The 72,089-nt window shown below is 34.2% G+C and overlaps 1 protein-coding gene across 1 annotated transcript; it reads left to right on the top strand.

Annotated features, from left to right (window-relative positions):
• The first annotated feature begins 34,250 nt into the window (after positions 1-34,250).
• Positions 34,251-34,574, top strand: LOC123686601. The gene has a single exon (XM_045626836.1). It carries the CDS (start codon positions 34,251-34,253, stop codon positions 34,572-34,574), a length of 324 nt encoding a protein of 107 aa, XP_045482792.1.
• Positions 34,575-72,089: the final 37,515 nt, after the last annotated feature.

Below are 72,089 nucleotides of genomic sequence, written 5' to 3'. Positions count from 1 at the left end.
AGTCAAAAATAATTTCAGCTTATGCGCTGGGCACTGTCGATTCCGTCAAAATTTAATCATTCTCTTAGCCCAAAATTCGCACGTATTATCGACCGATCGAGTACTATTAACTCACCCTGTATATGCGAAATTTTGTGAAAAAAAATTTCATGATTCCGAATTCGATGCTTTTCTCATTTTTAAACTGCATTTCATTCATTCTGCTTTTAGAGTTTCCTGAAGAATATCCGAAAGGAGGGCAAGTATTTACATAATATTTGTTTTAATAGATACTGTCAGATTCAGGAATGTTTTTCCATCGAAATTTTCCGGTTCATTGGGAAAAATAATAACACACCCATCAAAGCTGTCCTAAACATCCAGTCTTACGTCCACCGCTTGAAAATTGGAAATATCGATCTCCTATTCAAATACTAGAATTTCCTCATTTATTTCCGATAATGACGTGAATCTTTCGAAACCTGATGTTGTAAAGACGTAAAACTCCACTGAGAAAATGATGAGTGTGGGTGTTGAACGAATCAGCCAAAATCGAGCTGTATCTGCAGCTGAAATAACAGCCGAATGAACAATAAATGGAATTTACATTGAATAAATTCCAGTCATGAATACGTAATTGATCGAACTGGTCTGTTAAATATCGATTGTCGTTAATGAAACTTTCAGTTGTTTTGAAATCAAATTATATAGGTTATACATAAACATATTTTTATTATAAAATAACTATTATAATATGCACATTGGTTAAACAGTCAATTTTCTACAATATTAGGTAATGGGCACAGTTTTATCAGAGCTGTGACGAACACTGAAAAAAGTGCTTGAGCACTAAGCACTCGAAATAAAAGGGCTTCGAGCACCAAGCGCTAAGCACCGATTTTCACAAAAGTTTCGCGATTACTGAGCACTTCGTAAAAGTAATAAGAAATTTCGAGCACTGAGCACTTTAGTGGGAACTGCTGAAAGTGAATTCTTTTATTCGGAATTGGACGGGTAAGAAAAGAAGTCCACCAGAACTTTATAGATGCGATCTGTTTCAAATTAGTAAATTTTTGGGAATAAAAAGATGAGGTTATTATTTTTCAGAGTTGACAATATAAACAGAATCATCAAAATAAAAAAAAATGGGCAAAATGAAAATGAAAAGTAACAAGTTCAAATTCTTCAAATATGGATTTTTAACTTTTACTCAAAAAATTGTACTAGTGAATATAACGAAAAATGTATGTTACGATAGCAAAATAAAGATCCCTCCTTGGTCAATCTAAACTACTGTTGAATCAAAAGAAGCGCGTCTGTTAGAACTCAATTGAAAGAACACTTGATAAATATAAAGAATTTTCTGTTACCATCATAATAAAAAAGTTGTTCTGCTAATAGTGTAAGTAGCATCCATTACAAGAATATTGATATTCATGACAATACTTTCGTATAACATCAACAATATATTCTGTTATATTTATAGAAATAAGCTGTTAAATTCATCAAAATAATTCATTATTAGTATTATATTAAAGAAAAACAACGATTTCAACAACAGTACTTTTTGAAAAATGGATAGTGTAATAGTGAAATATACAATTTATTTTTTTTAGCAAATAGTAATTTCTTGTGAAAATATAGTATTCATCCTATAACAGCCAACTGTTATATATAATAATAATATGGTTTATTCACAATTAAATTTACATTGATTGCTTTTGACAAAAAAGTAATGTACATACTGGAAAACTGAACAAAATAATAAGCCAATACAACACAAAAAAAAAGACTGTTGCTGAATAAACATAGATTTCCTCCAAAAACCGAAGGTTGCACGGAGGATTAATCTCTTCTTAATATGTGCATCTGTTTTGTGACCATGGCATTGAAGCAGTTTTATGAGCAAGGTACGACTTAAGACGTTGGACATCGCTATCTCTGGTTGATCATGTCTGCTACTTTAGCTCTACCAATTTGTCCCAAATAGTTTTTAATATACTTGCTGAATAATTTGCAGGAGTTTAGTGAATAAAATTTAGTTAGCAGTTCACCCTCCAGCAAGTTAAAAATACGTGGCATGATGTTAAATATATAAATTTACTAGCTGACCCGGCAAACGTTGTTTTGCCATGTATGTTATTTCTAGGAAACATTTTTATAGGTATTTACCTATAAAAAATGTTTTTATTCAAAAATAATTATCTACCATATGTGTGCGGGGAAGTATTTATAATCGAATGCATAATAAAGAATAAAAGTATGTTTTATTTAGGTTAATAAATAAATCTTTATTAGAGTAACGAATATATTTTAAATAACAGTCTTTGATAGCTTTTTAAACATCAAAAATAAATATTTATATTTCTACTATCAATTATGGCAGTGGAAAAAAAAAATTAATCTCTTAGCGCAATAGAGTGTACAATATTTTTGGTTAGTCCGTCTTTAGCCAACACAAACAAACTGGATGGTTTTCCCACGCGAGAACATATAGTTGTCCGTGGGAGAAGCACGGTGTTTCCAAATATAAGCAACATACAGACAATGTTTGTCCTTGTGACTTATTGATTGTCATAGCGAATGCCAATCTAATTGGGAATTCAGTGCGTTTGAATTCAATTGGCACATCTGTAGGAATCATAGGGATTCGTGGCAGCAACACATTTTCGCCTTGAAACTTGCCATTCAAGATGATGGCTTCAATAACGTTTTTCATTAATTTCTTAATTACTAATCGTGTGCCATTACATAGCCGTGGTGGGTTTAAGTTTCTAAGTAGAATAATCGGAGATCCAACCTTCAATTGTAAATGATGTGGTGGCATGCCTGGCAAATCCAATGAATTTAAGAACTCAATTGGATAATTCACAGTCTCGTTGGTTGCGATACCAACGAGACTGTGCATCGATAGATTTATATGACACCAAGTCCCCAGGCAACAGCTGTTGTATCTTTAAATTTAACCCATTGACGTCCACATTTTTAGCTGCCAAGATCGCTCTTTCTGCCAGCCACTTATGATTTGCATATTGTGTGTGTACGTCGGGAAATATGTGATCGATAAGACTATTTTGCGAGTCGATGATTGTGCAGAAGTCCGTCTGTAATTTTATGCATCCAGTATTTTCATGTACAGCATTTTTCCCATCACCAATATCTAACAGTTGTTTAGAGAAAGTTGCGGCGGATGGATCCTGAAGCATTTGAACGCGCATGTTCACCGTCAGTTGTACTTTTTCAACATTACGCCATAGTCGCGATGATTTTGAGCACGCGTTGATTTCATCAGCGTAGGTTGAACGCGGAATAACGGGAAGTGTTTATCTTAAATCACCTGAAAGGAGTAACAAAGTGCCGCCAAATAGTTTGTCGTTGTTTTTTATATCCTTTAATGTTCTATCCAATGCCTCAAGCGAATGTTTGTGCGCCATAGTGCATTCATCCCAGATTATAATTTCATATTGTTTCAGCACTGTGGCCATAGACGATTGTTTTTTTATGTTGCACACTGCATCTGGATTATTTTGAATGTTTAACGGCAGCTTAAATGCTGAATGAGCTGTTCTGCCTCCATCTAATAAAGTTGCTGCAATGCCAGAAGATGCAACGGCCAATGCGATGCCATTTTTTGATCGTATCTCGGCAAGAAGTAGCGAAATAAGAAATGTTTTACCAGTCCCACCTGGTGCATCTAAAAAAAAGAATCCTCCTTGTCCTGCCGAAACTGCCAGCATGATACGGTCGTAGATAATTTAGCTAACAATGCTCGCCATTTGTACAGTATCGTAATGTAGTTCACGATTCATATCTGTGTTGAGTAAATCAGATTCACTTCGATTCGGTGAGCTCATACCGAAATGACTGATTGGTAAATTCGCAATAGCAATGCAAAGATCCTCGATAGCAATCAATGCTTCATTGTACATTGCATCACTGAATGATATTGTTAGATCGTTGCACCTTGTACGATGTCGATACAATATATCATCAGTCATTGAATCTTTGTGATTTTCCCACAACATTTGTGCTCGGGCCGGGAAACATGTAGTCAGTACTATAGCAAATAGTAGACGAATTTGTGTTCCTGTGCAGTTTAATGCTGCTTCAGCAAGCATGTTGTCCCAATGATTGTCGTCTTCTAGCAAGCCTAGAGCAAGGCATGCATCTTTATACGTAGGATACTGTTGTCCATCTACCTTCCGTACATCTTGAAATGACAATGGTCCGGTGACATTAACCAACAATAGTCGCAGATAAAAGCACTCAGTCTGCCTTGGATTGACGGAATATACACGACCCAAACTATTTGATTTGAATAAACCGGGGCACGCATCAACTGGTATCCCTTGCTTGCGGGGTATCCATTTTTTCGATTGAGCCCATGTAAAATACCGCGGAACTTCAGAATAGAGCAGTGTAAAAAAAAATTCTTGCAAAAAAATAACACTTTTTAATTACCAAATAAAAAATAAGGGTTGATCGTAGAGGGGTGAAAATTTAGGGTTGCATGTATTTTTGTATGATGTATCATAAAAAAATAAAAACAAAAAATTTTGTCTGAAAAATAAAAAAAAAAATTAAGGGGTGGACCACCCTTAACATTTAGGGGGATGAAAAATAGATGTTGTTCGATTCTCCCCCCTGAGTTATAACAATAACAATAACAATAATATTTATTAATCTCAAAAATTATTCACAACATCAAAATCAATGCAAACGAATAAAATAGAGACAAGTCATAAAAGAGCTTATTTTCTACAAAATGAAATAAACTCATCAACTGAATAAGGTTCACAATCCAAAATAAAATTGTAAATGCGCCGTCTAAACAAGGTTATATCTTCAACAACCTGTAATTGCTTAGGAAGCAAATTAAATAAACGCATGGCCATATAAAGTGGTCCTCTTTCAAACCTAGTAGTACTGTGAATAGGAAGAAGGAAAGGATAAACCTGTCGAGTATTATTTTTATTGACATATGGCAAAAAATAGTTTTTCCGTAACTTAAGGAAGATAAATAGGCGATAAATGTAAAGACCAAAGACGGTTTGGATTCCATTGGATCTGAAAACTTCGCGACAGGACTCACGAAAGCCCAACCTATTCATTATTCTCATCACTCTTTTCTGGATGAGAAAAATTTCATCGGCACCAGACGAACTGCCCCAAAAAATAATTCCATATGCCAGCACAGACTGGAAACTAGCAAAGTAGAGAGCTCTCACCACAGCACTCTCCAACTTGTCCCTGATCATGAAAATCAAGTACGCCGAAGAGTTAAGAGACTTTCCCAACTTAGACACCTGATGATCCCACCGCAGGTGTTTATCTAGAGCAACTCCCAGAAAATTAACAGAATCCTCTAATTTAATTTGACCGTTACCATGACACAAAAAAGGAGGATAGTTCTTCACCGACTGGCTGTCATAAAAGAAAATACCTTGAGTCTTGCCATGATTTAGGATAAGACCACTTTCATTACACCATCTATCAATAGACAAAACCGTATCCATTCCAGCCCTGCTACAGGACTCGACATCACCTGATATAATCAAAAAATTGCTGTCATCAGCATAAAGAATCGATTTACAATTAGCAGAGGTCTTAATATTACAAAGGGAATTCACAAAAACAATAAAAAGCAAAGGGCCCAGTACACTTCCCTGAGGAACGCCCCTAGTAAGAGATCGTTCCCCAGAGAAGTGGACTGCACCATCTAGAGCGAGGGCAACCCTCTGACGTCGATTGCTTAGGTAGCTCTCAACAAATTTCAAAGAGATATCCCTAATCCCACATAACTCCAGTCTAGCCAATAAGGTTCCATGCTCGATGGAATCAAAAGCCTTGGTCAAATCGAACATCAAAGCCAATGGAATTTCATTACTCTCAAGCGCCAAAAGAACAGAATTTAGCAACTCAAATATAGCAGTCTCGGTACTTCTATCTTTCGTGAAACCATGCTGACTATCAGCAAGAACATTAAATTTCCGAAAAAAACTGATGAGTCTGACGGCAAAAACCTTCTCAAATACCTTAGAAAAACTAGATAAAATACTGATAGGTCGATAGCTACTGAGCTCACAGCTATTTCCCTTCTTGAAGAGTGGTTTAACCAGAGCAACCTTCAGCTCGTCAGGAAAACAACCCTCTCGGAAAGCGCAATTAATAAGATGAGCAAGAGGGCCTCCTATTATATGAATGGATTTTTTTATGATAGAAATCGGAACTCCATCGCGACCTGAAGAGTTAGAGGTTTTCAGCATCTTAACAGCATCACTAACATCTCTCTCTGTGACATCAAAGAAATAGAAAGACTTGCTCATACCGTGAGAAGATTTTAAGGATGAGATTGCTCCAGGACTCTTAATATTCGTCTGGTTGGTAACGTCTCCCACGAACATATCATTGAAACTGTTGCAAAGATCAACAGGATTTCCTGACTGAAAAGGCAAGTTTTTTTCAGTGCTCCTACCTGATAGTGAATGAATCACCCTCCATGCAGCCTTTGATTTGTTCTGAGAGTTTGCTATGAAGTTGCTGTAATGAGATTTAATTGCTTGGGTAATTGAGTTGTCATACTGTCTCTTAAAAGATCGGTACAGATTTTTGAACTCTGGTCGTGATTCAGAAATAACAAGAAGGTTATCCAATATTTTCTTTTTTTCGACAATATGCGGACTTAATTTACAAATATCACTCCGTGATCTGTATTTGACTTCCTTCAGGGGACAATAAATATTAAAAATTGATTGAAAAATAGAGATGAAAGAGGACCACTTCGTATTGACATCTTTTGATGAATCATATATGTTATCCCATGAAACATTTGACAATGCTTCAAGAAAGTCATTTACAACTTCTTCATTCATTTTTCTTATAGTAAACTTCTGTATCTGACACTTATCAACCAAGATATCAGGAACTGTCAATTTCAAGGCAACATGATCTGAAATATGGTACTGCAATGTTTCACAGAAACCGCTAACATCCGATAATATATTATCCAAGCATGATCCTGATAGAGGACGAGTAACACATGCAAAACTTAAGCTAAAATTAAACATTTCAACTAAAGAAAGAAATTCTCTAGAGTCGCGGGAGTATGACAGAACGTCAATATTGAAGTCACCAGCAATTATAAACTTACAATTTTCAGATCGACATTTTATAAGTATATTGTTAAATTTTTCAAGAAAAATATCCATATCAGCTAATGGTTTTGAATTTGGTCTATAAATACAAACAATAACTAAACTACTTTTACTGAGGTTTATTTGGATAGCTGAGCACTCGATCACATTAACTACACTCAGTTTCACATAGTCTGTTCTTTCAAAAGCATTCAAGGACTTACGACAATAAATGGCGCTACCTCCATGCCTTCCATGTTGACGACAAAATTGGGAAACCAATTTATAGCCCTCAATCTGATATAATTTTATTTCATCTAAGGATTTCCAGTGTTCAACAATCATTAGGATATCGACTTCATGTTCAGAAGCTAATAAATTCAATTTATTAAATGCGGTGCGAAGACACTGCACATTCTGCAAAACAAGCGATAAAGAACTTGATAGGTTTAGTCCCTTCTTTCTTGAGGAGCACCTACTTCTACTGGGGGTGCCTTCTTCTTGAATAAAAAATATTTAGACACTAGAGACCCTTGGGGCCAGATTTCTTTACGCCAGGCATCCTTGAAATGTTCCTGATATATAGCAACTTTCATAGAAGAGTAGATTTGAGGATGTTTAGATTGAAGGGGCTCAACTTCAACCTCAGGAAATGACTTGAAAAGCAAGTTCTTCAGATCATCTGGCTTAGTTGTTGGATGAAGCCTAGACACATGTAGATAACTGAGCTTAGGAACAGTTTTTACTCCTGAACTGAATGAAGCATTACCCATGACAACATTTTTATTTCTTTGTCTGCTTCGTTTCTTGACATGCTGCCATTTGAACTCAGATGGCGCATTGTTTTGACTATCCACATCAATAGTTTGAAGCTGTTTAATTGTTGCTTGTTGAGCAAACTCTATTGCAGAATTCACCATTTTTTTATCAATAATTTTTCCATTTTTAGAGCTACCTTTACTTAAATGAGTCTTCGAAGTGTTTTTATCATAGAGAGAAATATTAGTTTGATGTATATTAGATGGTATTTTTGCAACACTGTACTCCAAAGTCACATTAGAGGGATTATGTTGTTGAGAACCCTTAGTAGGCTCAGGAGCAGGAAAGTTGGCACAAGCCGGCAGCCCAGCATCTTCTTCATTCAAATTCAGATTGTTTGCATATTTATGTTTTGCACTTTTTGTATCAGGATGGTTGATAGCAGTATTAACATCTGGTACATATTTATTAATTGAAGAGAGCTGAGTCTCGTAATTTTTAATCAATGATTTCTGCAAACTTACAGTATAATCAAGATCTACTACTGATTTTTTCATCAGAGAAATCTCCCGATTAAGGCATTCTATTTCAGTTTTTTGAATAGTTACATCGGCCTTTGTGGTGGAAAACACCGGTGCATTACTTAATACCGTGTTTAATTTATTATTACAGGTATCACAAAACCACCTTAAATTTGGGTTTTCCAAAATTATTTTTACACACGTGTCCTTAATCGACACACAAGCTGCATGATAATTATCATTACATAAGTCACATTTAACTGATTTAGAATTTACAATAAAGTTATCGGAGCAACTCCTACACACTTCCGCACCGTTCGACATCTCGAATATATATATCCTCGCTAATGATCACGAAAATCGGTCGAGCCGTTTCGGAGGAGTTCGATTAGGCACCCCGTGACAGAAGAATTTTATATATTAGATATATTTAATGGATTCGGGCCTTACTTAGCAGAAATTCATTATAAATAAGAATTCCACAATCTTATATAAAGAAAGTAATTTCCACAAGTATATGTGGAATTTTTATTAATAATTAATTTCTGCCAAGTAAGGACCGAATTCATCAAATATATAAATTTATACTATTTTCTGAATACTCGTAGCATTTCCTTGCATCATTGAATTTTTTTTATTATATTGTTATTTGTTAAAAAACAATCACAATTTAAGATGTAGATATATGTGAATTGAAACAGAATACTCAGAATATAAAATGAGTTTATTCGAAGAATGAATAAATATAACTTTCTCAATTTGAAAACAAAAATAAATAATATCTACAGTGTTCATTTCATCAATGAAATGAGGATTTTTCAACAATTAATTTTTTTTTTCATTTCATTTATGAACATGTTTATATTCGGCTGTACAATATGTCTAGTTTTCATATTGAAAAAATGAATTTGAAATCATTGTCATACGGCTAAACATTCTAGGGGGTAATTTAAGTTGAACGTATGAAAAATTTGGAAAAAAAAGTATATTTAATCTGATCACAACAAACAAGGAATTGTTTTGGGTGAAACACATTTTCATCATAAATTACCAGATGTGGTTTGATGGGCATATTTTAACTTTTTAACGATAGTAGTTTCGTTTCCACCTCCGCTACACTGGCACCTGTGACCATAAAAGTATCCTGAGAGTCACTTATCGTGTATTTTATGAATACTTTTTTATTGCCGACTTTCTTCATCTTCCTTGATGTTGGCGCAATGGCTGCATGCAACAGCAACAAAATGCCCACAGTTCGTCCATCTGAAATAAAAATTGAAATTTAAGAAGATCACATAGCACCGGTGTGAATTTGGCAGACCGTTTCCAGCAGACTGTTTGACGAAAACACCCGAAGGCGGTGACCAGTGGCGTGCGGCAAAAAAACGATTTATTATGGAACTATTCACTAGATCGGATAGAAATTTAGGAAGTGGGTTCTGTATAGTATCCAGAGTATCCGTTGGAGGAAATATTGATTTTCTATAGATCTCGGGATATTTTAGCAACGTTTTTATTCAAATTATCATCAGTGTAACTTGAAAAATTCATATCTGAGAAAGTACGCGTCGGAGCATAACCATATTTGGAATATAGATTACTATTAGCCATGTGCATGAACTGTGAAAAAATGATTGACTTCCCTTGGGATCCAGGTGTAGTTTTTCCAACCCTTATATTTCGAAAATTCGTAACTTCGGAAATACGCGTCGGAGCATAACCATATTTGGAATTTATTTATTTGGTATATACGGCAAAGCCAATTTAAAATTAAAATACATTTTGAATCGATATAACAGGCATTCAACCTTATAGACTAAAAAAAAAAACAAAGTATCCATTAACAATGAACTCTAACAAACAAAAGTATTGATTAATTGATATTAATATGTCTCGAAATTTCTTTTTGGGCTGAAAATTGAAATCTGGAACAAATCGACCTCTACTGAATTCGCCTGCCTCATCGCTCGTTCAATAGGGTTATTCATTCCGTAGTTAGTAGGGCTGAAATCAACACTGAACAGAACCCTACGTCTCAGGCATACATTACTAGCATTAAATTTAATTTTAGAGAGTAGGTATTCACAGTCGATAAAATTATGCATCAACTTATATATAAACATGATGTCAAAATGTTTTCTTCTTGTTGTCAATGTTTTCAAAGATAAGGAATCGTGGAGAAACTCGTAATTTAATAAAGTCTTTGTGAATACCCATCTTGAAGCTGATCCAACTAAGGAACTTACGCTGTACCTGTTCAATATTGCCTTTATGAATTTCATAATAAGGTGACCAGACCACTGATGAGTATTCTAAAATACTTCTGACATTTGCTGAATGAATTGTTTTTAGAACTTGAACATTACTGAAGTCTCTCAGTTGTCTCTTAATGCAGCCTAGCATCCTCATAGCTTTTTGTATGATAATGAATATATGCTGTATAAAATCTAGTTTATGGTCAAAGTGAATTCCTAAATCTTTTATGATTAAACATGAGTTTAGTTTGACAGTCCCTAATTCATAATCGAAGTGAATAGGAGATTGTATTCTGTAAAATCTCATAACATTACATTTTTCCACATTAAAATGCATTTCATTTTCGATACACCATCTCGCAATGTTAGTAAGATCTTCTTGTAATAATGAACAGTCCGTTGTACTCTTTATGATATTGAATAATTTCAAGTCGTCTGCAAACAGGAGGTATAAACTGTGCTTGACATATTTTCCAATATCATTTATAAAACATAAAAACAACAACGTTGACAGCGGTAAACCCTGACCCACTCCAGAATGTACGAAAATTAGCTCTGATACGGTATCGTCCGCAAGTTTAACCCGTAGTGTGCAATACCTTAAGGCCCAGTTTCACCAAATGCTTTAATCTTGACTTGGCTCTTAAGTGAGGCCTTAGATCACGATTAATGTAATGTAGCGTTTCACCACACTCCAAAGCGCCATTTAATCGACCAATCGCGATTTAGCACTAATCGGCCATTTTTGGAGGATTATAACCTTTCAAGTTGAGATTAATAATTATTTATTAGTATGGAACTCTTGTCTATGTGATAATTTTTCCGAAAATTTCTAATTTTTGGGTCAATTTTATCAAAATATGACTATATGTATAGGCTCAATATTTCCCATTTAAAATACACGTAAACTTTGTTTTTGTGTGTTTATGAAATTTATTGCAAAGAATAATTTATTGATATGTTTGACTGAAATATTATTTAAGAAGCAGTTAAACTTGTTAATAAAAATAAATAAGTTAATAAAATTACTTATATAGTTTTTTTTTCCAGAATGTGTGGTTTTGTGAAATGGGATAATTTCTTTTTAACTTCTGCAAGTTTCCGACATTTCGAAGCACATCACTCGACATTTTCGGCAAAAATTAACTTTGTTTTTTGTTTATAAGATGACAAATGATTTGAAATGTTATGAGTTATGAATGAATGACACCTGACACCTAGCGCCAATGGTGGTCATCACTGCTAATACGATACAGAACACTATTTAACTGTTTGTTCACAACGTTGCCAAATGGTTTGACTATTTAATCGCGATTTGGTTAATCGCGATCATCTTCGGACGGGTTGATGCATGGTGAAACAGAAAACACTGTTAAGCCTGCTTTAGTAACAAGCGGAGTTTAATCAATCTGGGATCAAGTGCTGTTTGGTGAAACTGGGCCTAAACGATCTGCCAACCAGTCAATAAGTGGAGACCCTACGCCCATTCCCTTTAGTTTTTCAACCAGCAACCAATGCGGTACCATGTCAAAGGCCTTTTTGAAATCCATGTATATGCTATCAACTTGAAAATTCTCTATCATAGCTTTTGAAATGATATCTGTGTACAAGACAAGGTTCGTCGTTACTGATCTCTTTTGTATGAATCCGTGTTGTTCCGCTATGAAAAGGCGTGCAAAGCAAGGGGAAATCTTTGATTTTACCAAATTATCAAATATTTTGGGTATGTAGGAGCAATTTAATATTGGCCTATAATTCGTTACATCTTTTTTATCGCCGGATTTGTGTAAAGTGATAACAAAATTTTGTTTCGAGATCATCGGAAAATACATGTACGCATTGTACTCAATTAATCAATACTTTTGTTTGTTAGAGTTCATTGTTAATGGATACTTTGTTTTTTTTTTTTTAGTTTATAAGGTTGAATGCCTGTTATGTCGATTCAAAATGTATTTTAATTTTAAATTGACTTTGCCGTATGAACCAAATAAATACCTACCTAACATCTTACGGGTGTTGAAAATAATTCAATTTCGAATTGAGTGTTTTCAATTTGCGGTTGTGTTTTTTGGATTACTCGAAGAATAATGAGTCGCTTTCGCTCTTGTAATTTATGTCGTAAATCTTTGCGTTCGCCAGATTTTCGTTGTACTAGCCTGATGAAAATAATTGATATACTTACCTATTATCTTACGGGTAATGAATATAATTTGAAATCGAATTGAGTATTTACCACTTGCGGTTGTGTTTTTTGAATTATTCGAAAAATTTTGAGTCGATTCGCTCCTGTAATTTATGTCGAAAATCTTTGCGTTCGCCAGATTTTCGTTGTACTAGCCTGATGAAAATAATTGATATACCTTCCTAACATCTTACGTGTGTTGAAAATAATTTAATTTCGAATTGAGTATTTTCCATTTGCGCTTGTGTTTTTTGAATTACTCGAAGAATTTTGAGTCGCTTTCGCTCCTGTGATTTATGTCGAAAATCTTTGCGTCCGGCAGATTTTCGTTGTACTAGCCTGATGAAAATAATTCATATACCTACCTTACATCTTACAGGTGTTGAAAGTAATTTAATTTCGAATTGAATGTTACCCAGTTGCAGTTGTGTTTTTTGAATTACTCGAAGAATTTTGAGTCGTTTTCGCTCCTGTAATTTATGTCGAAAATCTTTGCGTTCGCCAGATTTCCGTTGTACTAGCCTGATGAAAATGATTGATATACCTACCTAACATCTTACGTGTGTTGAAAATAATTTTATTTCGAATTCAGTATTTCCCATTAGCTGTTGAGTTTTTTGAATTATTCTAAGAATTTTGAGTCGCTTCGCTCCTGTAATTCATGTCGAAAATCTTTGCGTTCGCCAGATTTTCGTTGTACTGGCCTCATGAAAATAATTGAAATACCTACCTAACATCTTACGTGTGTTGAAAATAATTCAATTTCGAATTGAATGTTTTCAATTCGCGGTTGTGTTTTTTGAATTATTCGAAAAATTTTGAGTCGATTCGCTCATGTAATTTATGTCGAAAATCTTTGCGTTCGCCAGATTTTCGTTGTACTAGCCTGATGATAATAATTCATATACCTACCTAACATCTTACGGGTGTTGATAATAATTTAATTTCGAATTGAATGTTTCCCATTTGCTGTTGTGGTTCTTGAATTTCTCGAAGAATTTTGAGTCGCTTTCGCTCCTGTGATTTATGTCGAAAATCTTTGCGTTCGGCAGATTTTCGTTGTACTAGCCTGATGAAAATAATTCATATACCTACCTTACATCTTACAGGTGTTGAAAGTAATTTAATATCGAATTGAATGTTACCTAGTTGCGGTTGTGTTTTTTGAATTACTCGAAGAATTTTGAGTCGTTTTTGCTCGTGTAATTTATGTCGAAAATCTTTGCGTTCGCCAGATTTCCGTTGTACTAGCCTGATGAAAATAATAGATATACCTACCTAACATCTTACGTGTGTTGAAAATAATTTTATTTCGAATTCAGTATTTTCCATTTGCTGTTGAGTTTTTTGAATTATTCTAAGAATTTTGAGTCGCTTCGCTCCTGTAATCCATGTCGAAAATCTATGCGTTCGCCAGATTTTCGTTGTACTGGCCTGATGAAAATAATTGATATACCTACCTAACCTACCTAACATCTTACGTGTGTTGAAAATAATTTTATTTCGAATTCAGTATTTCCCATTTGCGGTTGAGTTTTTTGAATTATTCTAAGAATTTTGAGTCGCTTCGCTCCTGTAATTCATGTCGAAAATCTTTGCGTTCGCCAGATTTTCGTTGTACTGGCCTGATGAAAATAATTGATATACCTACCCAACATCTTACGGGTGTTGAAAATAATTTAATTTCGAATTGAGTATTTCCCATTTGCGGTTGTGTTTTTTGAATCTCTCGAAAAATTTTGAGTAGCTCCGCTCCTGTAATTCATGTCGAAAATCTTTGCGTTCGCCAGATTTTCGTTTAACTAGCCTGATGAAAATAATTGATATACCTACCTAACATCTTACGGGTGTTGAAAATAATTTGATTTCGAATTGAGTATTTCCCATTTGCGGTTGAGTTTTTTGAATTATTCGAAGAATTTTGAGTCGCTTCGCTCCTGTAACTCATGTCGAAAATCTTTGCGTTCGCCAGATTTTCGTTGTACTGGCCTGATGAAATTAATTGATATACCTACCTAACATCATACGTGTGTTGAAAATAATTTCATTTCGAATTCAGTATTTCCCCTTTGCGGTTGAGTTTTTTCAATTATTCTAAGAATTTTGAGTCGCTTCGCTCCTGTAATTCATGTCGAAAATCTTTGCGTTCGCCAGATTTTCGTTGTACTAGCCTGATGAAAATAATTGATATACCTACCTAACATCTTACGAGTTTTGAGAATAATTCAATTTCGAATTGAGTATTTCCCATTCGCGGTTGTGTTTTTCGAATTATTCGAAAAATTTTGTGTTGCTTCGCTCCTGTAATTTATGTCGAAAATCTTTACGTTCGCCAGATTTTCGTTGTACTAGCCTGATGAAAATAATTGCTTACGTGTTGAAAATAATTTAATTTCGAATTGAGTATTCCTCACCTGCCGTTCTGTTTTCTGAATTATTCGAAGAATTTTGTGTTGCTTTGCTCCTGTAATTTATGTCGAAAATCTTTGCGTTCGCCAGATTTTCGTTGTATTAGCCTGATGAAAATAATTGATATACCTACCTCCCTTCTTACGTGTGTTGAAAATAATTTAATTTCGAATTGAGTATTTCCCATTTACGGTTGTGTTTTTTGAATTATTCGAAGAATTTTGAGTCGCTTCGCTTCTGTAATTTATGTCGATAATTTTCGCGTTCGCCAGATTTTCGTTGAATTAGCCTGATGAAAATGATTGATATACCTACCTTACATCCTACGAGTGTTGAAAATAATTCAATTTCGAATTGAGTATTTCCCATTTGCGGTTGAGTTTTTTGAAATATTCGAAGAATTTTGAGTCTCTTCGCTCCTGTAATTTATGTCGAAAATCTATGCGTTCGCCAGATTTTCGTTGTACTAGCCTGATGAAAACAATTGATATGCTTACCTATCATCTTACGGGTGTTGAATATAATTTAATATCGAATTGAGTATCTACCATTTGCGCTTGTGTTTTTTGAATTATTCAATTCTATTTCGAATTGAATGTTTCCCAGTTGTGGTCGTGTTTTTTAAATTACTCGAAGAATTTTGAGTCGCTTCGCTCCCGTAATTTATGTCGAAAATCTTTGCGTTCGCCAGATTTTTGTTGTACTAGCCTGATGAAAACAATTGATATACTTACCTGTCATCTTACGGGTGTTGAATATAATTCAATTTCGAATTGAGTTTTTCTCATTTGCGGTTGTGTTTCTTGAATTATTCGAAAAATTTTGAGTCGATTCGCTCCTGTAATTTATGTCGAAAATCTTTGCGTTCGCCAGATTTTCGTTGTATTAGCCTGATGAAAATAATTCATATACCTACCTAACATCTTACGGGTGTTGAAAATAATTTAATTTCGAATTGAATGTTTCCCATTTGCGGTTGTGGTTTTTGAATTACTCGAAGAATTTTGAGTCGTTTTCGCTCCTGTAATTTATGTTGAAAATCTTTGCGTTCGCCAGATTTCCGTTGTACTAGCCTGATGAAAATAATTCATATACCTACCTAACATCTTACGGATGTTGAAAATAATTCAATTTCGAATTGAATGTTTTCAATTTGCGGTTGTGTTTTTTGAATTATTCGAAAAATTTTGAGTCGATTCGCTCCTGTAATTTATGTCGAAAATCTTTGCGTTCGCCAGATTTTCGTTGTACTAGCCTGATGATAATAATTCATATACCTACCTAACATCTTACGGGTGTTGAAAATAATTTAATTTCGAATTGAATGTTTCCCATTTGCGGTTGTGGTTTTTGAATTACTCGAAGAATTTTGAGTCGTTTTCGCTCCTGTAATTTATGTCGAAAATCTTTGCGTTCGCCAGATTTCCGTTGTACTAGCCTGATGAAAATAATTGATATACCTACCTAACATCTTACGTGTGTTGAAAATAATTTTTTATTTCGAATTCAGTATTTCCCATTTGCTGTTGAGTTTTTTGAATTATTCTAAGAATTTTGAGTCGCTTCGCTTCTGTAATTCATGTCGAAAATCTTTGCGTTCGCCAGATTTTCGTTGTACTGGCCTGATGAAAATAATTGATATACCTACCTAACATCTTACGTGTGTTGAAAATAATTTTATTTCGAATTCAGTATTTCCCCTTTGCGGTTGAGTTTTTTGAATTATTCTAAGAATTTTGAGTCGCTTCGCTCCTGTAATTCATGTCGAAAATCTTTGCGTTCGCCAGATTTTCGTTGTACTGGCCTGATGAAAATAATTGATTTACCTACCCAACATCTCACGGGTGTTGAGAATAATTCAATTTCGAATTGAGTATTTCCCATTTGCGGTTGTGTTTCTCGAATTACTTGAAACATTTTGAGTAGCTTCGCTCCTGTAATTCATGTCGAAAATCTTTGCGTTCGCCAGATTTTCGTTTTACTAGCCTGATGAAAATAATTGATATAACTACCTAACATCTTACGGGTGTTGAAAATAATTTAATTTCGAATTGAGTATCTCCCATTTGCGGTTGAGTTTTTTGAATTATTCGAAGAATTTTGAGTCGCTTCGCTCCTGTAATTCATGTCGAAAATCTTTGCGTTCGCAAGATTTTCGTTGTACTGGCCTGATGAAATTAATTGATATACCTACCTAACATCTTACGTGTGTTGAAAATAATTTTATTTCGAATTCAGTATTTCCCATTCGCGGTTGAGTTTTTTAATTATTCTAAGAATTTTGAGTCGCTTCGCTCCTGTAATTCATGTCGAAAATCTTTGCGTTCGCCAGATTTTTGTTGTACTAGCCTGATGAAAATAATTGATATACTTACCTATCATCTTACGAGTGTATAATATAATTTAATTTCGAATTGAGTTTTTCCCATTTGCGGTTGTGTTTTTTGAATTACTCGAAAAATTTTGAGTCGTTTTCGCCCCTGTAATTCATGTCAAAAATCTTTGCGTTCGCAAGATTTTCGTTGTACTAGCCTGATGAAAATGATTGATATACCTTCCTAACATCTCACGTGTGTTGAAAATAATTTAATTTCGAAAAGAGTATTTCCCATTTGCGCTTGTGTTTTTTAAATTATTCGAAGAATTTTGAGTCGCTTTCGCTCTTGTAATTTATGTCGAAAATCTTTGCGTTCGGCAGATTTTCGTTGTACTAGCCTGATGAAAATAATTCATATTCCTACCCAACATCTTACGGGTGTTGAAAATAATTTAAATTCGAATTGAATGTTTTCAATTTGCGGTTGTGTTTTTTGAATTACTCAAAGAATTTTGATTCGCTTCGCTCCCGTTATTTATATCGAAAATCTTTGAGTTTGCCAGATTTTTGTTGTACAAGCCTGATGAAAATAATTAATATACTTATTATATACATCTTATGGGTGTTGAATAAAATTTAATATCGAATTGAGTATTTACCATTTGCGGTTATGTTTTTTGAATTATTCGAAAAATTTTGTGTCGCTTCGCTCCTGTAATTTATGTCGAAAATCTTTGCGTTGTCCAGATTTTCGTTGTACTAGCCTGATGAAAATGATTGATATACCTACCTAACATCTTAAGTGTGCTGAAAATAATTTAATTTCGAATTGAATGTTTCCCAATTGAGGTTGTGTTTTTTGAATTACCAGAAGAATTTTGAGTCGTTTTCGCTCTTGCAATTAATGTCGAAAATCTTTGCGTTCGCCAGATTTCCGTTGTACTTGCCTGATGAAAATTATTGATATACCTACCTAACATCTTACGTGTGTTGAAAATAATTCAATTTCGAATTGAATGTTTCACAAATGAGGTTGTGTTTTTTGAATAAGTCGAAGAATTTTGAGTCGTGTTCGCTCCTGTTATTTATGTCAAAAATCTTTGCGTTCGCAAGATTTTCGTTGTACTAGCCTGATGAAAATAATTGATATACCTTCCTAACATCTTACGTGTGTTGAAAATAATTTAATTTCGAATCGAATGTTTTCCAATTGAGGTTGTGTTTTTTGAATGACTCGAAGAATTTTGAGTCGTTTTCGCTCCTGTAATTTATGTCAAAAATCTTTGCGTTCCCTACTTTTTCGTTGTACTAGCCTGATGAAAATAATTGATATACCTTCCTAACTTCTTACGTGCGTTGAAAATAATTTAATTTCGAATCGAATGTTTCCCAATTGAGGTTGTGTTTTTTGAGTTATTCGAAAAATTTTGAGTCGCTCCACTTTTGTAATTCATGTCGAAAATCTTTGCGTTCGCCAGATTTTCGTTGTTCTGGCCTGATGAAAATAATTGATATACCTACCCAACATCTTACGGGTGTTGAAGATACTTCAATTTCGAATTGAATGTTTTCAATTTGCGGTTGTGTTTTTTGAATTACTCGAAGAATAATGAGTCGCTTTCGCTCTTGTAATTTATGTCGTAAATCTTTGCGTTCGCCAGATTTTCGTTTTACTAGCCTGATGAAAATAATTGATATAACTACCTAACATCTTACGGGTGTTGAAAATAATTTAATTTCGAATTGAGTATCTCCCATTTGCGGTTGAGTTTTTTGAATTATTCGAAGAATTTTGAGTCGCTTCGCTCCTGTAATTCATGTCGAAAATCTTTGCGTTCGCCAGATTTTCGTTGTACTGGCCTGATGAAATTAATTGATATACCTACCTAACATCTTACGTGTGTTGAAAATAATTTTATTTCGAATTCAGTATTTCCCATTCGCAGTTGAGTTTTTTAATTATTCTAAGAATTTGGGTCGCTTCGCTCCTGTAATTCATGTCGAAAATCTTTGCGTTCGCCAGATTTTTGATGTACTAGCCTGATGAAAATAATTGATATACTTACCTATCGTCTTACGAGTGTATAATATAATTTAATTTCGAATTGAGTTTTTCCCATTTGCGGTTGTGTTTTTTGAATTACTCGAAAAATTTTGAGTCGTTTTCGCCCCTGTAATTCATGTCAAAAATCTTTGCGTTCGCAAGATTTTCGTTGTACTAGCCTGATGAAAATGATTGATATACCTTCCTAACATCTCACGTGTGTTGAAAATAATTTAATTTCGAAAAGAGTATTTCCCATTTGCGCTTGTGTTTTTTAAATTATTCGAAGAATTTTGAGTCGCTTTCGCTCTTGTAATTTATGTCGAAAATCTTTGCGTTCGGCAGATTTTCGTTGTACTAGCCTGATGAAAATAATTCATATTCCTACCCAACATCTTACGGGTGTTGAAAATAATTTAAATTCGAATTGAATGTTTTCAATTTGCGGTTGTGTTTTTTGAATAACTCGAAGAATTTTGAGTCGCTTTCGCTCCTGTAATTAACGTCGAAAATCTTTGCGTTCGCCAGATTCTCGTTGTACTAGCCTGATGAATATAATTCATATACCTACCTAATATCTTACGGGTGTTGAAAATATCTCAATTTCGAATATAATGTTTTCAATTTGCTGTTGTGTTTTTTGAATTACTCAAAGAATTTTGATTCGCTTCGCTCCCGTTATTTATATCGAAAATCTTTGAGTTTGCCAGATTTTTGTTGTACAAGCCTGATGAAAATAATTAATATACTTATTATATACATCTTATGGGTGTTGAATAAAATTTAATATCGAATTGAGTATTTACCATTTGCGGTTATGTTTTTTGAATTATTCGAAAAATTTTGTGTCGCTTCGCTCCTGTAATTTATGTCGAAAATCTTTGCGTTGTCCAGATTTTCGTTGTACTAGCCTGATGAAAATGATTGATATACCTACCTAAACATCTTAAGTGTGCTGAAAATAATTTAATTTCGAATTGAATGTTTCCCAATTGAGGTTGTGTTTTTTGAATTACCAGAAGAATTTTGAGTCGTTTTCGCTCTTGCAATTAATGTCGAAAATCTTTGCGTTCGCCAGATTTCCGTTGTACTTGCCTGATGAAAATTATTGATATACCTACCTAACATCTTACGTGTGTTGAAAATAATTCAATTTCGAATTGAATGTTTCACAAATGAGGTTGTGTTTTTTGAATAAGTCGAAGAATTTTGAGTCGTGTTCGCTCCTGTTATTTATGTCAAAAATCTTTGCGTTCGCAAGATTTTCGTTGTACTAGCCTGATGAAAATAATTGATATACCTTCCTAACATCTTACGTGTGTTGAAAATAATTTAATTTCGAATCGAATGTTTTCCAATTGAGGTTGTGTTTTTTGAATGACTCGAAGAATTTTGAGTCGTTTTCGATCCTGTAATTTATGTCAAAAATCTTTGCGTTCCCTACTTTTTCGTTGTACTAGCCTGATGAAAATAATTGATATACCTTCCTAACTTCTTACGTGCGTTGAAAATAATTTAATTTCGAATCGAATGTTTCCCAATTGAGGTTGTGTTTTTTGAGTTATTCGAAAAATTTTGAGTCGCTCCACTTTTGTAATTCATGTCGAAAATCTTTGCGTTCGCCAGATTTTCGTTGTTCTGGCCTGATGAAAATAATTGATATACCTACCCAACATCTTACGGGTGTTGAAGATACTTCAATTTCGAATTGAATGTTTTCAATTTGCGGTTGTGTTTTTTGAATTACTCGAAGAATAATGAGTCGCTTTCGCTCTTGTAATTTATGTCGTAAATCTTTGCGTTCGCCAGATTTTCGTTTTACTAGCCTGATGAAAATAATTGATATAACTACCTAACATCTTACGGGTGTTGAAAATAATTTAATTTCGAATTGAGTATCTCCCATTTGCGGTTGAGTTTTTTGAATTATTCGAAGAATTTTGAGTCGCTTCGCTCCTGTAATTCATGTCGAAAATCTTTGCGTTCGCCAGATTTTCGTTGTACTGGCCTGATGAAATTAATTGATATACCTACCTAACATCTTACGTGTGTTGAAAATAATTATATTTCGAATTCAGTATTTCCCATTCGCGGTTGAGTTTTTTAATTATTCTAAGAATTTGGGTCGCTTCGCTCCTGTAATTCATGTCGAAAATCTTTGCGTTCGCCAGATTTTTGTTGTACTAGCCTGATGAAAATAATTGATATACTTACCTATCGTCTTACGAGTGTATAATATAATTTAATTTCGAATTGAGTATTTACCATTTGCGGTTATGTTTTTTGAATTATTCGAAAAATTTTGTGTCGCTTCGCTCCTGTAATTTATGTCGAAAATCTTTGCGTTGTCCAGATTTTCGTTGTACTAGCCTGATGAAAATGATTGATATACCTACCTAACATCTTAAGTGTGCTGAAAATAATTTAATTTCGAATTGAATGTTTCCCAATTGAGGTTGTGTTTTTTGAATTACCAGAAGAATTTTGAGTCGTTTTCGCTCTTGCAATTAATGTCGAAAATCTTTGCGTTCGCCAGATTTCCGTTGTACTTGCCTGATGAAAATTATTGATATACCTACCTAACATCTTACGTGTGTTGAAAATAATTCAATTTCGAATTGAATGTTTCACAAATGAGGTTGTGTTTTTTGAATAAGTCGAAGAATTTTGAGTCGTGTTCGCTCCTGTTATTTATGTCAAAAATCTTTGCGTTCGCAAGATTTTCGTTGTACTAGCCTGATGAAAATAATTGATATACCTTCCTAACATCTTACGTGTGTTGAAAATAATTTAATTTCGAATCGAATGTTTTCCAATTGAGGTTGTGTTTTTTGAATGACTCGAAGAATTTTGAGTCGTTTTCGCTCCTGTAATTTATGTCAAAAATCTTTGCGTTCCCTACTTTTTCGTTGTACTAGCCTGATGAAAATAATTGATATACCTTCCTAACTTCTTACGTGCGTTGAAAATAATTTAATTTCGAATCGAATGTTTCCCAATTGAGGTTGTGTTTTTTGAGTTATTCGAAAAATTTTGAGTCGCTCCACTTTTGTAATTCATGTCGAAAATCTTTGCGTTCGCCAGATTTTCGTTGTTCTGGCCTGATGAAAATAATTGATATACCTACCCAACATCTTACGGGTGTTGAAGATACTTCAATTTCGAATTGAATGTTTTCAATTTGCGGTTGTGTTTTTTGAATTACTCGAAGAATAATGAGTCGCTTTCGCTCTTGTAATTTATGTCGTAAATCTTTGCGTTCGCCAGATTTTCGTTTTACTAGCCTGATGAAAATAATTGATATAACTACCTAACATCTTACGGGTGTTGAAAATAATTTAATTTCGAATTGAGTATCTCCCATTTGCGGTTGAGTTTTTTGAATTATTCGAAGAATTTTGAGTCGCTTCGCTCCTGTAATTCATGTCGAAAATCTTTGCGTTCGCCAGATTTTCGTTGTACTGGCCTGATGAAATTAATTGATATACCTACCTAACATCTTACGTGTGTTGAAAATAATTTTATTTCGAATTCAGTATTTCCCATTCGCAGTTGAGTTTTTTAATTATTCTAAGAATTTGGGTCGCTTCGCTCCTGTAATTCATGTCGAAAATCTTTGCGTTCGCCAGATTTTTGATGTACTAGCCTGATGAAAATAATTGATATACTTACCTATCGTCTTACGAGTGTATAATATAATTTAATTTCGAATTGAGTTTTTCCCATTTGCGGTTGTGTTTTTTGAATTACTCGAAAAATTTTGAGTCGTTTTCGCCCCTGTAATTCATGTCAAAAATCTTTGCGTTCGCAAGATTTTCGTTGTACTAGCCTGATGAAAATGATTGATATACCTTCCTAACATCTCACGTGTGTTGAAAATAATTTAATTTCGAAAAGAGTATTTCCCATTTGCGCTTGTGTTTTTTAAATTATTCGAAGAATTTTGAGTCGCTTTCGCTCTTGTAATTTATGTCGAAAATCTTTGCGTTCGGCAGATTTTCGTTGTACTAGCCTGATGAAAATAATTCATATTCCTACCCAACATCTTACGGGTGTTGAAAATAATTTAAATTCGAATTGAATGTTTTCAATTTGCGGTTGTGTTTTTTGAATAACTCGAAGAATTTTGAGTCGCTTTCGCTCCTGTAATTAACGTCGAAAATCTTTGCGTTCGCCAGATTCTCGTTGTACTAACCTGATGAATATAATTCATATACCTACCTAATATCTTACGGGTGTTGAAAATATCTCAATTTCGAATATAATGTTTTCAATTTGCTGTTGTGTTTTTTGAATTACTCAAAGAATTTTGATTCGCTTCGCTCCCGTTATTTATATCGAAAATCTTTGAGTTTGCCAGATTTTTGTTGTACAAGCCTGATGAAAATAATTAATATACTTATTATATACATCTTATGGGTGTTGAATAAAATTTAATATCGAATTGAGTATTTACCATTTGCGGTTATGTTTTTTGAATTATTCGAAAAATTTTGTGTCGCTTCGCTCCTGTAATTTATGTCGAAAATCTTTGCGTTGTCCAGATTTTCGTTGTACTAGCCTGATGAAAATGATTGATATACCTACCTAAACATCTTAAGTGTGCTGAAAATAATTTAATTTCGAATTGAATGTTTCCCAATTGAGGTTGTGTTTTTTGAATTACCAGAAGAATTTTGAGTCGTTTTCGCTCTTGCAATTAATGTCGAAAATCTTTGCGTTCGCCAGATTTCCGTTGTACTTGCCTGATGAAAATTATTGATATACCTACCTAACATCTTACGTGTGTTGAAAATAATTCAATTTCGAATTGAATGTTTCACAAATGAGGTTGTGTTTTTTGAATAAGTCGAAGAATTTTGAGTCGTGTTCGCTCCTGTTATTTATGTCAAAAATCTTTGCGTTCGCAAGATTTTCGTTGTACTAGCCTGATGAAAATAATTGATATACCTTCCTAACATCTTACGTGTGTTGAAAATAATTTAATTTCGAATCGAATGTTTTCCAATTGAGGTTGTGTTTTTTGAATGACTCGAAGAATTTTGAGTCGTTTTCGATCCTGTAATTTATGTCAAAAATCTTTGCGTTCCCTACTTTTTCGTTGTACTAGCCTGATGAAAATAATTGATATACCTTCCTAACTTCTTACGTGCGTTGAAAATAATTTAATTTCGAATCGAATGTTTCCCAATTGAGGTTGTGTTTTTTGAGTTATTCGAAAAATTTTGAGTCGCTCCACTTTTGTAATTCATGTCGAAAATCTTTGCGTTCGCCAGATTTTCGTTGTTCTGGCCTGATGAAAATAATTGATATACCTACCCAACATCTTACGGGTGTTGAAGATACTTCAATTTCGAATTGAATGTTTTCAATTTGCGGTTGTGTTTTTTGAATTACTCGAAGAATAATGAGTCGCTTTCGCTCTTGTAATTTATGTCGTAAATCTTTGCGTTCGCCAGATTTTCGTTTTACTAGCCTGATGAAAATAATTGATATAACTACCTAACATCTTACGGGTGTTGAAAATAATTTAATTTCGAATTGAGTATCTCCCATTTGCGGTTGAGTTTTTTGAATTATTCGAAGAATTTTGAGTCGCTTCGCTCCTGTAATTCATGTCGAAAATCTTTGCGTTCGCCAGATTTTCGTTGTACTGGCCTGATGAAATTAATTGATATACCTACCTAACATCTTACGTGTGTTGAAAATAATTATATTTCGAATTCAGTATTTCCCATTCGCGGTTGAGTTTTTTAATTATTCTAAGAATTTGGGTCGCTTCGCTCCTGTAATTCATGTCGAAAATCTTTGCGTTCGCCAGATTTTTGTTGTACTAGCCTGATGAAAATAATTGATATACTTACCTATCGTCTTACGAGTGTATAATATAATTTAATTTCGAATTGAGTTTTTCCCATTTGCGGTTGTGTTTTTTGAATTACTCGAAAAATTTTGAGTCGTTTTCGCCCCTGTAATTCATGTCAAAAATCTTTGCGTTCGCAAGATTTTCGTTGTACTAGCCTGATGAAAATGATTGATATACCTTCCTAACATCTCACGTGTGTTGAAAATAATTTAATTTCGAAAAGAGTATTTCCCATTTGCGCTTGTGTTTTTTAAATTATTCGAAGAATTTTGAGTCGCTTTCGCTCTTGTAATTTATGTCGAAAATCTTTGCGTTCGGCAGATTTTCGTTGTACTAGCCTGATGAAAATAATTCATATTCCTACCCAACATCTTACGGGTGTTGAAAATAATTTGATTTCGAATTGAATGTTTTTCATTTGCGGTTGTGTTTTTTGAATTATTCGAAGAATTTTGAGTCGCTTTGCCCCTGTATTTATGTCGAAAATCTTCGCGTTCGCCAGACTTTCGTTGAACTAGCCTGATGAAAATAATGGATATACTCACCTAACATCTTACGTGTGTTGAAAATAATTTAATTTCGAATTGAATGATTTCCATTTGCGGTTGTGTTTTTTGAATTACTCGAAGAATTTTGAGTCGTTTTCGCTCCTGTAATTTTGGTCGAAAATCTTCGCGTTCGGCAGATTTTCGTTGTTCTAGCCTGATGAAAATAATTGATATACCTACCTTACATCTTACGGGTGGTGAAAATGATTTAGTTTCGAATTGAATGTTTTCCATTTGCGGTTGTGTTTTTTGAATTACTAGGGGACTTTTGAGTCGCTTCGCTCCTGTTATTTATGTCGAAAATCTCTGCGTTCGCCAGATTTTCGTTGTACTAGCCTGATGAAAATAATTGATATACCTACCTAACATCTTACGTGTGTTGAAAACAATTTTATTTCGAATTGAGTATTACTCATTTGCGGTTGAGTTTTTTGGATTATTCGAAGAATTTTGAGTCGCTTCGCTCCTGTAATTCATGTCGAAAATCTCTGCGTTCGCCAGATTTTCGTTGTACTAGCCTGATGAAAATAATTGATATACCTACCTTACATCTTACGTGTGTTGAAAATAATTTAATTTCGAATTCAATGTTTCCCAATTGAGGTTGTATTTTTTGAGTTATTCGAAAAATTTTGAGTTGCTCCGCATCTATAATTTATGTCGAAAATCTTCGCGTTCTGTCTATTTAGTGTTAGTGATTTTTCTATAAAATAAAATGCAGGAACAGTCAATAACTGATGTCAGTGACATGAAGCATCGTTTTAATGAACGTCTGGATGAATTATGTTCCTCAAAAGCTCAGAATACACAAATTCTCACAAAGCCTCAATATTTGGATTTAATAGAAAAGATAATAACAGATGCTAATATGTATAAATTAGGCACGAAACACGGAATTTCATCGCCACCGGTTTGTTTGTCAGCATTGGAAATTTTATTTGTTATTTTTGTTTCTTACTTTGTCAGTTAGATATGTAGAAATTTGTTATTTTTTATAAGAAATATGAATAAAAATTATTCTTAAATTGCCCACTTGACTTTTAGCATTATCCAAAATGACCGGGCAATGTGATATTTGCAGCATAATTTATCATTTTGTCATATCCTTTTGGGCACTTTTTAAATTGCCCGGGCATTATAAACAATGCCCAATTATTTACATTGCCCGTAACATACCTACCTAACATCTTAAGTGTGTTGAAAATAATTTAATTTCGAATTGAATGTTTTCCAATTGAGGTTGTGTTTTTTGAGTTATTCGAAAAATTTTGGTTTTCTCCGTGTTTTAGCCATTTTTGATTATTATGATGTTTAGTTTTGGCAACGTCGCGGATTCTGGGAAATCGAGACGTATGTTTTGTTAGATTAAGAAGTAAGATGTATCGGCGGTCGGAAAGAAAAGTTAAAGGTTGTTAGTATAAAGTTTTCGGTTTAATATAACGGTTTTGGTTTAATTAACGGACATTTCAAATACATTCGGATTACAGTTCATTAGAAGGTCAGTTTGCATTGTATAAGTCCCATTTTGTTTCATTTCAATCCTTATACCCTGTTCCTTTACATCCTTATACAGTGCGGTGCTGTGTGGGAGCAAGAGAGCAGTTTATATTGGTAAGACAATTTATAACATCATTTTATTGGTTCAAATTTAGGGAAAATGCAACATTTTTTGGTTCTTCGAGCACGGGTTTTTTGAACTTTAATTCAAGTTTCGGTTACATTTATTTTAGTTTCAATCGGTATACAGAGTTTCGGAACTCATTTTCATTTCATTCCTAATTGTATTCGGAAATATTAATTCAGTTTATTTTGTTCGTTCATACGGTATTGAGCGAAGTAAAAACGTGCGGTAGTTTTTTGTATTTGGTCAGCGGTTATCAAATACGACGGGTCCCAGAGTAAGCCTTGTTGCCAAGCGTACACAAAAGTATTCAATTCACAGTTTAGACTCGCGGGGTTAGTTTTCGAGTATTCTGCGCACTTGACTTTCACAATGGGTGGAACGTCAATTGAAAGGAAGATGAAGATGCTTATTGCTAAGAAAGAATCTTTATTTTCGATATTGCAGAATTTATTGGATTTGTCAAAATCATTAACAAGTGAAATAGCTAAAACAAAATTTTTAATAATGGTCAGTTCGATTAATTCAACAAAGAATGACCTACTGAAAATAATAGATAATATAACAGAGCTCAGTTTTGAAATTAATGATGAGTTCGAACCAGACTTCAATATATTTAGAACCATTGATGAAATGTTGTCACATTCAAGTTTCAGCGGCTAAATTGGAACGAGAACAAATTCAGAAAGATGTTTCTTCGGTTAATGTTGAACCTCACGGAAGTTTGATACGTAATCTTCCTACACTACCGAAGATTGAATTGCCGGAATTTTCGGGAAATATTAGAGAATGGTAAACCTTTTATTCAATATTCAAGAGTTTGATACATGAAAATAAGTTACTTACGGATACTGATATAGTGAATTATTTGGTAGGCCGTTTGAAAGGATCTGCGTTGACTATTTGTTCTTCATTAGCTCCTACTGGAGAAAATTATGAAATCATTTGGAATTCGCTTGTGGAAAAATATCAGGATAAGCGCGCTCTTGCAACTAATTATCTACGCCAAATTTTAGAGTTCAAATCGATACAGGGTGAGTCATCTAAGGGTCAAAATATATTTTTGGAAAAATTTGATTGTGCGGTACAGGCTTTGAAAAAGCTTAAATTAGATGATATGTCGGACTTCATTTCAATGCATCAGGCCCTTTCTAAGCTTGATTCTGATACGGTGAGATCGTTTGAAATGACTATTAGGGGTAATGGAATACCTACCTATGAAAATGTGATTAAGTTTGTGAAGGAACAATCGAAAATTTTGGCTCTAAATCAGCAATTAACCATTAGTAGAGGTGATAGCTATAAAACTCGTAATTCGAAATCCTTTTTTGTACATCAAAATAATTCTTGCGTAGAAATGGATCGGTCGAATATATGTATTTTTTGTAATCGGAAAAATCATTCGTTGAGTAGATGTGATAAATTTAAACAATTGTCGCCATCTAAACGATATGCTACAGTACGGGATAACAACTGGTGCTATAATTGCTTATCGCCAAATCACGGGGTAAGAGACTGTCCTTCAGACAAATTATGTTTAGAGTGTTCCAGAAAACACCACTTCCTACTACATTTGGGACGTATACAGGGTGAACTGGAAAAATATCCAAATTCGAAATCGGATTCGAATACAAATACGTTGATTTCAACCAACAATTTTTGTGCTACTGCTTTGGGTGATCGGAATACTCATACGGTTTTATTGTCGACGGTTGTGGTAAATGTTTTAAACGGTTCGGGTGGTTTGAAAACAGCTAGGTTTTTAGTAGATAGTGGCAGTCAAGTTAACTTACTTACTTATAGGTTTTGTAAGAAATTAGGATTGAAATTTTCACAATGTTCAACGTCAATTCATGGGGTTGGATCTAATTTAAATTCAATCAAAGATGTTACAAGTATTATTGTTTCGTCTAGGTATGATTTTACTAAGAAATATTCTATTGAGGCATTTTTAGTAAATAAAATCACGGATAAACTTCCAATAGCCAAAATTGATCGCGGTGTTTTAAAGAATTTTGGAAATATACAATTGGCAGATGAAGAATTTGACGAACCGGCTGAAGTTGATGGCATTATGGGGGCGGATCTTTTCTCGATTATTGTGGGTAATTCGGTACCATCAGCATCGGGATCCCCAGTGGCGGTACAAACGGTATTTGGTCATATGATTATGGGAAAGGTTCGTAAATTAGAGTCAAAAGGGGAGTTCGGTGTATTCTTCAGTTTAAGGGAGGAGTGTCGGTTAAATGACTTGGTTAATAAATTTTGGGAGATGGAACAAGTTCCAAAGAATATTTTGCCGGACCCAGCAGAAGAAATATGCGAAAATTTGTTTTCTACAACTTTCAGTAGAGATTATGAGGGACGTTTCACGGTAGCGCTTCCTTTTAAGAATTCTCCGAATACTTTGGGTAATTCTAAGACAACGGCATTGATTCGGCTCTATTCATTAGAAAGAAGGTTGGCGAAATTTCCGGAGTTTCGTTTGAGTTATAATGAGATAATGAAAGAAGCAATCCAGTTAGGTTATATGCATTTAGTTGAGGATGAATATTTAAAAGATTCGGAACCTGCGTATTACATTCCTCATCATGCTATTGTTAAACAAGGTAGTTCGAGTACGCCAATTCGTATGGTTTTAGATGCTAGTACTACATCCGATAATGATGTTTCGTTGAACGACATTTTACATGGTGGTCCAAAACTACAAACCGATTTATTTTCTTTATTGCTGAATTTTAGGTTGTTTCGAATAGCGATTACAGCGGATATTCGACGAATGTATCATCAAATAAAATTAGTTGATCATCAATGGAGGTTTCAAAGATTGCTTTGGCGTTTCAGTCCTGATGATCCGGTTCAGGTATTTGAATTCAATCGTTTAGCATTTTGGGTAAAATCAAGTCCATATTTGGCTCTTCGTACTATAAAGCAATTGATAAAAGAAAATGGATGTAGTTATCCTTTAGCAACGAAAATAGTTTCGACAGATGTTTACATAGATGATTTGGTTTGCAGCATTCCTTCGGAAGAGGAAGCATTCAATTTGTATTCACAATCAGTGTCATTATTCGCAGAAGGAAAATTCGAGTTAGTTAAGTGGTCTTCTAACTCTCTCGATCTATTGAAGTTAATTCCTAGTGATCAAAAACTTGTAAATTCGGTAACATTTAAAACAGACACAAAAATTTTGGGTATGTACTGGAACCCGGAGACGGATTATTTAAAATTTTTCTTTCAAGTTCCAGATTCAAAATGTACGAAGCGTATAATATTGTCCACGGTGGCTCGATGTTATGATCCATTGGGACTTCTTGCACCATTTATATTACACTTAAAACTTTTGATAAAGCAATTGTGGAAACGGACTTTGGGTTGGGATGATGATGTAACGGAGGATATATCAAAAGTTGGTCAATATTGAGAAAAGAATGGCCGATACTTGAGCATTTTCAGTTTGCACGATATTCTGGTGTTGTGACAACGTCTCCTATTATGTTGATCGCTTTTGCAGATGCGAGTAAAGATGGTTACGGTGCAGTTGTTTACGTGAGAACAATCGGATATGATGGTAAAATCGTTGTTAATTTATTATGCGCAAAATCTAAAGTATCCCCGACTAAATTAATTACAATTCCTAGATTGGAATTAGCTGCGGCTGTACTTTTATCCCAATTAGTAAAACGTGTTACAGAAGAGTATGAAAAACGAATTATCATCTCGAAAATAATGGCCTTTTCAGATTCTTCGACGGTTATTCAATGGTTGAATACTGTATTTCTAAAAGACATATATGTGGCGAATCGGGTATGCCAGATAAAAGAAAATAGTCCAAAAGCACAATGGTTTCACATCTCCGGAGTAACAAATCCCGCTGATATTTTGTCTAGAGGTTGTATTCCCTCACAATTAATTGATAATCCTTTATGGATGTCCGGTCCAATTTGGTTACAATCTTCAGACAGAGATGCCGGTGATTCTCCATGGGTGAATTGAGTAGCTCATCGGGGTCACTGCCGGTCCCAAGCCCGGATAAAGGAGGAGGGTTCACAAGTGAGGCTAGCAACCTACTTGTGGTAAAAACAATTAATGCTCCTAGGACTAACAATGTTGCCTCGGACAGGATTGATCAATCGGATAACGACACGGCGAGAAAGAGGAGAAAACGATTAAGGAAACTGAATATATTGCGGATAGGATGCTGGAATGTGACATCTTTTAACAAGAAGGATCAAGAGATATTGATAGAGATCAAAAGACACAAAGTTGACATATGTGCTCTTTCGGAAACAAAAAAGAAAGGTAAAGGCAACATCAAATACGAAGACTACATTTTCATATATAGCGGGAAAGGAAAGCACGAAAGAGCTACATCGGGAGTCGGCTTGATGGTACATGGAAAACTCGAAGCGAACATAGAAAATGTCATATATGTCAATGACAGGATACTGCAGGCAATATTTAAATTTCAGGACACGAGTATTACCCATATTATAAGCGTATATGCACCGGATATATCTAAGCCCTCAGAAGAGAAAAATGCCTTCTATGAAGACCTGCAAAGGGTTCTCGACGGAATACCAGGAAAGGACGAAATCATGCTGCTCGGAGACTTCAACGCTAGAGTTGGTAACGGTGTGATAAGAGGACTGAAAAACCGATTCAACGAAGAAAACATCAATGAAAATGGAGAACAACTAATTCAAACATGCGCACAAAATGAATTAAGAATAAATAACACATTCTTCCCACACAAACCGCAGCACAGCTTCACGTTCGAAAACTCAAGAGGTCAAAAATCAGTAATAGATTATGTGATAACTAACAAAAACGTCCATCCATCGAAAATACTCGACGTGAGAGTCTTGAGCTCAGCTAACACCATAACCAACCACAACCTCGTCCTAGCGAAAATCAGGAACAAAGTACAAAGAGAGCGTAGAACCTAAGCCATTCAAACTGAAAAGCTTAACATTGAATCGCTGTCAAATGATTCAACAAAAGATCTATATCAGAGGAGACTAGCACTACAGATAAACAACAACAAGATCAGGGAAGCTGATGACGTCGAATCCGCTTGGAAAAAACTGAGGACGAACATCATCACAGCCGCAGAAGAAGCCCTGGGACGAAGGAGAACCACTTCAAACGGTAAAAGACAGACGAAACCCTGGTTTACAGAGGATGTGAAAACGCTAGCTGAAGAAAAACGCACCGCATACCTTCAGTTCAGAAGTAAGAAGCTAACATGCGAAGGGTATAAATTAGTACGAAATAGGGTAAACGAGCAAATACAGGCAATAAAACGAAGCTTCTGGGAAAAATTCTCTTCGGACATGGAGCATGATCTGTATGGAGCACAAAAGAAGGTATGGAACATGCTAAGAAATAGGAAAAAGCCAGTTAACGAACATATACAAATGACAAGGATATCATCGGACACTTGGGAAAAACACTTTCATCAATTATATGGCAAAACCAACAAAGTGGTATGTGAGTATGGGGATGTGGAAGAACATGGGAATTGGTCAATATCCCAAGAGAAAATACGTCAAACACTCAATGCACTAAAAAATAGAAAATCACCTGGTTTGGACGAGATAACCAATGAAATGCTGAAATACGGAGGGGATGACCTAATTCAGGAGCTGCACACCTTGTTTAACAGAATAATTACCACAGGAAGAATACCAGAACAGTGGAAACAAAGTATTACAATACCCATATTCAAAAAGGGAGAGAGAGCCCTCCCCGAAAACTATCGAGGAATAAGCCTCCTAAGCACAGTATCGAAGCTACTAACAAAAATAATATCAGACGAGGTAGTCTCAACAGGAATATCCGAGGAACAGCAAGGCTTCAGAAAGAACAGATCGACGATAGATGCCATATTTACCATCAGACAGATCACCGAAAAAGCCATAGAATTTAACAAAACGGCCTATATGTGCTTCATTGATCTCACCCAGGCATTCGATAGAGTACGCCTCACGGACATAGTGCGACTACTAAAACAACGAAAAGTAGATACAAACATAATAAGACTCATTAGCGAACTAAATACCAACACCTCAACATTCATCAAGACGGAATCGGGGCTGACGAAGGAAATACCAATCGCGTCAGGGATACGACAGGGAGACAGCCTGAGCCCAATACTTTTTAACGTGGTCATGGACGAGATCATAAGACAGGTTAAGAGTAAGAGTCGAGGATACAGAATGGGAAGAAAAGAAATTAAAATCATGTGCTACGCGGACGACGCTGTGATAATTTCTGAAAATGAGGATGACCTTCAGAGACTTCTCTATGCTTTCGAACGAGCGGCAGACTGTTTCAACATGATTATCTCAACCCAAAAAACCCAATGCCTTTCTGTATCTAAGGAACCGAGAAGATGCAAGCTGGCAGTGTATAATAAGAGTATCGAGCAAGTAATGTCGTACACATACCTTGGCTCTAAAATAACAAGTAGCAGAAATTTAAAAGAAGAGGTGCAGAGCCAAACAACAAAAGCTTCCCTGATATCAGGATACCTACGCGATATAGTATGGAGGAACAAACACTGAGCACAGCTAGCAAGGTCAGAATTTACAAGACGTGTGTGAGGCCAGTCATGACATACGGCATTGAAACACGAGCCGAAAATGCTCAAACCAAAAGACAACTGAGAACAACGGAAATGCGAGTACTGAGAAGTATAACGGGCTATACATTGTACGACCATAAGAGAAGTGAGGAAATCAGAGAGATCTGTGGACTACAAGACGTGGTGAGATGGGCCAGAATAAGACGAAGACACTGGAGAGACCACGTAGATAGGATGCCCGACAACCGACTACCCAAAATAGCAAAAACAGAAAAGCCCAATACCTCGAGACTCCCAGGAAGACCACCAAAACGATGGTACGAGAGCTGGACGTCGGCATCCCAAGAATGAGGAACATTGCAGAAAACACAGGACTAAGTCCTAACGTAAGATGAAGAAGAAGAGACAGAGATTGGCCTATCACTAGGGAGACTTGTTTAAGAGATTCTGAAGAAGAAATAGAGCAAACTGGGTGTTATGTATCTATTCAAAATGAAGCGAATGAGTCGTTTTATACAATGTTTTCGAGAGTTTCGTCGTGGATTTCTGTTTTGCGGATTACGGTTTGGGTACTTAGATTTTTGAAGAAGGTTCCCAAGAGAAAATTTATTATAGCAGATGATTTGAAAAAAGCGGAGATCGTATTGATAAAAATTGTTCAGAATAAAGCATTCGGATCGGAAATAAGGTTATTGAAATCAGAAAAAGAGATCTATGGAAAATTACGCAAATTGACTCCCTTCATCCAAGATGGAGTTCTCAGGGTGGGGGGGCGATTAGAAAATTCTTCGCTCAAGTTTACTAGCCAACACCCTATTCTACTTCCAGGCAAAGATCCTTTTACAGTAAAATTAATTCAATACCATCATAAAATAAATCTCCATACTGGTTCATTTCTTTTGGGAGCGTTGTTGAGACAAAAATATTGGATAGTGGGTGGTCGTAATGTTATACAACAGCAAATACATGCCTGTAATCATTGTTTTAGGGTAAAGCCTAGAAATAATTATCCTCTGATGGCGAATTTGCCTGCTTCTAGAGTGAATTCTACTAAAGTGTTTTCTCAAACGGGGGTAGATTACTTTGGACCGTTCGAAATATCACTCGGTAAAAATAGAAAAACGCAAGTGTATAAGGGATATGTTTGTTTGTTTATATGTATGAGCGTTAAAGCAGTTCATTTGGAACTCGTCAGTTCATTATCTACGGATCATTTTTTGCAAGCCTTTAAACGGTTTATTTCTCGAAGGGGTACTTGTAATGTTCTGTATTCAGATAGGGGCACTAACTTTGTGGGTGCTAAAAAAGTTCTTCGCGAAATGAATGAATTTATTAATTCGGATCAGTTTATAACTTCTTCTCAAAATGAATTAGCTTTGAATGGTATTGAGTGGAAATTTAATACGGCCGGGGCACCCCACATGGGCGGTTTGTGGGAAAGCAATGTTATATCGGCTAAGAATCTGATTTATAAGGTAATAGGTACTCAAATTCTAACTTTTGAAGAGTTCAGCACTCTTCTTACGCAGGTGGAAGCTTTATTGAATTCACGTCCTCTTTGTCGTCTGTCATCAGATTCAAGTGCACCGGAAGCATTAACACCTTCACATTTTTTGACAATGTCACCATTAAAATGTATTCCATCGCATGATTTGTCGGATATCAAGTTGAATAGGCTTGATCGTTTTCAACTGATTGACCGGATGGTTCAGGATTTCTGGAAGCGCTGGAAATTAGAGTATCTAACGACTTTACAAACTCGGGAGAAATGGCATTTGAAATGCTCAAATATTGAAGTTGGCACGGTTGTCATATTAAAATGTGAAAATTCGCCACCACTGCATTGGCCATTGGCGTTGGTCACAGAGGTCCATCCCGGAAAAGATGGTATAGTCCGTAATGTAACGCTGAAAACGAGTAAAGGTACCTATACACGACCTGTAGTAAAGGTATGTCCTTTACCGACCCAGTAGTCAGAAGAGTAGACTACTATATATATATTTTTTTGTAGGTTATTTTTTGTTTCTTTTTTGGTGAATTTTTTTTCTAAGAGGGGATGATTTTGACAAGTTCATTTATGAAAGGTATTTGATTTCAAAGTGTCTGAAATTGAGTTTTCAGGGCGGGGGTATGTTTTAGCCCTTTTTGATTATTATGATGTTTAGTTTTGGCAACGTCGCGGATTCTGGGAAATCGAGACGTATGTTTTGTTAGATTAAGAAGTAAGATGTATCGGCGGTCGGAAAGAAAAGTTAAAGGTTGTTAGTATAAAGTTTTCGGTTTAATATAACGGTTTTGGTTTAATTAACGGACATTTCAAATATATTCGGATTACAGTTCATTAGAAGGTCAGTTTGCATTGTATAAGTCCCATTTTGTTTCATTTCAATCCTTATACCCTGTTCCTTTACATCCTTATACAGTGCGGTGCTGTGTGGGAGCAAGAGAGCAGTTTATATTGGTAAGACAATTTATAACATCATTTTATTGGTTCAAATATAAGGAAAATGCAACACTCCGCTTCTATAATTTATGTCGAAAATCTTCGCGTTCGGCAGATTTTCGTTGTTCTAGCCTGATGAAAATAATTTATATACCTACCTAACATCTTACGGGTGGTGAAAATAATTTAAATTCGAATTGAATGTTTTCCATTTGCGGTTGTGTTTTTTGAATTACTAGGGGACTTTTGAGTCGCTTCGCTCCTGTAATTTATGTCGAAAATCTCTGCGTTCGCCATATTTTCGTTGTACTAGCCTGATGAAAATAATTGATATACCTACCTAACATCTTACGTGTGTTGAAAACAATTTTATTTCGAATTGAGTATTTCCCATTTGCGGTTGAGTTTTTTGAATTATTCGAAGAATTTTGAGTCGCTTTGCTCCTGTAATTCATGTCGAAAATCTTTGCGTTCGCCAGATTTCCGTTGTACTAGCCTGATGAAAATAATTGATATACCTACCTAACATCTTACGGGTGGTGAGAAAAATTTAGTTTCGAATTGAATGTTTTCCATTTGCGGTTCAGTTTTCTGAATTACTCGAAGAATTTTGAATCGCTTCGCTCCTGTAATTTATGTCGAAAATCTTTGCGTTCGCCAGATTTTCGTTGAACTAGCCTGATAAAAATAATTTATATACCTATCTTACATCTTACGTGTGTTGAAAATAATTTAATTTCGAATTGAATGTTTCCCAATTGAGGTTGTGTTTTTTGAATTACTCTAAAAATTTTGAGTTGCTTCGCTCCTGTAATTCATGTCGAAAATCTTTGCGTTCGCCAGATTTCCGTTTTACTAGCCTGATGAAAATAATTGATATACCTATCTTACATCTTACGTTTGTTGAAAATAATTTAATTTCGAATTGAATGTTTCCCAATTGAGGTTGTGTTTTTTGAATTACTTGAAGAATTTTGAGTCGTTTTCGTTCTTGTAATTTATGTCGAAAATCTTCGCGTTCGGCAGATTTTTGTTGTACTAGACTGATGAAAATAATTGATATACCTACCCAACATCTTACGGGTGTTGAAAATAATTCAATTTCGAATTGAGTATTTCCCATTTGCGGTTGTGTTTTTTGAATTACTCGAAAAATTTAGAATCGCTTCGCGCCTGTAATTTATGTCAAAAATCTTTGCGTTTGCCATATTTTCGTTGTACTAGCCTGATGAAAATAATTGATATACCAACCTGATATCTTACGTGTGTTGAAAATAATTTATTTTCGAATTGAGAATTTCCCATTTGCGGTTGTGTTTTTGAATTATTCGAAGGATTTTGAGTCTCTTCGCTCATGTAATTTATGTCGAAAATCTTGGCGTTCGCCAGATTTTCGTTAAACCAGCCTGATGAAAATAATTGATATACCTACCTAACATCTTACGGGTGTTGAAAATAATTTAATTTCGAATTGAATGTTTTCAATTTGCGTCTGTCTTTATTGAATAACTCGAAAATTTTTGAGTCGCTTCGCTCCTGTAATTCATGTCGAAAATCTTTGCGTTCGCCAGATTTTCGTTGTACTAGCCTGATGAAAATAATTGATATACCTACCTAACATCTTACGTTTGTTGAAAATAATTTAATTTCGAATTGAATGTTTCCCAATTGAGGTTGTGTTTTTTGAATTACTTGAAGAATTTTGAGTCGTTTTCGTTCTTGTAATTTATGTCGAAAATCTTTGCGTTCGCCAGATTTTCGTTGTACTGGCCTGATGAAAATAATTGATATACCTACCCAACATCTTACGGGTGTTGAAAATAATTCAATTTCGAATTGAATATTTCTCATTTGCGGTTGTGTTTTTTGAATTACCCGAAAAATTTAGAATCGCTTCGCTCCTGTAATCTATGTCAAAAATCTTTGCGTTTGCCAGATTTTCGTTGTACTAGCCTGATGAAAATAATTGATATACCAACCTAACATCTTACGTGTGTTGAAAATAATTTAATTTCGAATTGAGAATTTCCCATTTGCGGTTGTGTTTTTGAATTTATCGAAGGATTTTGAGTCTCTTCGCTCATGTAATTTATGTCGAAAATCTTGCCAGATTTTCGTTGTACTAGCCTGATGAAAATAATTGATATACCAACCTAACATCTTACGTGTGTTGAAAATAATTTAATTTTGAATTGAGAATTTCGCATTTGCGGTTGTGTTTTTGAATTATTCGAGGGATTTTGAGTCTCTTCGCTCATGTAATTTATGTCGAAAATCTTGGCGTTCCCCAGATTTTCGTTAAACCAGCCTGATGAAAATTGATATACCTACCTAACATCTTACGGGTGTTGAAAATTATTTAATTTCGAATTGAATGTTTTCAATTTGCGTTTGTGTTTTTTGAATAACTCGAAAATTTTTGAGTCGCTTCCTCTGCTGCAATTTATGTCTAAAATCTTTGCGTTCGCCAGATTTTCGTTGTACTAGCCTGATGAAAATAAATCATATACCTACCTAACATCTTACGTGTGTTGAAAATAATTTAATTTCGAATTGATTGTTTCCCAATAGAGGTTGTGTTTTTTGAGTTATTCGAAAAATTTTGTGTCGCTCCGCTTCTGTAATTTATGTCGAAAATCTTTGCGTTCGCCAGATTATCGTTGTAGTGGCCTGATGAAAATAATTGATATACCTACCCAACATCTTACGGGTGTTGAAAATAATTCAATTTCGAATTGAGTATTTCCCATTTGCGGTTGTGTTTTTTGAATTACTCGAAAAATAAGAATCGCTTCGCGCCTGTAATTTATGTCAAAAATCTTTGCGTTTGCCAGATTTTCGTTGTACTAGCCTGATGAAAATAATTGATATACCAACCTGATATCTTACGTGTGTTGAAAATAATTTAGTTTCGAATTTAATGTTTTCCATTTGCGGTTCAATTTTCTGAATTACTCGAAGCATTTTGAATCGCTTCGCTCCTGTAATTTATGTCGAAAATCTTTGCGTTCGCCAGATTTTCGTTGTACTAGCCTGATGAAAATAATTGATATACCTATCTTACATCTTAGGTGTGTTGAAAATAATTTAATTTCGAATTGAATGTTTCCCATTTGCGGTTGTGTTTTTTGAATAACTCGAAGATTTTTGAGTCGTTTTCGCTCCTGTTATTTATGTCAAAAATCTTTGGGTTCGCCAGATCTTTGCGTTCGCTATATTTTCGTTGTACTAGCCTGATGAAAATAATTGATATACCAACCTAACATCTTACCTGTGTTGAAAATAATTTAATTTCGAATTAAGAATTTCCCATTTGCTGTTGTGTTTTTGAATTAATCGAAGGATTTTTAGTCTCCTCGCTCCTGTAATTTATGTCGAAAATCTTCGCGTTCGCCAGATTTTCGTTAAACCAGCCTGATGAAAATAATTGATATACCTACCTAACATCTTACGGGTGTTGAAAATAATTTAATTTCGAATTGAATGTTTTCAATTTGCATTTGTGTTTATTGAATAACTCGAAAATTTTTGGGTCGCTTCGCTCCTGTAATTCATGTCGAAAATCTTCGCGTTCGCCAGATTTTCGTTAAACCAGCCTGATGAAAATAATTGATATACCTACCTAACATCTTACGGGTGTTGAAAATAATTTAATTTCGAATTGAATGTTTTCAATTTGCATTTGTGTTTTTTGAATTACTCGAAAATTTTAGAATCGCTTCGCTCCTGTAATTTATGTCAAAAATCTTTGCGTTTGCCAGATTCTCGTTGTACTAGCCTGATGAAAATAATTGATATACCTACCTTACATCTTATCTTACGGGTGTTGAAAATAATTTAATATCGAATTGAATGTTTCCCATTTGCGGTTGTTTTTTGAATAACTCGAAGATTTTAGAGTCGTTTTCGCTCCTGTTATTTATGTCAAAAATCTTTGCGTTTGCCAGATCTTTGCGTTCGCTATATTTTCGTTGTACTAGCCTGATGAAAATAATTGATATACCAACCTAACATCTTACGTGTGTTGAAAATAATTTAATTTCGAATTGATTGTTTCCCAATTTTGTTTTTTAAGTTATTCGAAAAATTTTGTGTCGCTCCGCTTCTGTAATTTATGTCGAAAATCTTTTCGTTCGCCAGATTTTTGTTGTACTAGCCTGATGAAAATAATTGATATACCAACCTGATATCTTACGTGTGTTGAAAATAATTTAGTTTCGAATTTAATGTTTTCCATTTGCGGTTCAATTTTCTGAATTACTCGAAGCATTTTGAATCGCTTCGCTCCTGTAATTTATGTCGAAAATCTTTGCGTTCGCCAGATTTTCGTTGTACTAGCCTGATGAAAATAATTGATATACCTATCTTACATCTTACGTGTGTTGAAAATAATTTAATTTCGAATTGAATGTTTCCCAATTGAGGTTGTGTTTTTTGAATTACTCGAGGAATTTTGAGTCATTTTCGTTCCTGTAATTTATGTCAAAAATCTTCGCGTTCGGCAGATTTTTGTTGTACTAGCCTTATGAAAATAATTGATATACCTACCTAACATCTTACGTGTGTTGAAAATAATTTTATTTTGAATTGAGTATTTCCCATTTGCGATTGTGTTTTTTGAATTACTCGAAAAATTTAGAATCGCTTCGCTCCTGTAATTTATGTCAAAAATATTTGCGTTTGCCAGATTCTCGTTGTACTAGCCTGATGAAAATAACTGATATACCTACCTTACATCTTATCTTACGGGTGTTGAAAATAATTTAATATCGAATTGAATGTTTCCCATTTGCGGTTGTTTTTTGAATAACTCGAAGATTTTAAAGTCGTTTTCGCTCCTGTTATTCATGTCAAAAATCTTTGCGTTTGCCAGATCTTTGCGTTCGCTATATTTTCGTTGTACTAGCCTGATGAAAATAATTGATATACCAACCTAACATCTTACGTGTGTTGAAAATAATTTAATTTCGAATTGATTGTTTCCCAATTGAGGTTTTGTTTTTTGAGTTATTCGAAAAATTTTGTGTCGCTCCGCTTCTGTAATTTATGTCGAAAATCTTTGCGTTCGCCAGATTTTTGTTGTACTAGCCTTATGAAAATAATTGATATACCTACCTAACATCTTACGTGTGTTGAAAATAATTCAATTTCGAATTGAGTATTTCCCATTTGCGGTTGTGTTTTTTGAATTACTCGAAAAATTTAGAATCGCTTCGCGCCTGTAATTTATGTCAAAAATCTTTGCGTTTGCCAGATTTTCGTTGTACTAGCCTGATGAAAATAATTGATATACCAACCTGATATCTTACGTGTGTTGAAAATAATTTAATTTCGAATTGAGAATTTCCCATTTGTGGTTGTGTTTTTGAATTATTCGAAGGATTTTGAGTCACTTCGCTCATGTAATTTATGTCGAAAATCTTGGCGTTCGCCAGATTTTCGTTAAACCAGCCTGATGAAAATAATTTATATACCTACCTAAAATCTTACGGGTGTTGAAAATAATTCAATTTCGAATTGAGTATTTCCATTTGCGGTTGTGTTTTTTGAATTACTCGAAAAATTTAGAATCGCTTCGCTCCTGTAATTTATGTCAAAAATCTTTGCGTTTGCCAGATTTTCGTTGTACTAGCCTGATGAAAATAATTGATATACCAACCTAACATCTTACGTGTGTTGAAAATAATTTAATTTCGAATTGAGAATTTCGCATTTGCGGTTGTGTTTTTGAATTATTCGAGGGATTTTGAGTCTCTTCGCTCATGTAATTTATGTCGAAAATCTTGGCGTTCGCCAGATTTTCGTTAAACCAGCCTGATGAAAATTGATATATCTACCTAACATCTTACGGGTGTTGAAAATTATTTAATTTCGAATTGAATGTTTTCAATTTGCGTCTGTCTTTATTGAATAACTCGAAAATTTTTGAGTCGCTTCGCTCCTGTAATTCATGTCGAAAATCTTTGCGTTCGCCAGATTTTCGTTGTACTAGCCTGATGAAAATAATTGATATACCTACCTAACATCTTACGTGTGTTGAAAATAAATTTATTTTGAATTGAGTATTTTCCATTTGCGGTTGAGTTTTTGAATTATTCGAAGAACTTTGAGTCGCTTCGCTCCTGTAATTTATGTCGAAAATCTTCGCGTTCGGCAGATTCTCGTTGTACTAGCCTGATGAAAATAATTGATATACCTACCTAACATCTTACGTGTGTTGAAAATAATTTAATTTCGAATTGATTGTTTCCCAATAGAGGTTGTGTTTTTTGAGTTATTCGAAAAATTTTGTGTCGCTCCGCTTCTGTAATTTATGTCGAAAATCTTTGCGTTCGCCAGATTATCGTTGTAGTGGCCTGATGAAAATAATTGATATACCTACCCAACATCTTACGGGTGTTGAAAATAATTTAATTTCGAATTGAATGTTTTCAATTTGCGTCTGTCTTTATTGAATAACTCGAAAATTTTTGAGTCGCTTCGCTCCTGTTATTCATGTCGAAAATCTTTGCGTTCGCCAGATTTTCGTTGTACTAGCCTGATGAAAATAATTGATATACCTACCTAACATCTTACGGGTGGTGAAAATAATTTAGTTTCGAATTGAATGTTTTCCATTTGCGGTTGTGTTGTTTGAAATACTGGGGGAATTTTGAGTTGCTTCGCTCCCGTAATTCATGTCGAAAATCTTTGCGTTCGCCAGATTTTCGTTGTACTAGCCTCATGAAAATAATTGATATACCTACCTAACATCTTACGTGTGTTGAAAATAAATTTATTTTGAATTGAGTATTTTCCATTTGCGGTTGAGTTTTTGAATTATTCGAAGAACTTTGAGTCGCTTCGCTCCTGTAATTTATGTCGAAAATCTTCGCGTTCGGCAGATTCTCGTTGTACTAGCCTGATGAAAATAATTGATATACCTACCCAACATCTTACGGGTGTTGAAAATAATTCAATTTCGAATTGAGTATTTCCATTTGCGGTTGTGTTTTTTGAATTACTCAAAAAATTTAGAATCGCTTCGCTCCTGTAATTTATGTCAAAAATCTTTGCGTTTGCCAGATTTTCGTTGTACTAGCCTGATGAAAATAATTGATATACCAACCTAACATCTTACGTGTGTTGAAAATAATTTAATTTCGAATTGAGAATTTCGCATTTGCGGTTGTGTTTTTGAATTATTCGAGGGATTTTGAGTCTCTTCGCTCATGTAATTCATGTCGAAAATCTTGGCGTTCGCCAGATTTTCGTTAAACCAGCCTGATGAAAATTGATATACCTACCTAACATCTTACGGGTGTTGAAAATTATTTAATTTCGAATTGAATGTTTTCAATTTGCGTTTGTGTTTTTTGAATAACTCGAAAATTTTTGAGTCGCTTCCTCTGCTGCAATTTATGTCTAAAATCTTTGCGTTCGCCAGATTTTCGTTGTACTAGCCTGATGAAAATAAATCATATACCTACCTAACATCTTACGTGTGTTGAAAATAATTTAATTTCGAATTGATTGTTTCCCAATAGAGGTTGTGTTTTTTGAGTTATTCGAAAAATTTTCTGTCGCTCCGCTTCTGTAATTTATGTCGAAAATCTTTGCGTTCGCCAGATTATCGTTGTAGTGGCCTGATGAAAATAATTGATATACCTACCCAACATCTTACGGGTGTTGAAAATAATTCAATTTCGAATTGAGTATTTCCCATTTGCGGTTGTGTTTTTTTAATTACTCGAAAAATTTAGAATCGCTTCGCTCCTGTAATTTATGTCAAAAATCTTTGCGTTTGCCAGATCTTTGCGTTCGCTATATTTTCGTTGTACTAGCCTGATGAAAATAATTGATATACCAACCTAACATCTTACGTATGTTGAAAATAATTTAATTTCGAATTGATTGTTTCCCAATTGAGGTTGTGATTTTTGAGTTATTCGAAAAATTTTGTAACGCTCCGCTTCTGTAATTTATGTCGAAAGTCTTTGCTTTCGCCAGATTTTTGTTGTACTGGCCTGATGAAAATAATTGATATACCTACCTAACACCTTACGTGTGTTGAAAATAATTTAATTTCGAATTGATTGTTTTCCAATTGAGGTTGTGATTTTTGAGTTATACGAAAAATTTTGTGTCGCTCCGCTTCTGTAATTTATGTCGAAAGTCTTTGATTTCGCCAGATTTTCGTTGTACTGGCCTGATGAAAATAATTGATATACCTACCCAACATCTTACGGGTGTTGAAAATAATTCAATTTCGAATTGAGTATTTCCCATTTGCGGTTGTGTTTTTTGAATTACTCGAAAAATTTAGAATCGCTTCGCGCCTGTAATTTATGTCAAAAATCTTTGCGTTTGCCATATTTTCGTTGTACTAGCCTGATGAAAATAATTGATATACCAACCTGATATCTTACGTGTGTTGAAAATAATTTATTTTCGAATTGAGAATTTCCCATTTGCGGTTGTGTTTTTGAATTATTCGAAGGATTTTGAGTCTCTTCGCTCATGTAATTTATGTCGAAAATCTTGGCGTTCGCCAGATTTTCGTTAAACCAGCCTGATGAAAATAATTGATATACCTACCTAACATCTTACGGGTGTTGAAAATAATTTAATTTCGAATTGAATGTTTTCAATTTGCGTCTGTCTTTATTGAATAACTCGAAAATTTTTGAGTCGCTTCGCTCCTGTAATTCATGTCGAAAATCTTTGCGTTCGCCAGATTTTCGTTGTACTAGCCTGATGAAAATAATTGATATACCTACCTAACATCTTACGGGTGGTGAAAATAATTTAGTTTCGAATTGAATGTTTTCCATTTGCGGTTGTGTTTTTTGAATAACTCGAGAATTTTTGAGTCGCTTCCTCTGCTGCAATTTATGTCTAAAATCTTTGCGTTCGCCAGATTTTCGTTGTACTAGCCTGATTGTTTCCCAATTGAGGTTTTGTTTTTTGAGTTATTCGAAAAATTTTGTGTCGCTCCGCTTCTGTAATTTATGTCGAAAATCTTTGCGTTCGCCAGATTTTCGTTGTACTAGCCTGATGAAAATAATTGATATACCTACCCAACATCTTACGGGTGTTGAAAATAATTCAATTTCGAATTGAGTATTCCCATTTTCGGTTGTGTTTTTTGAATTACTCGAAAAATTTAGAATCGCTTCGCTCCTGTAATTTATGTCAAAAATCTTTGCGTTTGCCAGATTTTCGTTGTACTAGCCTGATGAAAATAATTGATATACCAACCTAACATCTTACGTGTGTTGAAAATAATTTAATTTCGAATTGAGAATTTCGCATTTGCGGTTGTGTTTTTGAATTATTCGAGGGATTTTGAGTCTCTTCGCTCATGTAATTTATGTCGAAAATCTTGGCGTTCGCCAGATTTTCGTTAAACCAGCCTGATGAAAATTGATATACCTACCTAACATCTTACGGGTGTTGAAAATGATTTAATTTCGAATTGAATGTTTTCAATTTGCGTTTGTGTTTTTTGAATAACTCGAAAATTTTTGAGTCGCTTCCTCTGCTGCAATTTATGTCTAAAATCTTTGCGTTCGCCAGATTTTCGTTGTACTAGCCTGATGAAAATAAATCATATACCTACCTAACATCTTACGTGTGTTGAAAATAATTTAATTTCGAATTGATTGTTTCCCAATAGAGGTTGTGTTTTTTGAGTTATTCGAAAAATTTTGTGTCGCTCCGCTTCTGTAATTTATGTCGAAAATCTTTGCGTTCGCCAGATTATCGTTGTAGTGGCCTGATGAAAATAATTGATATACCTACCCAACATCTTACGGGTGTTGAAAATAATTCAATTTCGAATTGAGTATTTCCCATTTGCGGTTGTGTTTTTTTAATTACTCGAAAAATTTAGAATCGCTTCGCTCCTGTAATTTATGTCAAAAATCTTTGCGTTCGCTATATTTTCGTTGTACTAGCCTGATGAAAATAACTGATATACCAACCTAACATCTTACGTGTGTTGAAAATAATTTAATTTCGAAATGATTGTTTCCCAATTGAGGTTGTGATTTTTGAGTTATTCGAAAAATTTTGTAACGCTCCGCTTCTGTAATTTATGTCGAAAGTCTTTGCTTTCGCCAGATTTTCGTTGTACTGGCCTGATGAAAATAATTGATATACCTACCTAACATCTTACGTGTGTTGAAAATAATTTAATTTCGAATTGATTGTTTCCCAATTGAGGTTGTGATTTTTGAGTTATACGAAAAATTTTGTGTCGCTCCGCTTCTGTAATTTATGTCGAAAGTCTTTGATTTCGCCAGATTTTCGTTGTACTGGCCTGATGAAAATAATTGATATACCTACCCACCATCTTACGGGTGTTGAAAATAATTCAATTTCGAATTGAGTATTTCCCATTTGCGGTTGTGTTTTTTGAATTACTCGAAAAATTTAGAATCGCTTCGCGCCTGTAATTTATGTCAAAAATCTTTGCGTTTGCCATATTTTCGTTGTACTAGCCTGATGAAAATAATTGATATACCAACCTGATATCTTACGTGTGTTGAAAATAATTTATTTTCGAATTGAGAATTTCCCATTTGCGGTTGTGTTTTTGAATTATTCGAAGGATTTTGAGTCTCTTCGCTCATGTAATTTATGTCGAAAATCTTGGCGTTCGCCAGATTTTCGTTAAACCAGCCTGATGAAAATAATTGATATACCTACCTAACATCTTACGGGTGTTGAAAATAATTTAATTTCGAATTGAATGTTTTCAATTTGCGTCTGTCTTTATTGAATAACTCGAAAATTTTTGAGTCGCTTCGCTCCTGTAATTCATGTCGAAAATCTTTGCGTTCGCCAGATTTTCGTTGTACTAGCCTGATGAAAATAATTGATATACCTACCTAACATCTTACGGGTGGTGAAAATAATTTAGTTTCGAATTGAATGTTTTCCATTTGCGGTTGTGTTTTTTGAATAACTCGAGAATTTTTGAGTCGCTTCCTCTGCTGCAATTTATGTCTAAAATCTTTGCGTTCGCCAGATTTTCGTTGTACTAGCCTGATTGTTTCCCAATTGAGGTTTTGTTTTTTGAGTTATTCGAAAAATTTTGTGTCGCTCCGCTTCTGTAATTTATGTCGAAAATCTTTGCGTTCGCCAGATTTTCGTTGTACTAGCCTGATGAAAATAATTGATATACCTACCCAACATCTTACGGGTGTTGAAAATAATTCAATTTCGAATTGAGTATTCCCATTTTCGGTTGTGTTTTTTTAATTACTCGAAAAATTTAGAATCGCTTCGCTCTTGTAATTTATGTCAAAAATCTTTGCGTTTGCCAGATTTTCGTTGTACTAGCCTGATGAAAATAATTGATATACCAACCTAACATCTTACGTGTGTTGAAAATAATTTAATTTCGAATTGAGAATTTCGCATTTGCGGTTGTGTTTTTGAATTATTCGAGGGATTTTGAGTCTCTTCGCTCATGTAATTTATGTCGAAAATCTTGGCGTTCGCCAGATTTTCGTTAAACCAGCCTGATGAAAATTGATATACCTACCTAACATCTTACGGGTGTTGAAAATGATTTAATTTCGAATTGAATGTTTTGAATTTGCGTTTGTGTTTTTTGAATAACTCGAAAATTTTTGAGTCGCTTCCTCTGCTGCAATTTATGTCTAAAATCTTTGCGTTCGCCAGATTTTCGTTGTACTAGCCTGATGAAAATAAATCATATACCTACCTAACATCTTACGTGTGTTGAAAATAATTTAATTTCGAATTGATTGTTTCCCAATAGAGGTTGTGTTTTTTGAGTTATTCGAAAAATTTTGTGTCGCTCCGCTTCTGTAATTTATGTCGAAAATCTTTGCGTTCGCCAGATTATCGTTGTAGTGGCCTGATGAAAATAATTGATATACCTACCCAACATCTTACGGGTGTTGAAAATAATTCAATTTCGAATTGAGTATTTCCCATTTGCGGTTGTGTTTTTTTAATTACTCGAAAAATTTAGAATCGCTTCGCTCCTGTAATTTATGTCAAAAATCTTTGCGTTCGCTATATTTTCGTTGTACTAGCCTGATGAAAATAACTGATATACCAACCTAACATCTTACGTGTGTTGAAAATAATTTAATTTCGAAATGATTGTTTCCCAATTGAGGTTGTGATTTTTGAGTTATTCGAAAAATTTTGTAACGCTCCGCTTCTGTAATTTATGTCGAAAGTCTTTGCTTTCGCCAGATTTTCGTTGTACTGGCCTGATGAAAATAATTGATATACCTACCTAACATCTTACGTGTGTTGAAAATAATTTAATTTCGAATTGATTGTTTCCCAATTGAGGTTGTGATTTTTGAGTTATACGAAAAATTTTGTGTCGCTCCGCTTCTGTAATTTATGTCGAAAGTCTTTGATTTCGCCAGATTTTCGTTGTACTGGCCTGATGAAAATAATTGATATACCTACCCACCATCTTACGGGTGTTGAAAATAATTCAATTTCGAATTGAGTATTTCCCATTTGCGGTTGTGTTTTTTGAATTACTCGAAAAATTTAGAATCGCTTCGCGCCTGTAATTTATGTCAAAAATCTTTGCGTTTGCCATATTTTCGTTGTACTAGCCTGATGAAAATAATTGATATACCAACCTGATATCTTACGTGTGTTGAAAATAATTTATTTTCGAATTGAGAATTTCCCATTTGCGGTTGTGTTTTTGAATTATTCGAAGGATTTTGAGTCTCTTCGCTCATGTAATTTATGTCGAAAATCTTGGCGTTCGCCAGATTTTCGTTAAACCAGCCTGATGAAAATTGATATACCTACCTAACATCTTACGGGTGTTGAAAATGATTTAATTTCGAATTGAATGTTTTCAATTTGCGTTTGTGTTTTTTGAATAACTCGAAAATTTTTGAGTCGCTTCCTCTGCTGCAATTTATGTCTAAAATCTTTGCGTTCGCCAGATTTTCGTTGTACTAGCCTGATGAAAATGAATCATATACCTACCTAACATCTTACGTGTGTTGAAAATAATTTAATTTCGAATTGATTGTTTCCCAATAGAGGTTGTGTTTTTTGAGTTATTCGAAAAATTTTGTGTCGCTCCGCTTCTGTAATTTATGTCGAAAGTCTTTGCTTTCGCCAGATTTTCATTGTACTGGCCTGATGAAAATAATTGATATACCTACCCAACATCTTACGGGTGTTGAAAATAATTCAATTTCGAATTGAGTATTTCCCATTTGCGGTTGTGTTTTTTGAATTTCTCGAAAAATTTAGAATCGCTTCGCGCCTGTAATTTATGTCAAAAATCTTTGCGTTTGCCATATTTTCGTTGTACTAGCCTGATGAAAATAATTGATATACCAACCTGATATCTTACGTGTGTTGAAAATAATTTATTTTCGAATTGAGAATTTCCCATTTGCGGTTGTGTTTTTGAATTATTCGAAGGATTTTGAGTCTCTTCGCTCATGTAATTTATGTCGAAAATCTTGGCGTTCGCCAGATTTTCGTTAAACCAGCCTGATGAAAATAATTGATATACCTACCTAACATCTTACGGGTGTTGAAAATAATTTAATTTCGAATTGAATGTTTTCAATTTGCGGTTGTGTTGTTTGAAATACTAGGGGAATTTTGAGTCGCTTCGCTCCTGTAATTCATGTCGAAAATCTTTGCGTTCGCCAGATTTTCGTTGTACTAGCCTCATGAAAATAATTGATATACCTACCTAACATCTTACGGGTGGTGAAAATAATTTAGTTTCGAATTGAATGTTTTCCATTTGCGGTTGTGTTTTTTGAATAACTCGAAAATTTTTGAGTCGCTTCCTCTGCTGCAATTTATGTCTAAAATCTTTGCGTTCGCCAGATTTTCGTTGTACTAGCCTGATGAAAATTGATATACCTACCTAACATCTTACGGGTGTTGAAAATTATTTAATTTCGAATTGAATGTTTTCAATTTGCGTTTGTGTTTTTTGAATAACTCGAAAATTTTTGGGTCGCTTCCTCTGCTGCAATTTATGTCTAAAATCTTTGCGTTCGCCAGATTTTCGTTGTACTAGCCGGATGAAAATAAATCATATACCTACCTAACATCTTACGTGTGTTGAAAATAATTTAATTTCGAATTGATTGTTTCCCAATAGAGGTTGTGTTTTTTGAGTTATTCGAAAAATTTTCTGTCGCTCCGCTTCTGTAATTTATGTCGAAAATCTTTGCGTTCGCCAGATTATCGTTGTAGTGGCCTGATGAAAATAATTGATATACCTACCCAACATCTTACGGGTGTTGAAAATAATTCAATTTCGAATTGAGTATTTCCCATTTGCGGTTGTGTTTTTTTAATTACTCGAAAAATTTAGAATCGCTTCGCTCCTGTAATTTATGTCAAAAATCTTTGCGTTTGCCAGATCTTTGCGTTCGCTATATTTTCGTTGTACTAGCCTGATGAAAATAATTGATATACCAACCTAACATCTTACGTATGTTGAAAATAATTTAATTTCGAATTGATTGTTTCCCAATTGAGGTTGTGATTTTTGAGTTATTCGAAAAATTTTGTAACGCTCCGCTTCTGTAATTTATGTCGAAAGTCTTTGCTTTCGCCAGATTTTTGTTGTACTGGCCTGATGAAAATAATTGATATACCTACCTAACACCTTACGTGTGTTGAAAATAATTTAATTTCGAATTGATTGTTTTCCAATTGAGGTTGTGATTTTTGAGTTATACGAAAAATTTTGTGTCGCTCCGCTTCTGTAATTTATGTCGAAAGTCTTTGATTTCGCCAGATTTTCGTTGTACTGGCCTGATGAAAATAATTGATATACCTACCCAACATCTTACGGGTGTTGAAAATAATTCAATTTCGAATTGAGTATTTCCCATTTGCGGTTGTGTTTTTTGAATTACTCGAAAAATTTAGAATCGCTTCGCGCCCGTAATTTATGTCAAAAATCTTTGCGTTTGCCATATTTTCGTTGTACTAGCCTGATGAAAATAATTGATATACCAACCTGATATCTTACGTGTGTTGAAAATAATTTATTTTCGAATTGAGAATTTCCCATTTGCGGTTGTGTTTTTGAATTATTCGAAGGATTTTAAGTCTCTACGCTCATGTAATTTATGTCGAAAATCTTGGCGTTCGCCAGATTTTCGTTAAACCAGCCTGATGAAAATAATTGATATACCTACCTTACATCTTACGGGTGTTGAAAATAATTTAATTTCGAATTGAATGTTTTCAATTTGCGGTTGTGTTGTTTGAAATACTAGGAGAATTTTGAGTCGCTTCGCTCCTGTAATTCATGTCGAAAATCTTTGCGTTCGCCAGATTTTCGTTGTACTAGCCTCATGAAAATAATTGATATACCTACCTAACATCTTACGGGTGGTGAAAATAATTTAGTTTCGAATTGAATGTTTTCCATTTGCGGTTGTGTTGTTTGAAATACTAGGGGAATTTTGAGTCGCTTCGCTTCTGTAATTCATGTCGAAAATCTTTGCGTTCGCCAGATTTTCGTTGTACAAGCCTCATGAAAATAATTGATATACCTACCTAACATCTTACGTGTGTTGAAAATAATTTTATTTTGAATTGATTGTTTCCCAATTGAGGTTGTGATTTTTGAGTTATTCGAAAAATTTTGTAACGCTCCGCTTCTGTAATTTATGTCGAAAGTCTTTGCTTTCGCCAGATTTTCGTTGTACTGGCCTGATGAAAATAATTGATATACCTACCTAACATCTTACGGGTGGTGAAAATAATTTTATTTCGAATTGAATGTTTTCCATTTGCGGTTGTGTTTTTTGAATTACTCGGGGAATTTTGAGTCGCTTCGCTCCTATAATTCATGTCGAAAATCTTTGCGTTCGCCAGATTTTCGTTGTACTAGCCTGATGAAAATATTTGATATACCTACCTAACATCTTACGGGTGGTGAAAATAATTTAGTTTCGAATTGAATGTTTTCCATTTGCGGTTGTGTTTTTTGAATTACTAGGGGAATTTTGAGTCGCTTCGCTTCTGTAATTCATGTCGAAAATCTTTGCGTTCGCCAGATTTTCGTTGTACTAGCCTGATGAAAATAATTGATATACCTACCTAACATCTTACGTTTGTTGAAAATAATTTTATTTCGAATTGAATGTTTTCCATTTGCGGTTCAATTTTCTGAATTACTCGAAGAATTTTGAATCGCTTCGCTCCTCTAATTTATGTCGAAAATATTTGCGTTCGCCAGATTTTCGTTGTACTAGCCTGATGAAAATATATCATATACCTATCTTACATCTTACGTGTGTTGAAAATAATTCAATTTCGAATTGAATGTTTCCCAATTGAGGTTGTGTTTTTCGAATTACTCGAAGAATTTTGAGTCGCTTCGCTCCTGTAATTTATGTCGAAAATCTTTGCGTTCGGCAGATTATTGTTGTACTAGCCTGATGAAAATAATTGATATACCTACCTAACATCTTACTATTGGTGAAAATAATTTAGTTTCGAATTGAATGTTTTCCATTTGCGGTTCAATTTTCTGAATTACTCGAAGAATTTTGAATCGCTTCGCTCCTGTAATTTATGTCGAAAATCTTTGCGTTCGCCAGATTTTCGTTGTACTAGCCTGATGAAAATAATTGATATACCTACCTAACATCTTACGATTGGTGAAAATAATTTAGTTTCGAATTGAATGTTTTCCTGATGAAAATAATTGATATACCTACCCAACATCTTACGGGTGTTGAAAATAATTCAATTTCGAATTGAGTATTTCCCATTTGCGGTTGTGTTTTTTTAATTACTCGAAAAATTTAGAATCGCTTCGCTCCTGTAATTTATGTCAAAAATCTTTGCGTTTGCCAGATCTTTGCGTTCGCTATATTTTCGTTGTACTAGCCTGATGAAAATAATTGATATACCAACCTTACATCTTACGTATGTTGAAAATAATTTAATTTCGAATTGATTGTTTCCCAATTGAGGTTGTGATTTTTGAGTTATTCGAAAAATTTTGTAACGCTCCGCTTCTGTAATTTATGTCGAAAGTCTTTGCTTTCGCCAGATTTTTGTTGTACTGGCCTGATGAAAATAATTGATATACCTACCTAAAATCTTACGTGTGTTGAAAATAATTTAATTTCGAATTGATTGTTTTCCAATTGAGGTTGTGATTTTTGAGTTATACGAAAAATTTTGTGTCGCTCCGCTTCTGTAATTTATGTCGAAAGTCTTTGATTTCGCCAGATTTTCGTTGTACTGGCCTGATGAAAATAATTGATTTACCTACCCAACATCTTACGGGTGTTGAAAATAATTCAATTTCGAATTGAGTATTTCCCATTTGCGGTTGTGTTTTTTGAATTACTCGAAAAATTTAGAATCGCTTCGCGCCCGTAATTTATGTCAAAAATCTTTGCGTTTGCCATATTTTCGTTGTACTAGCCTGATGAAAATAATTGATATACCAACCTGATATCTTACGTGTGTTGAAAATAATTTATTTTCGAATTGAGAATTTCCCATTTGCGGTTGTGTTTTTGAATTATTCGAAGGATTTTAAGTCTCTTCGCTCATGTAATTTATGTCGAAAATCTTGGCGTTCGCCAGATTTTCGTTAAACCAGCCTGATGAAAATAATTGATATACCTACCTTACATCTTACGGGTGTTGAAAATAATTTAATATCGAATTGAATGTTTTCAATTTGCGGTTGTGTTGTTTGAAATACTAGGAGAATTTTGAGTCGCTTCGCTCCTGTAATTCATGTCGAAAATCTTTGCGTTCGCCAGATTTTCGTTGTACTAGCCTCATGAAAAAAATTGATATACCTACCTAACATCTTACGGGTGGTGAAAATAATTTAGTTTCGAATTGAATGTTTTCCATTTGCGGTTGTGTTGTTTGAAATACTAGGGGAATTTTGAGTCGCTTCGCTTCTGTAATTCATGTCGAAAATCTTTGCGTTCGCCAGATTTTCGTTGTACAAGCCTCATGAAAATAATTGATATACCTACCTAACATCTTACGTGTGTTGAAAATAATTTTATTTTGAATTGAGTATTTCCCATTTGCGGTTGAGTTTTTGAATTATTCGAAGAACTTTGAGTCGCTTCGCTCCTGTAATTTATGTCGAAAATCTTCGCGTTCGGCAGATTCTCGTTGTACTAGCCTGATGAAAATAATTGATATACCTACCTAACATCTTACGTGTGTTGAAAATAATTTGATTTCGAATTGATTGTTTCCCAATTGAGGTTTTGTTTTTTGAGTTATTCGAAAAATTTTGTGTCGCTCCGCTTCTGTAATTTATGTCGAAAATCTTTGCGTTAGCCAGATTTTCGTTGTACTAGCCTGATGAAAATAATTGATATACCTACCCAACATGTTACGGGTGTTGAAAATAATTCAATTTCGAATTGAGTATTTCCATTTGCGGTTGTGTTTTTTGAATTACTCGAAAAATTTAGAATCGCTTCGCTCCTGTAAATGATGTCATAAATCTTTGCGTTTGCCAGATTTTCGTTGTACTAGCCTGATGAAAATAATTGATATACCAACCTAACATCTTACGTGTGTTGAAAATAATTTAATTTCGAATTGAGAATTTCGCATTTGCGGTTGTGTTTTTGAATTATTCGAGGGATTTTGAGTCTCTTCGCTCATGTAATTTATGTCGAAAATCTTGGCGTTCGCCAGATTTTCGTTAAACCAGCCAGATGAAAATAATTGATATACCAACCTAACATCTTACTTGTGTTGAAAATAATTTAATTTCGAATTGAATGTTTTCAATTTGCGGTTGTGTTGTTTGAAATACTAGGGGAATTTTGAGTCGCTTCGCTCCTGTAATTCATGTCGAAAATCTTTGCGTTCGCCAGATTTTCGTTGTACTAGCCTCATGAAAATAATTGATATACCTACCTAACATCTTACGGGTGGTGAAAATAATTTAGTTTCGAATTAAATGTTTTTCATTTGAGGTTGTGTTGTTTGAAATACTAGGGGAATTTTGAGTCGCTTCGCTCCTGTAATTCATGTCGAAAATCTTTGCGTTCGCCAGATTTTCGTTGAACTAGCCTCATGACAATAATTGATATACCTACCTAACATCTTACGTGTGTTGAAAATAATTTTATTTTGAATTGAGTATTACCCATTTGCGGTTGAGTTCTTGAATTATTCGAAGAACTTTGAGTCGCTTCGCTCCTGTAATTTATGTCGAAAATCTTCGCGTTCGGCAGATTCTCGTTGTACTAGCCTGATGAAAATAATTGATATACCTACCTAACATCTTATGTGTGTTGAAAATAATTTAATTTCGAATTGATTGTTTCCCAATTGAGGTTTTGTTTTTTGAGTTATTCGAAAAATTTTGTGTCGCTCCGCTTCTGTAATTTATGTCGAAAATCTTTGCGTTCGCCATATTTTCGTTGTACTAGCCTGATGAAAATAATTGATATACCTACCCAACATCTTACGGGTGTTGAAAATAATTCAATTTCGAATTGAGTATTTCCATTTGCGGTTGTATTTTTTGAATTACTCGAAAAATTTAGAATCGCTTCGCTCCTGTAATTTATGTCAGAAATCTTTGCGTTTGCCAGATTTTCGTTGTACTTGCCTGATGAAAATAATTGATATACCAACCTAACATCTTACGTGTGTTGAAAATAATTTAATTTCGAATTGAATGTTTTCCATTTGCGGTTGTGTTTTTTGAATTACTCGGGGAATTTTGAGTCGCTTCGCTCCTATAATTCATGTCGAAAATCTTTGCGTTCGCCAGATTTTCGTTGTACTAGCCTGATGAAAATATTTGATATACCTTCCTAACATCTTACGGGTGGTGAAAATAATTTAGTTTCGAATTGAATGTTTTCCATTTGCGGTTGTGTTTTTTTAATTACTAGGGGAATTTTGAGTCGCTTCGCTTCTGTAATTTATGTCGAAAATCTTTGCGTTAGTCAGATTTTCGTTGTACTAGCCTGATGAAAATAATTGATATACCTACCCAACATGTTACGGGTGTTGAAAATAATTCAATTTCGAATTGAGTATTTCCATTTGCGGTTGTGTTTTTTGAATTACTCGAAAAATTTAGAATCGCTTCGCTCCTGTAATTTATGTCAAAAATCTTTGCGTTTGACAGATTTTCGTTGTACTAGCCTGATGAAAATAATTGATATACCAACCTAACATCTTACGTGTGTTGAAAATAATTTAATTTCGAATTGAGAATTTCGCATTTGCGGTTGTGTTTTTGAATTATTCGAGGGATTTTGAGTCTCTTCGCTCATGTAATTTATGTCGAAAATCTTGGCGTTCGCCAGATTTTCGTTAAACCAGCCAGATGAAAATAATTGATATACCTACCTAACATCTTACGGGTGTTGAAAATAATTCAATTTCGAATTGAATGTTTTCAATTTGCGGTTGTGTTGTTTGAAATACTAGGGGAATTTTGAGTCGCTTCGCTCCTGTAATTCATGTCGAAAATCTTTGCGTTCGCCAGATTTTCGTTGTACTAGCCTCATGAAAATAATTGATATACCTACCTAACATCTTACGGGTGGTGAAAATAATTTAGTTTCGAATTAAATGTTTTTCATTTGAGGTTGTGTTGTTTGAAATACTAGGGGAATTTTGAGTCGCTTCGCTCCTGTAATTCATGTCGAAAATCTTTGCGTTCGCCAGATTTTCGTTGAACTAGCCTGATGAAAATATTTGATATACCTACCTAACATCTTACGGCTGGTGAAAATAATTTAGTTTCGAATTGAATGTTTTCCATTTGCGGTTGTGTTTTTTGAATTACTAGGGGAATTTTGAGTCGCTTCGCTTCTGTAATTTATGTCGAAAATCTTTGCGTTAGCCAGATTTTCGTTGTACTAGCCTGATGAAAATAATTGATATACCTACCCAACATGTTACGGGTGTTGAAAATAATTCAATTTCGAATTGAGTATTTCCATTTGCGGTTGTGTTTTTTGAATTACTCGAAAAATTTAGAATCGCTTCGCTCCTGTAATTTATGTCAAAAATCTTTGCGTTTGCCAGATTTTCGTTGTACTTGCCTGATGAAAATAATTGATATACCTACCCAACATCTTACGGGTGTTGAAAATAATTCAATTTTGAATTGAGTATTTCCATTTGCGGTTGTATTTTTTGAATTACTCGAAAAATTTAGAATCGCTTCGCTCCTGTAATTTATGTCAGAAATCTTTGCGTTTGCCAGATTTTCGTTGTACTTGCCTGATGAAAATAATTGATATACCAACATCTTACGTGTGTTGAAAATAATTTAATTTCGAATTGAATGTTTTCCATTTGCGGTTGTGTTTTTTGAATTACTCGGGGAATTTTGAGTCGCTTCGCTCCTATAATTCATGTCGAAAATCTTTGCGTTCGCCAGATTTTCGTTGTACTAGCCTGATGAAAATATTTGATATACCTACCTAACATCTTACGGGTGGTGAAAATAATTCAGTTTCGAATTGAATGTTTTCCATTTGCGGTTGTGTTTTTTGAATTACTAGGGGAATTTTGAGTCGCTTCGCTTCTGTAATTTATGTCGAAAATCTTTGCGTTAGCCAGATTTTCGTTGTACTAGCCTGATGAAAATAATTGATATACCTACCCAACATGTTACGGGTGTTGAAAATAATTCAATTTCGAATTGAGTATTTCCATTTGCGGTTGTGTTTTTTGAATTACTCGAAAAATTTAGAATCGCTTCGCTCCTGTAATTTATGTCAAAAATCTTTGCGTTTGCCAGATTTTCGTTGTACTAGCCTGATGAAAATAATTGATATACCAACCTAACATCTTACGTGTGTTGAAAATAATTTAATTTCGAATTGAGAATTTCGCATTTGCGGTTGTGTTTTTGAATTATTCGAGGGATTTGGAGTCTCTTCGCTCATGTAATTTATGTCGAAAATCTTGGCGTTCGCCAGATTTTCGTTAAACCAGCCAGATGAAAATAATTGATATACCTACGTAACATCTTACGGGTGTTGAAAATAATTTAATTTCGAATTGAATGTTTTCAATTTGCGGTTGTGTTGTTTGAAATACTAGGGGAATTTTGAGTCGCTTCGCTCCTGTAATTCATGTCGAAAATCTTTGCGTTCGCCAGATTTTCGTTGTACTAGCCTCATGAAAATAATTGATATACCTACCTAACATCTTACGGGTGGTGAAAATAATTTAGTTTCGAATTAAATGTTTTTCATTTGAGGTTGTGTTGCTTGAAATACTAGGGGAATTTTGAGTCGCTTCGCTCCTGTAATTCATGTCGAAAATCTTTGCGTTCGCCAGATTTTCGTTGAACTAGCCTCATGAAAATAATTGATATACCTACCTAACATCTTACGTGTGTTGAAAATAATTTTATTTTGAATTGAGTATAACCCATTTGCGGTTGAGTTTTTGAATTATTCGAAGAACTTTGAGTCGCTTCGCTCCTGTAATTTATGTCGAAAATCTTCGCGTTCGGCAGATTCTCGTTGTACTAGCCTGATGAAAATAATTGATATACCTACCTAACATCTTATGTGTGTTGAAAATAATTTAATTTCGAATTGATTGTTTCCCAATTGAGGTTTTGTTTTTTGAGTTATTCGAAAAATTTTGTGTCGCTCCGCTTCTGTAATTTATGTCGAAAATCTTTGCGTTCGCCAGATTTTCGTTGTACTAGCCTGATGAAAATAATTGATATACCTACCCAACATCTTACGGGTGTTGAAAATAATTCAATTTCGAATTGAGTATTTCCATTTGCGGTTGTATTTTTTGAATTACTCGAAAAATTTAGAATCGCTTCGCTCCTGTAATTTATGTCAGAAATCTTTGCGTTTGCCAGATTTTCGTTGTACTTGCCTGATGAAAATAATTGATATACCAACCTTACATCTTACGTGTGTTGAAAATAATTTAATTTCGAATTGAATGTTTTCCATTTGCGGTTGTGTTTTTTGAATTACTCGGGGAATTTTGAGTCGCTTCGCTCCTATAATTCATGTCGAAAATCTTTGCGTTCGCCAGATTTTCGTTGTACTAGCCTGATGAAAATATTTGATATACCTACCTAACATCTTACGGGTGGTGAAAATAATTTAGTTTCGAATTGAATGTTTTCCATTTGCGGTTGTGTTTTTTGAATTACTAGGGGAATTTTGAGTCGCTTCGCTTCTGTAATTTATGTCGAAAATCTTTGCGTTAGCCAGATTTTCGTTGTACTAGCCTGATGAAAATAATTGATATACCTACCCAACATGTTACGGGTGTTGAAAATAATTCAATTTCGAATTGAGTATTTCCATTTGCGGTTGTGTTTTTTGAATTACTCGAAAAATTTAGAATCGCTTCGCTCCTGTAATTTATGTCAAAAATCTTTGCGTTTGCCAGATTTTCGTTGTACTAGCCTGATGAAAATAATGTATATACCAACCTAACATCTTACGTGTGTTGAAAATAATTTAATTTCGAATTGAGAATTTCGCATTTGCGGTTGTGTTTTTGAATTATTCGAGGGATTTTGAGTCTCTTCGCTCATGTAATTTATGTCGAAAATCTTGGCGTTCGCCAGATTTTCGTTAAACCAGCCAGATGAAAATAATTGATATACCTACCTAACATCTTACGGGTGTTGAAAATAATTTAATTTCGAATTGAATGTTTTCAATTTGCGGTTGTGTTGTTTGAAATACTAGAGGAATTTTCAGTCGCTTCGCTCCTGTAATTCATGTCGAAAATCTTTGCGTTCGCCAGATTTTCGTTGTACTAGCCTCATGAAAATAATTGATATACCTACCTAACATCTTACGGGTGGTGAAAATAATTTAGTTTCGAATTAAATGTTTTTCATTTGACGTTGTGTTGTTTGAAATACTAGGGGAATTTTGAGTCGCTTCGCTCCTGTAATTCATGTCGAAAATCTTTGCGTTCGCCAGATTTTCGTTGAACTAGCCTCATGAAAATAATTGATATACCTACCTAACATCTTACGTGTGTTGAAAATAATTTTATTTTGAATTGAGTATTTCCCATTTGCGGTTGATTTTTTGAATTATTCGAAGAACTTTGAGTCGCTTCGCTCCTGTAATTTATGTCGAAAATCTTCGCGTTCGGCAGATTCTCGTTGTACTAGCCTGATGAAAATAATTGATATACCTACCTAACATCTTATGTGTGTTGAAAATAATTTAATTTCGAATTAATTGTTTCCCAATTGAGGTTTTGTTTTTTGAGTTATTCGAAAAATTTTGTGTCGCTCCGCTTCTGTAATTTATGTCGAAAATCTTTGCGTTCGCCAGATTTTCGTTGTACTAGCCTGATGAGAATAATTGATATACCTACCCAACATCTTACGGGTGTTGAAAATAATTCAATTTCGAATTGAGTATTTCCATTTGCGGTTGTATTTTTTGAATTACTCGAAAAATTTAGAATCGCTTCGCTCCTGTAATTTATGTCAGAAATCTTTGCCTTTGCCAGATTTTCGTTGTACTAGCCTGATGAAAATAATTGATATACCTACCTAACATCTTACGGGTGGTGAAAATAATTTTATTTCGAATTGAATGTTTTCCATTTGCGGTTTTGTTTTTTGAATTACTCGGGGAATTTTGAGTCGCTTCGCTCCTATAATTCATGTCGAAAATCTTTGCGTTCGCCAGATTTTCGTTGTACTAGCCTGATGAAAATATTTGATATACCCACCTAACATCTTACGGGTGGTGAAAATAATTTAGTTTCGAATTGAATGTTTTCCATTTGCGGTTGTGTTTTTTGAATTACTAGGGGAATTTTGAGTCGCTTCGCTTCTGTAATTCATGTCGAAAATCTTTGCGTTCGCCAGATTTTCGTTGTACTAGCCTGATGAAAATAATTGATATACCTACCTAACATCTTACGTTTGTTGAAAATAATTTTATTTCGAATTGAATGTTTTCCATTTGCGGTTCAATTTTCCGAATTACTCGAAGAATTTTGAATCGCTTCGCTCCTCTAATTTATGTCGAAAATATTTGCGTTCGCCAGATTTTCGTTGTACTAGCCTGATGAAAATATATCATATACCTATCTTACATCTTACGTGTGTTGAGAATAATTCAATTTCGAATTGAATGTTTCCCAATTGAGGTTGTGTTTTTCGAATTACTCGAAGAATTTTGAGTCGCTTCGTTCCTGTAATTTATGTCGAAAATCTTTGCGTTCGGCAGATTATTGTTGTACTAGCCTGATGAAAATAATTGATATACCTACCTAACATCTTACTATTGGTGAAAATAATTTAGTTTCGAATTGAATGTTTTCCATTTGCGGTTCAATTTTCTGAATTACTCGAAGAATTTTGAATCGCTTCGCTCCATTAATTTATGTCGAAAATCTTTGCGTTCGCCAGATTTTCGTTGTACTAGCCTGATGAAAATAATTGATATACCTACCTAACATCTTACGATTGGTGAAAATAATTTAGTTTCGAATTGAATGTTTTTCATTTGCGGTTCAATTTTCTGAATTACTCGAAGAATTTTGAATCGCTTCGCTTCTGTAATTCATGTCGAAAATCTTTGCGTTCGGCAGATTTTTGTTGTACTAGCCTGATGAAAATAATTGATATACCTACCTAACATCTTACGATTGGTGAAAATAATTTAGTTTCGAATTGAATGTTTTCCATTTGCGGTTGTGTTTTTTGAATTACTCGGGGAATTTTGAGTCGCTTCGCTCCTATAATTCATGTCGAAAATCTTTGCGTTCGCCAGATTTTCGTTGTACTAGCCTGATGAAAATATTTGATATACCTACCTAACATCTTACGGGTGGTGAAAATAATTTAGTTTCGAATTGAATGTTTTCCATTTGCGGTTCAGTTTTCTGAATTATTCGAAGAATTTTGAATCGCTTCGCTCCTGTAATTTATGTCGAAATTCTTCGCGTTCGGCAGATTTTCGTTGTACTAGCCTGATGAAAATAATTGATATACCTACCTAACATCTTACGTGTGTTGAAAATAATTTAATTTCGAATTGATTGTTTCCCAATTGAGGTTGTGTTTTTTGAGTTATTCAAAAAATTTTTTGTCGCTCGGCTTCTGTAATTCATGTCAAAAATCTTTGCGTTCGCCAGATTTTCGTTGTACTAGCCTGATGAAAATAATTGATATACCTACCTAACATCTTACGTTTGTTGAAAATAATTTTATTTCGAATTGAATGTTTTCCATTTGCGGTTCAATTTTCTGAATTACTCGAAGAATTTTGAATCGCTTCGCTCCTCTAATTTATGTCGAAAATCTTTGCGTTCGCCAGATTTTCGTTGTACTAGCCTGATGAAAATATATCATATACCTATCTCACATCTTACGTGTGTTGAAAATAATTTAATTTCGAATTGAATGTTTCCCAATTGAGGTTGTGTTTTTCGAATTACTCGAAGAATTTTGAGTCGCTTCGCTCCTGTAATTTATGTCGAAAATCTTTGCGTTCGGCAGATTATTGTTGTACTAGCCTGATGAAAATAATTGATATACCTACCTTACATCTTACTATTGGTGAAAATAATTTAGTTTCGAATTGAATGTTTTCCATTTGCGGTTCAATTTTCTGAATTACTCGAAGAATTTTGAATCGCTTCGCTCCTGTAATTTATGTCGAAAATCTTTGCGTTCGCCAGATTTTCGTTGTACTAGCCTGATGAAAATAATTGATATACCTACCTAACATCTTACGATTGGTGAAAATAATTTAGTTTCGAATTGAATGTTTTTCATTTGCGGTTCAATTTTCTGAATTACTCGAAGAATTTTGAATCGCTTCGCTTCTGTAATTCATGTCGAAAATCTTTGCGTTCGGCAGATTTTTGTTGTACTAGCCTGATGAAAATAATTGATATACCTACCTAACATCTTACGATTGGTGAAAATAATTTAGTTTCGAATTGAATGTTTTCCATTTGCGGTTGTGTTTTTTGAATTACTCGGGGAATTTTGAGTCGCTTCGCTCCTATAATTCATGTCGAAAATCTTTGCGTTCGCCAGATTTTCGTTGTACTAGCCTGATGAAAATATTTGATATACCTACCTAACATCTTACGGGTGGTGAAAATAAATAAGTTTCGAATTGAATGTTTTCCATTTGCGGTTCAGTTTTCTGAATTATTCGAAGAATTTTGAATCGCTTCGCTCCTGTAATTTATGTCGAAATTCTTCGCGTTCGGCAGATTTTCGTTGTACTAGCCTGATGAAAATAATTGATATACCTACCTAACATCTTACGTGTGTTGAAAATAATTTAATTTCGAAATGATTGTTTCCCAATTGAGGTTGTGTTTTTTGAGTTATTCAAAAAAGTTTTTGTCGCTCGGCTTCTGTAATTTATGTCGAAAATCTTTGCGTTCTGTCTTTATTGAATAACTCGAAAATTTTTGAGTCGCTTCGCTCCTGTAATTCATGTCGAAAATCTTTGCGTTCGCCAGATTTTCGTTGTACTAGCCTGATGAAAATATTTGATATACCTACCTAACATCTTACGGGTGGTGAAAATAATTTAGTTTCGAATTGAATGTTTTCCATTTGCGGTTGTGTTTTTTGAATTACTAGGGGAATTTTGAGTCGCTTCGCTTCTGTAATTCATGTCGAAAATCTTTGCGTTCGCCAGATTTTCGTTGTACTAGCCTGATGAAAATAATTGATATACCTACCTAACATCTTACGTTTGTTGAAAATAATTTTATTTCGAATTGAATGTTTTCCATTTGCGGTTCAATTTTCTGAATTACTCGAAGAATTTTGAATCGCTTCGCTCCTCTAATTTATGTCGAAAATATTTGCGTTCGCCAGATTTTCGTTGTACTAGCCTGATGAAAATATATCATATACCTATCTTACATCTTACGTGTGTTGAAAATAATTCAATTTCGAATTGAATGTTTCCCAATTGAGGTTGTGTTTTTCGAATTACTAGAAGAATTTTGAGTCGCTTCGCTCCTGTAATTTATGTCGAAAATCTTTGCGTTCGGCAGATTATTGTTGTACTAGCCTGATGAAAATAATTGATATACCTACCTAACATCTTACTATTGGTGAAAATAATTTAGTTTCGAATTGAATGTTTTCCATTTGCGGTTCAATTTTCTGAATTACTCGAAGAATTTTGAATCGCTTCGCTCCTGTAATTTATGTCGAAAATCTTTGCGTTCGCCAGATTTTCGTTGTACTAGCCTGATGAAAATAATTGATATACCTACCTAACATCTTACGATTGGTGAAAATAATTTAGTTTCGAATTGAATGTTTTTCATTTGCGGTTCAATTTTCTGAATTACTCGAAGAATTTTGAATCGCTTCGCTTCTGTAATTCATGTCGAAAATCTTTGCGTTCGGCAGATTTTTGTTGTACTAGCCTGATGAAAATAATTGATATACCTACCTAACATCTTACGATTGGTGAAAATAATTTAGTTTCGAATTGAATGTTTTCCATTTGCGGTTGTGTTTTTTGAATTACTCGGGGAATTTTGAGTCGCTTCGCTCCTATAATTCATGTCGAAAATCTTTGCGTTCGCCAGATTTTCGTTGTACTAGCCTGATGAAAATATTTGATATACCTACCTAACATCTTACGGGTGGTGAAAATAATTTAGTTTCGAATTGAATGTTTTCCATTTGCGGTTCAGTTTTCTGAATTATTCGAAGAATTTTGAATCGCTTCGCTCCTGTAATTTATGTCGAAATTCTTCGCGTTCGGCAGATTTTCGTTGTACTAGCCTGATGAAAATAATTGATATACCTACCTAACATCTTACGTGTGTTGAAAATAATTTAATTTCGAATTGATTGTTTCCCAATTGAGGTTGTGTTTTTTGAGTTATTCAAAAAATTTTTTGTCGCTCGGCTTCTGTAATTCATGTCGAAAATCTTTGCGTTCGCCAGATTTTCGTTGTACTAGCCTGATGAAAATAATTGATATACCTACCTAACATCTTACGTTTGTTGAAAATAATTTTATTTCGAATTGAATGTTTTCCATTTGCGGTTCAATTTTCTGAATTACTCGAAGAATTTTGAATCGCTTCGCTCCTCTAATTTATGTCGAAAATCTTTGCGTTCGCCAGATTTTCGTTGTACTAGCCTGATGAAAATATATCATATACCTATCTTACATCTTACGTGTGTTGAAAATAATTTAATTTCGAATTGAATGTTTCCCAATTGAGGTTGTGTTTTTCGAATTACTCGAAGAATTTTGAGTCGCTTCGCTCCTGTAATTTATGTCGAAAATCTTTGCGTTCGACAGATTATTGTTGTACTAGCCTGATGAAAATAATTGATATACCTACCTTACATCTTACTATTGGTGAAAATAATTTAGTTTCGAATTGAATGTTTTCCATTTGCGGTTCAATTTTCTGAATTACTCGAAGAATTTTGAATCGCTTCGCTCCTGTAATTTATGTCGAAAATCTTTGCGTTCGCCAGATTTTCGTTGTACTAGCCTGATGAAAATAATTGATATACCTACCTAACATCTTACGATTGGTGAAAATAATTTAGTTTCGAATTGAATGTTTTTCATTTGCGGTTCAATTTTCTGAATTACTCGAAGAATTTTGAATCGCTTCGCTTCTGTAATTCATGTCGAAAATCTTTGCGTTCGCCAGATTTTCGTTGTACTAGCCTGATGAAAATATTTGATATACCTACCTAACATCTTACGGGTGGTGAAAATAAATTAGTTTCGAATTGAATGTTTTCCATTTGCGGTTCAGTTTTCTGAATTATTCGAAGAATTTTGAATCGCTTCGCTCCTGTTATTTATGTCGAAATTCTTCGCGTTCGGCAGATTTTCGTTGTACTAGCCTGATGAAAATAATTGATATACCTACCTAACATCTTACGTGTGTTGAAAATAATTTAATTTCGAAATGATTGTTTCCCAATTGAGGTTGTGTTTTTTGAGTTATTCAAAAAAGTTTTTGTCGCTCGGCTTCTGTAATTTATGTCGAAAATCTTTGCGTTCTGTCTTTATTGAATAACTCGAAAATTTTTGAGTCGCTTCGCTTCTGTAATTCATGTCGAAAATCTTTGCGTTCGCCAGATTTTCGTTGTACTGGCCTGATGAAAATAATTGATATACCTATCTTCAATCTTACGTGTGTTGAAAATGATTTAATATCGAATTGAATGTTTCCCATTTGCGGTTGTGTTTTTTGAATTACTCGAAGATTTTTGAGTCGTTTTCGCTCCTGTTATTTATGTCTAAAATCTTTGCGTTCGCCAGATTCTCGTTGTACTAGCCTGATGAAAATAAATCATATACTTACCTAACATCTTACGGATGTTGAAAATGATTTAATTTCGAATTGAGTATTTCCCATTTTTGGTGGTGTGTTTTGAATTATTCGAAAAATTTGAGTCGCTTTGCTCCTGTAATTTATGTCGAAAATATATGCGTTCGCCAGATTTTCGTTGAACTACCTGATGAAAATAATTGATATACCTACCTAACATCTTATCTTACGTGTGTTGAAAACAATTTTATTTCGAATTGAGTATTTCCCATTTGCGGTTGAGTTTTTCGAATTATTCGAAGAATTTTGAGTCGCTTCGCTCCTGTAATTCATGTCGAAAATCTTTGCGTTCGCCAGATTTTCGTTGTACTAGCCTGATGAAAATAGTTGATATACCTACCTAACATCTTACGGGTGGTGAAAATAATTTAATTTCGAATTGAATGGTTTTCCATTTGCGGTTCAGTTTTCTGAATTATTCGAAGAATTTTGAATCGCTTCGCTCCTGTAATTTATGTCGAAATTCTTCGCGTTCGGCAGATTTTCGTTGTACTAGCCTGATGAAAATAATCGATATACCTACCTAACATCTTACGTGTGTTGAAAATAATTTAATTTCGAATTGATTGTTTCCCAATTGAGGTTGTGTTTTTTGAGTTATTCAAAAAATTTTGTGTCGCTCCGCTTCCGTAATTTATGTCGAAAATCTTTGCGTTCGCCAGATTTTCGTTGTACTGGCCTGATGAAAATAATTGATATACCGACCTTACATCTTATCTTACGGGTATTGAAAATAATTTAATATCGAATTGAATGTTTCCCATTTGCGGTTGTGTTTTAGAATTACTCGAAGATTTTTGAGTCGTTTTCGCTCCTGTTATTTATGTCTAAAATCTTTGCGTTCGCCAGATTCTCGTTGTACTAGCCTGATGAAAATAAATCATATACCTACCTAACATCTTACGGGTGTTGAAAATAATTTAATTTCGAATTGAATGTTTCCCATTTTTGGTGGTGTGTTATGAATTATTCGAAAAATTTGAGTCGCTTTGCTCCTGTAATTTATGTCGAAAATCTCTGCGTTCGCCAGATTTTCGTTGTACTAGCCTGATGAAAATAATTGATATACCTACCTAACATCTTACGGGTGGTGAAAATAATTTAGTTTCGAATTGAATGTTTTCCATTTGCGGTTCAGTTTTCTGAATTATTCGAAGAATTTTGAATCGCTTCGCTCCTGTAATTTATGTCGAAAATCTTTGCGTTCGCCAGATTTTCGTTGTACTGGCCTGATGAAAATAATTGATATACCTATCTTCAATCTTACGTGTGTTGAAAATAATTTAATTTCGAATTGAATGTTTCCCAATTGAGGTTGTGTTTTTTGAAATACTCTAAGAATTTTGAGTCGTTTTCGTTCCTGTAATTTATGTCGAAAATCTTCGGGTTCGGCAGATTTTTGTTGTACTAGCCTGATGAAAATAATTGATATACCTACCTAACATCTTACGGGTGGTGAAAATAATTTAGTTTCGAATTGAATGTTTTCCATTTGCGGTTGTGTTTTTTGAATTACTAGGGGAATTTTGAGTCGCTTCGCTCCTGTTATTCATGTCGAAAATCTTTGCGTTCGCCAGATTTTGGTTGTACTAGCCTGATGAAAATAATTGATATACCTACCTAACATCTTACGAGTGTTGAAAATAATTTTATTTCGAATTGAGTATTTCCCATTTGCGGTTGTGTTTTTTGAATTATTCGAAGAATTTTGAGTCTCTTCGCTCCTGTAATTCATGTCGAAAATCTTTGCGTTCGCCAGATTTTCGTTGTACTGGCCTGATGAAAATAATTGATATACCTACCTCACATCTTACGGGTGGTGAAAATAATTTAGTTTCGAATTGAATGTTTTCCATTCGCAGTTGTGGTTTTTGAATTACTAGGGTAATTTTGAGTCGCTTCGCTCCTGTATTTTATGTCGAAAATCTCTGCGTTCGCCAGATTTTCGTTGTACTAGCCTGATGAAAATAATTGATATACCTACCTAACATCTTACGGGTGGTGAAAATAATTTAGTTTCGAATTGAATGTTTTCATTTGCGGTTCAGTTTTCTGAATTATTCGAAGAATTTTGAATCGCTTCGCTCCTGTAATTCATGTCGAAAATCTTTGCGTTCACCAGATTTTCGTTGTACTAGCCTGATGAAAATAATTGATATACCTATCTTAAATCTTACGTGTGTTGAAAATAATTTAATTTCGAATTGAATGTTTCCCAATTGAGGTTGTGTTTTTTGAATTACTCTAAGAATTTTGAGTCGTTTTCGTTCCTGTAATTTATGTCGAAAATCTTCGGGTTCGGCAGATTTTTGTTGTACTAGCCTGATGAAAATAATTGATATACCTACCTAACATCTTACGGGTGGTGAAAATAATTTAGTTTCGAATTGAATGTTTTCCATTTGCGGTTGTGTTTTTTGAATTACTAGGGGAATTTTGAGTCGCTTCGCTCCTGTTATTCATGTCGAAAATCTTTGCGTTCGCCAGATTTTCGTTGTACTAGCCTGATGAAAATAATTGATATACCTACCTAACATCTTACGTGTGTAGAAAATAATTTTATTTCGAATTGAGTATTTCCCATTTGCGGTTGAGTTTTTGAATTATTCTTAAAACTTTGAGTCGCTTCGCTCCTGTAATTTATGTCGAAAATCTTTGCGTTCGCCAGATTTTCGTTGTATTAGCCTGATGAAAATAATTGATATACCTATCTTAAATCTTACGTGTGTTGAAAATAATTTAATTTCGAATTGAATGTTTTCCAATTGAGGTTGTGTTTTTTGAATTACTCTAAGAATTTTGAGTCGTTTTTGTTCCTGTAATTCATGTCGAAAATCTTCGGGTTCGGCAGATTTTTGTTGTACTAGCCTGATGAAAATAATTGATATACCTACCTAACATCTTACGGGTGGTGAAAATAATTTAGTTTCGAATTGAATGTTTTCCATTTGCGGTTGTGTTTTTTGAATTACTAGGGGAATTTTGAGTCGCTTCGCTCCTGTTATTCATGTCAAAAATCTTTGCGTTCGCCAGATTTTCGTTGTACTAGCCTTATGAAAATAATTGATATACCTACATAACATCTTACGTGTGTTGAAAATAATTTAATTTCGAATTGAATGTTTCCCATTTGCAGTTGTCTTTTTTGAATTATTCGAAAAATTTTGAGTCGATTCGCTCCTGTAATTTATGTCGAAAATCTTTGCGTTCGCCAGATTTTCGTTGTACTAGCCTGATGAAAAAAATTGATATACCTATCTTAAATCTTACGTGTGTTGAAAATAATTTAATTTCGAATTGAATGTTTCCCAATTGAGGTTGTGTTTTTTGAATTACTCTAAGAATTTTGAGTCGTTTTCGTTCCTGTAATTTATGTCGAAAATCTTCGGGTTCGGCAGATTTTTGTTGTACTAGCCTGATGAAAATAATTGATATACCTACCTAACATCTTACGGGTGGTGAAAATAATTTAGTTTCGAATTGAATGTTTTCCATTTGCGGTTGTGTTTTTTGAATTACTAGGGGAATTTTGAGTCGCTTCGCTCCTGTTATTCATGTCGAAAATCTTTGCGTTCGCCAGATTTTCGTTGTACTAGCCTGATGAAAATAATTGATATACCTACCTAACATCTTACGTGTGTAGAAAATAATTTTATTTCGAATTGAGTATTTCCCATTTGCGGTTGAGTTTTTGAATTATTCTTAAAACTTTGAGTCGCTTCGCTCCTGTAATTTATGTCGAAAATCTTTGCGTTCGCCAGATTTTCGTTGTATTAGCCTGATGAAAATAATTGATATACCTATCTTAAATCTTACGTGTGTTGAAAATAATTTAATTTCGAATTGAATGTTTTCCAATTGAGGTTGTGTTTTTTGAATTACTCTAAGAATTTTGAGTCGTTTTCGTTCCAGTAATTCATGTCGAAAATCTTCGGGTTCGGCAGATTTTTGTTGTACTAGCCTGATGAAAATAATTGATATACCTACCTAACATCTTACGGGTGGTGAAAATAATTTAGTTTCGAATTGAATGTTTTCCATTTGCGGTTGTGTTTTTTGAATTACTAGGGGAATTTTGAGTCGCTTCGCTCCTGTTATTCATGTCAAAAATCTTTGCGTTCGCCAGATTTTCGTTGTACTAGCCTTATGAAAATAATTGATATACCTACATAACATCTTACGTGTGTTGAAAATAATTTAATTTCGAATTGAATGTTTCCCATTTGCAGTTGTCTTTTTTGAATTATTCGAAAAATTTTGAGTCGATTCGCTCCTGTAATTTATGTCGAAAATCTTTGCGTTCGCCAGATTTTCGTTGTACTAGCCTGATGAAAAAAATTGATATACCTAGCTAACATCTTACGAGTGTTGAAAATTATTTAATTTCGAATTGAATGTTTCCCAATTGAGGTTGTGTTTCTTGAATTACTCGAAGAATTTTGAGTCGTTTTCGCTCCTGTTATTTATGTCAGAAATCTTTGCGTTTGCTTGATTTTTGTTGTACTAGCCTGATGAAAATAATTGATATACCTTCCTAACATCTGACGTGTGTTGAAAATAATTTAATTTCGAATTGAATGTTTTCCAATTGAGGTTGTGTTCTTTGAATAACTCGAAGAATTTTGAGTCGTTTTCGCTCCTGTAATTTATGTCAAAAATCTTTGCGTTCCCTACATTTTCGTTGTACTAGCATGATGAAAATAATTGATATACCTACCTAACATCTTACGTGTGTTGAAAATGATTTAATATCGAATTGAATATTTTCCATTTGCGGTTGTAATTTTTGAATTACTCGAAGAATTTATGAGTCGCTTCGCTCCTCCAAAATCAGAGGAGCGAAGCGACTCAAACTTCTTCGAGTAATTCAAAAAACACAGTATACGACATACGACATAAATATGTCGAAAATCTTTGCGTTCGCCAGATTTTCGTTGTACTAGCCTGATGAAAATAATTGATATACCTACCTAACATCTTAAGAGTGTTGAAAATAATTTTATTTCGAATTGAATGTTTCCCTATTGAGGTTGTGTTTTTTGAGTTATTCGAAAAATTTTTAGTCGCTC

The sequence above is a fragment of the Harmonia axyridis genome, chromosome X (genome assembly GCF_914767665.1).
Source record: "Harmonia axyridis chromosome X, icHarAxyr1.1, whole genome shotgun sequence".
Classification (NCBI taxonomy): Eukaryota; Metazoa; Arthropoda; class Insecta; order Coleoptera; family Coccinellidae; genus Harmonia; species Harmonia axyridis.
This window is presented reverse-complemented; position numbering and strand designations above follow the sequence as displayed.

Coding starts and splice junctions, on each gene's coding strand:
- LOC123686601 (XM_045626836.1), top strand. CDS start 34,251: ATGACATACGGCATTGAAACACGAGCCGAAAATGCTCAAACCAAAAGA.